The sequence below is a fragment of the Rattus norvegicus genome, chromosome 12 (genome assembly GCF_021556685.1).
Source record: "Rattus norvegicus strain SHRSP/BbbUtx chromosome 12, alternate assembly SHRSP_T2T, whole genome shotgun sequence".
Lineage (NCBI taxonomy): Eukaryota > Metazoa > Chordata > Mammalia > Rodentia > Muridae > Rattus > Rattus norvegicus.
Window position 1 is genome coordinate 12865906 of NC_141545.1, and position 72089 is coordinate 12937994.

The window sequence follows — 72089 nt, forward strand, 5'->3', positions numbered from 1 at the left end:
AGCCACCATGTGGGTGCTAGGAATTGAACCTGGGTTCTCTGGAAGAACAACCAGGGCTCTTAACCACTGAGCCATCTCTCCAGGGTGTGTGTGTGTGTGTGTGTGTGTGTGTGTGTGTGTGTGTGTGTGTGTGTGTGTGTGTGTGTGTATGTGTGTATGTATGTGTGTGTTTGTGTGTTTGTGTGTGTTTTTGTGTGTGTATGTGTGTGTTTGTGTTTGTTTGTGTGTATGTTTGTGTTTGTGTGTGTTTTTGTGTGTTTGTGTGTGTATGTATGTGTGTGTTTGTGTATGTTCGTGTGTGTGTTTGTGTATGTTCGTGTGTGTGTTTGTGTGTGTATGTGTGTGTGTATGTGTGTGTGTTTGTGTTTGTGTATTTTTGTGTGTGTGTATGTGTGTGTATGTGTGTGTGTTTGTGTTTGTTTGTGTGTGTGTTTGTGTGTGTGTTTGTGTGTGTATGTGTGTGTGTTTGTGTGTGTTTTTGTATGTGTGTATATGTGTGTTTGTGTATGTTCGTGTGTGTGTTTGTGTGTGTTTTTGTGTGTGTGTTTGTGTTTGTGTGTGTGTTTGTGTGTATGTGTGTGTGTTTGTGTGTGTGTGTGTGTGTGTGTGTGTGTGTGTGTGTGTTTAAGATGAAGTGCTGCCTTTCCTCAGAGCATTTACTCTGGACTTCTTTCTCTACCAATCCCCACCATTGACCTATAATGCCCATACCTCCTGTCTACCTTGGCTACTTCTGTGATGCTTCCTGGTTACCTGCCCTGGGTCTATTCCACAAACTTCCTTTACAGTACCTTGTAGTTTGCATCCTTTGGGACGGATAGAAAAGAAAAACTCCAATGGTTCATAGTCAGAACAGACTCCGGTCATGCAAGATGGAAAATGTCTAGTTCTCAAAGAGCTTCTCAGATCCAGATTATAGAGCATCTTTGGAGGCATTGGGAAGGAATGTTTTAGGCAAAACAAAAATGATGAGGGATGGTGCCTCTAGGAAAGACTTCTGTCTTGGGGTTTTCATTGCTGTGAAGAGACACCATAACCAAGGCAATTCGTATAAAGAACATTTAATTGGGGACTGGCTTATAGGTTCGGAGGTTCAGTCCATTATCATCATGGCAGGAAGCATGGCAGCATCCAGGCAGGCATGGGGCTGGAGGAGCTGAGAGGTCTACATCTTGTTCCTAAGGCAGACAGGAGACCAGCATCCTCAGGCAGCTAGGAGGAAACGCTCAAAGACCACTCACATGGTGACACACTTCCTCCAACAAAGCCACACCCACTGCAACAAAGCCACACCCCCAAATAGTGCCACTCCCTGGGCCAAGCACATTCAAACCACCACAGCCTTTTAACTTCAGATACGGGCTGGTTAGCAAGGCCAGTTATAAGCAGGTTTCCCTCACTCCACATCCAGACAGTCTCATGTCCGAAGAGGTCTACCAGGAAGCCATGATCTTCTGGGGTCTCCGTGCCCTCCTGGCAGAAAGCCCTTCAGGATACATTTGTTCTGTAACTATCTATCCTGCTTTTTGGCAACTGCAGGAAGGACAGAGAGCCACCTGTCTCAGATGTGACTTAGTGGTCTCTCTCTCAGTAGTTCTTCAGATCTGGGGATGGTGACCCATTCTGGTTTCCCAGGGGATATTGTTGGTGCTTGATGAATTATTTGTGAAAGGTCTTAGTGATTTTCATTTCATTGTATGGATCTATCACCTACCTTCTCTCCCTGGCCTTGTGCCCCAGAGGCTGGATCTATAGAACTAGCCCCCGTTGTAGGCCCCACAGCTCTCAGGCTGATGGCTGGATTGGGTCCATGGAGACACTAGTAGGCCGCAGGAAGGTGAGAGAGAGGAAATGCTAGGGCATTCATTCCCCTCCAGTTGTTCATGTTGCAGGCATTGCTTGGGGTAGGCCTCAACCTCCCACCCAGTTGCGGCAAACTGAGGCAATCCCCCCTCTGTTTCTCACTAGTTCTGTGGAAGTAGTGTCTCCATTAGACCATGTCTTGAGAGTGCCGCCATCTTACCTGCTCCCAGAGAAGAGTCTGATCACCCAAGGTCCACTCTGGGACTGTGCCAATATTTTCCTGCTAACACTGACTGTCTCCCATTTTAGGTTAGAGGGAACATGCAAGGCTGGTGAGTCTGGTCTGGAACACCGAGGCTCAGTTTCTGAGTTGCTGGGACTACGGGTGGATCCCATGGTACCACGTGGAGTGCGTGGGCTTTTACAAATGATCTGTACCTCATATTGCATCCTGTCTGGGCGTTTCAGCATGGTGACTGGTTTAGAACTGGTGCTTCGGTCTGGCGTGGTGACACTGGCCTATATAGTCCCACCTCCTCAGGAGATTGAGGCAAGAGGGTCACAAGTTCAAAGTCAACATGGGCTAAATAGCACACATAAAGCAGTCAGCCTAGGCAACTGGAAAGGACCATGGCTGTGGCTCAGATGTCAAGCACTTGCCTAGACTGTGTGAGCCTCTGTAGATATTCGGTAAGGTATAGTGAGGTGCTTACAAACCCTCATTATAGCAAAGGTATGACTCCTCTCTCTTGCTGGCCTCCGTGGTCTGTGAAATCCAACGGATAAGCCCAGTGTGCACCTGACCCCAATCCTCTGGCCGCCACCATGCTTCTGTAGCTGACATGGACTGACGGTTTCTTTGTTCACCAGAGGCTCACCCCAGCTGCTCCTTCCTGGTGTAAGAGCCAACATGCCGGGCTGGAGAGATGGCTCAGCGGTTAAGAGCACTGACTGCTCTTCCAGAGGTCCTGAGTTCAATTCCCAGCAACCACATGGTGGCTCACAACCATCTGTAATGGGATCCGATGCCCTCTTCTGGTGTGTCTGAAGACAGCTACAGTGTACTCATATATAATAAATAAATAAACCTTAAAAAAAAAGTTGAAAATCTCTATTTGGCATTGCTAGGAAGGTACCCCCGAGTACCTCAGGAGACACTGGTGCTTTACCAAAGCACCAGTGGACAGAAAAAAAAAAAAAAAAAGAGCCAACATGCCATTACTTGGCCTGAAGTAGGTAAAGCTGAACCCTTAGGGAGGCATGACATCACAGCCTTCCTCCCACTGCAGGTCATGCTTCTTTCACATTGTTTGTGTACCAAGCCAAGGTGCCCTGGCCTCGCAGGGGTGCCATCTTCCAGAGTCCCTTGGGAGGCTAGAGTCTGCTCAGTGTGGGGAGGTGGGGACTGGACGAGAACTCCAGTTTCCTGTGGCCTTCTGGGTCCACCTGCCCTGACCCTGTGACTGGAAGTCTGTTTGTAATAGAATTCCATTTCTTCAAAGACCTTACTCTCAGATGGTGCTGACCTCCCTCCTTGTCACACATAGGGGACAGTATTGTCAAACCCAAGTACCTCCAAGCCCTTCATGCAAACTGAAGCTAAAGTCAAACTTCCTCCAGAACCCAGCCATTGCTTAGACCTGGATGGAGCTTTGGGTAGGAAAGGTCAAGGGATGTTCTGTGTCACACCCGTAACATTTCTACTGCTCAATGGGACATCTTGACATTGGAGTCGACCCTGGCTGTAATCCTGAATGGACTGCCCACCGGGCTGCTTGGGTCATAGCTATGGGTCACAGCTAGAAACGTAAAGCCAGGCTGCTAGCACAGGAACCAGCTACTTGCCTTTTTTTTTGAACCTCAGTTTTATCATCTGTAAAATGGGCCAAGGACTTAGCCCTCGTGGAGTTCTGTGTCCTTAGAAGGATGCAAGGACTCATTGTAGCATAAGAGCTCAGTGTATCACTTAGTCAATATAAACGCTCCTCAGGATGGGGTCAAGGTTGAAACTATTCCGGATGGAGAACACTTTGTATCCATCTGGCCTCTGGAGCATCCTAGCTCAGCAGTAAAACTCACCCGAGAGACAGCTGTGCTCAGCCTTGTGAGAAATGACCAGATGCGCAGTGCAGCCTGAGTGCAGGGCAAAGCGTGATTCTGAGCTCCCATGTCTGCCGAGGACATACCACTCCTGGAGTCGATATCATAACCAGGACGGAGGTGTCACACCCTGCTTTTTTATATGAATGCTGGCCAAACTTCCATTCGGCAGATCTACCAGGAGAAGGGACCTCGGGAAGATTCCACAGAGCCTCATCGCCAGCCCCAGGTGCAGTGAGGTCGCACCCACACCCTCTCCATTCAAACACATTCTATTTACTAACTGGTGCAGTTCACTGCAGCCTTGTTGCCATGGACGACCGCCTGTTGCTGTCAGGGAAAGCACCGCCATGTTCTCTCCCACACAACAGAGGGGAAGGAGAATGTGCTCTAAATGAAACTGGGTATATAACCTCACTGGTCTTGGGACATCTTGAAGAACAAGCATGAACAGTATGCTATACCCCCAAGGAGGAAGCATGTTCAGTCCAGAGTAGAGTAGCAGATGGCCTGTGCTAGTCAGTCGGCTACATCTCGCATCCCTTCTTTCCCAACTTGGGAATGTACCAGTAGGTTGGGGTTGCAGAAATTCAGGAGGCTCACAGCGCCCAGAGTCTGCCTGTCTCGGTCGGCTAGGCTTCTGCTGCATTGACAAAGCTCTATGACCCTAACCAGCTTGGGGGAGGAAATGGGTTTTCCCAGTTTACAGCTCTCCGGGTCACAGTCCATTGTTGAGGGAAGTCAAGGCTGGAGGCAGCCGCTAATGCAGATGCCATAGGGGAACGCTGCTCACTGGCTTACTCCTCAGGGCTTGTTCAGCTTGGCAGCACCCACAGTGAGCTGGGTCCTCTCACAGCAGTCATCAGTCAGGAAAACGCACCCACAAGCCAGTATGGCTGGGACATTTTTTTCAAGAGGAGCAGTGCTAACTTTTACCTTCAGTATGGATACTTCACATAAGAGAAGTGGGTCTGGCTGAAATCACATAGTAAGGACCCAGGCATTGGCTGTTCGAAAGGCAGCGTGCTGATAGTTTTTCTCGACTTGACACAAGTTAGAGCATTTTGCGAAGAAAATGACCCCTTCCCATACCCCAGGGTAGCTCACCCACCAGGTCGAGTCTCCTTTGAAGGCTGGTCCCAGACAATGGGAGACAGCATTCCACGGCTAGAAACTGGCAAGCAGGTACCTCAAACCAAGGTCAAGGCCTGGGCGTCGGACAGATGGGAGCTATCCTGAGTCAGGCTGCACAGATGCCAATTGCAAACAGGGTTGTGTATTCAGGATTTGGGCCAGTGTCCACCCTAGATGGTGAGTGAACCCAGCTTGGGTTGGGAGACAGGACAGAGTGTCCTGCCTCGGAGGGACCAGGGGACCAGCCAAGGCCAATACAAAGGGCAGCAAAGAGAAGAGGCCATGATGGGAGTGAGTAGAGAATAGGGCTTCCTTTCTTTCTTCCTTCCTTCCTTCCTTCCTTCCTTCCTTCCTTCCTTTTTTCTTTTTTCTTTTTTTTTTTTTTTTTCGGAGCTGGGGACCGAACCCCGGGCTTTGCGCTTCCTAGGTAAGCGCTCTACCACTGAGCTAAATCCCCAGCCCCCCTTCCTTCCTTTTTTCAAGGCACGGTTTCTCTGTGTAGCTTTGGCTATCCTAGAACTTGTACTGTAGATGAGGTTGGCCTCGAACTCAGAGATCCACTTGCCTTTGCCAAGTGCTGGGATTAAAGGTGTGTGCCACATGGCACACTCTCTTATTGTCCCACCCCACAACGTGGTGACTTTCCTTCGCTTTAGCAAACTCAGAAATGGAGAGAAAGAACCTTTTCCCCTGGACCAGGCTTCACATGAATCTCCTGAAGTGGCAAAGAAAGCGGGGACTGCAGGTGTGGTACAGATGGCACCAGTCTGGGGTCACACCTGAAGTCCAAAAGGTCACTTAAGAGCAGAGGAAACCAAACAATGGCTTAGCTGCTGGGGGCTGTGGGGAAGGCCCATGTGGCAAAGATATTGCTTGTCTGTATTTGGTTCTTGTGGGCTTCCCAGGGGCTCTGAGCACAGGAGTTGGCTTGGAGACGTGTAGCTGGCTGGGCTTTGGCTACTTTGTAAGTTCTTCTTTCTTCTACCCTATTTCTTCCCTTTCAACCCCTTAACACTAGATAGGAGAGAAAAAAGATAGACAGGAAAGACTGCTGACTAGGGGAGTTGAGTTCCTTGTGGCAAACTTCATCTTCACTGTCAGGATATCTAATTTCTTCTACTTTTGCATGGGACTACTTAACAAACCACAGCTAACAACAGCCAACAGCAACCAACTGCTCATCAACAACCCGCACGGCTTTTCAGGGACCTTGCATTTATATGTCCTTTGGAAAGTCCCCAGAATTCCAAAGTCACACAATCACAGAAACTACCTGCTGCCGGCAAAATGCACCCCAGCTAGAGCATGAGGCAAATCATAGTCAGCTGCTGTGGACAAGCAAAAGCAGCCCTATATCCCATGCCTGGGACTAAAACAAAAACTTATTATTATTATTATTAGTAGTAGTAGTAGTAGTAGTAGTAGTATTACTATTACTACTGCTACTACTACTATTATTATTACTATTACTACTACTGCTACTACTACTATTATTATTATTATTATTATTATTATTATTATTATTATTATTATACTTTTGTGTTTCAGAAAGAGACCAAAAGTCCAAAATTGTCATTACAGAGAATGTCCTAGTTGTTGTGGTGATGAGTCCTTTTGTGTTCAATCGGGGCTAGCCTTGGCAACATAACGAGACACTGTCTTAAAGAGCAGCTACACATTTGAAGAGAAAGTTGTCATTTGGGGTAAAGTAGTTCACAGGCTCAAGTTTTGCCCCTTGGCAGAGAATTGGTTCAGAACCCAGCGTGTGGGACCTTGTTAAAACTTCGCTGTCCCTTCACCAAACATCTTCCTCTTTAAAAAAAAAAATGCCAGCTTACAACTGACTCCTCTTAGAATGAGGTTTACCTAGCAACCTATTTGTCCTGTAGTTGACACATATGTTTCTTTTAAAGATCCCTTTAATTTTATGTGTCTGAGTGTTTGCCCGAATATATTTATGTGCACTGTGAGTGTGCAGTACCAGTAGGGACCAGAAGAGGGCATCATATTCCCTGTAACCAGAGTTGCAGATGGTTATGAACTGCCACATGGGATTCTAGGAACCAAGTCTGAGTCCCCTGCAAGAGCAGCCAAGTGCTCCTAACTTCTGAGCCATCTCTCTCTAGCCTCAATTGATTTGTTTATTATCTTTTTGTCATATGAGACACCACCTTCAAAAAAAAAACCATTATCGGGCAACTACTGGAAGCCTCATTACCTTGATTTAGGATTTCTTTGGCAGCAACATCTAGTAATATTGTTGTTGGTGGTGATGAGTGTGTGTGTGTGTATGTGTGTGTGCGCATGTGCACCCAAATCTCTGTTTTCCTCACAGCTGTGTGTTCAATGCCTTTCTCTTTTCTGTTTCTAAAATGAAGTACAGATTGCAGATTCAGGACCCAGGGAGCCTGTCCATGGTCACCCAAAGTAACTGAGGAGAAAACCTACCAGAGAAGCCCCAGGCAGGACCAGTGACCATGGCCTGGGTAGGAGGGAAGGACAGTATGGGCTTTTCTTGGGGCCCCAGGCTTCTGTCATTCATGAAACCCATGTCTTCTCTCAAAGGGGACTAGGGGAAATTTACTCTTGAGCTAAATATGCATGGCCGAGGCCTAGGAGCAGAGATTAGGGTTACCCCAAATAAAATGTTACAACATGGAAACAATTTCATCGAGTTGTCATTGATTCCAGAATAAAAGAAAGTCGCAAATCAAGGCATTTCCCAGATCTATTCATGGGAACATCAGGTAGGCGGGTTAGAACAAAGAAGAGAAATCTGCTATGGGTGTCTGCTGTGTTCTGATGACATTCTCAGCTTTGCGTTTGTGGAAGCCAGGATCTTGACTTAATTCACTTCCCATTGGCACAATAAGACAGCATCACCAAAAGCAACTTGTGAGAGTTTGTTTCAGATCATCCTTCCCTGAAGGAAGTCAGGGCAGGAGCTCCAGGCAGGAACCCAGAGGCAAGAACTGAAGCAGAGGCCACGGAGGGGCACTGCTTACTGGCTGGCTTCCTTTGAACTGATTTCTCAGCTACCGCCCAGGTTTACCTGTCTCAGGGCTGCAGTAGGCTAGACCCTTCCACACCAATGACTAAGCAAATGTCCCCAGACTTTCCTACCGGCCAGCCCGATAGAGGCTTTTTTTTTTAAATTGTGGTTCCCTCTTCCCAGAGGACCCTAACTTGTATGAACTTGGCAAAGCCCTAAATAAGTGCAATCTAAAACCTTGCACATGAGAGTCACATGGTGCTAGGTCCAACACGGAGAACAGCTATGAAGAGGCATTGACAGCACGAGATAATTTGGACTCTGAACTTGTAACATTTCCACTCTGCACAACTGGTAAGTTATCATCAGCCAATCTCCTGGCAGAATCTTTAACCTGAGTGTGGCTTTTTCCTCTCTTGCAATTTCGCTTCCTGTTCTGACTTTTTAGAGGACATAATGCAAATACTTAACAGATCACGGTGTAAGGTCCTAGCCAGGTACAACTCAAGATCCAGATGTTATCGGTCGGGGTTCGGGGTTGAGGGGTGGGGAGACCTGGGAGTCTTAGAAATCGATGAGATTGAAAAGGTCTGAGAGATGCCATGCACGCTGGCTAGGGTCTCTCCTAATGACACAATGGCTTTAAACTTCACCAAAAGTCAAAGGTTCAGAGATGTCACCCCAATACTTGCTCTCTGTCCCTGGAGTTGGAGGTGAATCATCTGTCCTTCCATTTTTAAAATAACTGTGTGAGTAATATTTTCCATTTTAAGAGAAACCCAGCAAGTGGAAGGAGCTTGTTTTCCTTAAGCAATGTAGATGCCAGTGTAGTAAAGAATCTTTCACATACGTGTGTGACCGTAGCAGGCAAAGCATGTCAGTGAGTTTACCCTGCTCACACAGAAGGACACCGGACTTTCTGACCAGGGTCGTCTAAGTATCTGGGAGAAAGACAAGGGTTCAGTCTTCCCTAAACTACCGAATGCCTCAGTAATAAGTGGCTGACAGGGACTGGAAGCCTTCAGGATGGGTGGCTACACAGAGCCTGCATCTGCTGGCTGCCCTTCTGTGAGGATGCAGGAGGCGGACGTGGGGAAACCAGCTCTCTGTGGCTGCAGAGCTGCACCCTGCCTTCTCTCCCCAGCTGCCAGTTTGAAGGGCATGTGGGTTGTGTGATCCCTTTGTTCTTTTGAAAAGAGAAGAGAAATGTGCTCGGTGTAAAAATAGGCTTTCAGAGGCTTTGAAAACCAATCTTGCCACACCAGAACTGGTGACAGAGGAGAGTGCTTCCTGCGGTGACACCTGCAGAGACCCCTCCCCCCCCCAGGTATCTCCGCCCTCTTCCCCTCTGCACCACAGCCTTGGTGCTCCAGGAGCCTGGGTGCTCCCAGGAGTCCATCTTCTGGAGTCCCTTGCTTTTAGTGTTTAAAGAGACTTCATTGACTCACTGAGGGCAGAGGACAAAGCTGGGTTTGGGGTTGCATCATGAAAATGTACTGCAGTCCCTCAGTTCCCTCTCTGGTCCCCTTATTTTTATTTAAGAACCACAGGCTTTTCCATGAAAGCTCCCAGATCTCCTTCCACAAAGTTTTTTTTTTTGCACCGTGATCTCGCTCATCCGGATGTGGTAACCCCTCAAAGAGTATCTTGTTAAAAGATGGACCATCAAGGGCAACGTGCCTTTCACTCTCTGGACCCCGCACCACCTTTTTCTTGTTCTAAGGACTTTCTTTACCCTTTAAGGGCCAGAACTGGGTCTCCAGTCAGCTAAAGATGCACTCGCCGAAATACAATTAATTCCCTGGCACTTTGTAGGGATCTCTGCACACGACCCGCCAGCATGGCTCCTCCCTTGTCCTGACAGACAGGCTTGTAGCTTGTAGCTCAGTCCCTAATCAGTTGCTCTTCACTGCTGGCCTTGAGCAATAAAAAAAAAAAAAAAAACATCTGCCCTGCCCCAAAGGGAATCCTCAGAGTAATTCCACATGCCTGGCTGGTACCCAGGGCCCCACACTATTATGTCAGTCCCACCTAGCTCCCTCCTCGCCATCCCTGTGTAACACTGGGGCCCCACTCAGGGCTTTGGCATCAGACATTCATCCTAGCCTTCAATCTCAGCTCTGCCAGTGGCTCTGGGCAAGCAATTAATGAATCACTTTCCTCTGGAAGGTGGAGTTAATGGCACTTCCTTTATTTGAACAGAGAAGGCTTTTGAGCATATGTGAGATGTTCAGTGACTTGGAACAAGAGCTCTTCCCTTCTGTGTTCTCCACTGTGATTTGTCAGGGAAATTACCATAACCAACCCAGAGTGCTGGGTTGAGTGCTCTGACAGCTGTCCCGCCCTCCAATGCAGCCCTCTGAGTAGCGCTAGCGAGGACCCTGAAGTTCCGTGGGAGCTTCAAGTTTGTGCTGACTGTAAAGATAGCCTCTGTTACCTCATCAGTCTCCTGGGACTCCTGGGATGACAGGGAGACTAGGAATCACCCCATCCCACGCCCTTTACCAGCTCCTCTACCTTTGGAAAACATTACCGGGGTCCAGAGAAATGGCTCAGCAGGTAAGAGGATCTCAGTTTGTCTCCCGGTACCTGGATTAGACAGGTCATAACCTGTGACCCTCTCTGCAAGGGATCCAACACTCTCTTCTGGCCTCTGTGGTCATACATGTAAGCATGCACACACGCACTTTCACAAGAAATACAAGCTGTCCACACACTTCAACCTTTCCCAGAAATCGCTGAGCTCAGCTAAGCCTCACAGTTCTTAGGAAGTGTCTGAGCCAGCTCCACGAAGGGGCCCCAGACAGCCAGCTTCCATCTACTCTCTCTGTGCTCTTGACAGAGCGGCTCTGCCTTTGAGGATCCAGCTTCCTCGTGCAGAGATCCTAAATTGGGAGACTGACACCCGTTTTTCTTGCCCACACATACCATGAGCTGTAATTGCGAATTTTCCAAAGACGCCTCGAGAAAGCCAGGGGCTCCAGGTTCCTGCGCAGTTCCTGCTATTGCCCTGCCGCTACAGCATGATCATCATCACGTTACACAAATGCATAAATGCTCTAAGGGTCTTGTCGGAAGAAGCGTGTATTGTATCTTAGGGATAATAAAACTTGACCACAGAGGAATGAATAGAACGTGTTGTGTTTCCTTCATTCTACTATCCGGTCACTTGCATTGAGATCCACCCCTTGCCTTGCAACAGGATTATAGAGGAGACAGCAAGGAAGAACTAGAGCCTACAGGCTAATTAATAATGCCTGTGGGATCCGGAAGAAACAGATGGAAAGCCTCCACGTTCAGGGGGTGACAGGGAAGCACGGCACATTTACAAGAATGCCAGATTCTCTTTCACCTTGGCCTTCTTGCCGTCTGGGTTTCTGTTTAGTCTCCACAGCATCCTGCCTGTCTGGGACGGACTCATACCAGATCTGATGTTTCAGTCAACAACTGATGATCCGTGTGATCTCCATCCTTGAAGGCTTAAAGGATTCTGGGAAATTCCTGGTGCGATGCCATAGGCATCACAAGGTCACAAGACGGTGTGCGTTAATGGACTGCTGGCATCAACAGGCTGACCACGCTGCCAGATGTGCATAAGCCTAGAGCATATAATTATGTCCAGTACACACTATGGACAACGCTGGTAAATATCTAGGCTGCTAGCTTACTCCTCTTCTTTACTTTCCTACCATTCCTCTAGAGCATGTGTCTGCTTATTAAAAGCAGTTTACTACAAATGATCGACCAGCATTAAACACTACCCCACCATCTGCCAGCATCTGGTGTTTGCTGTCTCTTGACCACATGGGATAATTCAGGCTTGCCCCCCAGCAATGAGCTCTCTTCTCGGGTTAACTAGCACAGGATTGAGACTGACTGGTACTTCACCGCTCCTCACTTCCAGTCCTCGGAGTCAGGTCAGGCTGACCTCTGCCCTGGGATCTAGGCTCTGGCTATGTGACTCAGGCCTGATAAACGCTCTGTCTGTCTGTCCAGCCAGACTGATGTAGAGATAGAGTTTGCCAGGTACGTGCAGGCTACTTGTAAAAGCCCAGTCAGTCTTCTGAATTCAGGCAAGCAAACCATTTCCTTCTACATTCCAAATATCTCATGAGACACTGCTAAGAAACTGTTTTTCGTGTGAAATTCAAAAATACTTTCTATTGAACATTATAAAAGGTAATTCTTTTTCAATACTCAGAAATTTCAAAGTCAATGTAACACTGTTATGGTTTGGACGCATCTAAACACTTGGTTCTGGATCGGTGGCTTGCTGTTTTGGGTGATGGTGGAAACCTGGGAGGTGGGACCTGGCTGGAGGAACTAAGAACCTGGGGGTAGGGAACAGGCAGAATATTATCTCTGGTTGTCTTCTTTCTCTGTGCTTCCTGCCCTTCTGCAGTGTAAGCTGTGCACTGCCATCACCACTCTACAGCTCCACCGTAGACTTGACTCCTCTGAAGAAGTGGGTCAAAATAAATCTTCCCTCCCTTGTTTCTGTCTTGTGTTTTGTCACAGTGACCAGTAGCCCAACCAGAGGTCTTTAGTTTTGTTTTACAAAGTCTGGCGATTCTATACAATCAGATGATTTTGGAATTATGACTTGAAGTCGTCTTTGGGAAGCTAATCCGAGAAAGAGGTCAGTGAGCTGTTAGGCCCACTGGAGGGATGGGAAGAAATCTCTCACCCTTTCAGAGACTCCAGATGTAGCTTCTCTGCCCAACAAAGCAAGTCACTTACAACTGAAAAACCCTTTCCAGGACCCGCCTGCAACATTCATTCTGTATGAAGGCTCCTCGACTGAAAGAATTGCTTTCACCAAAATCTTTGCCGTTCCTTAAAGAACATCGTTCCATTTCAGTCTTCCTCTTTTTTTTTTTTTCCGGAGCTGAGGACCGAACCCAGGGCTAGGCAAGCGCTCTACCACTGAGCTAAATCCCCAACCCCCTTCCTCAGTTTTTAATAGACTCCTCCAGCGAGTAGCCCACTGTGCTTCTAGTATCACACATGGGCTATCTTTGTGGTCTAGAAGGTAATACATCTGCTCCAGAGACTTAGCCCTGAACATTCTAGAAAAGGTTTATTCAACGGATTGTGAGCAAAAGGGAGCAGCAATCAGTGGGAGCCGGCAGGGAGTGGCTGAAACCTTGTAACATGGGCTTAGATTTATTTCTAGCCAAGGCAGTGTCATCGGCCACCCTAAGGACTGAAATTATGACTGTGAGGAGACCATGCCCATCCTCAGTGGATCGGTATCTACTGTATGTTTCCAACTCCATAACTTAACCACTCTGAAATTAAGGGATCAACTCAGACTAAGATAACAGGGTTTGGGGAAGCACTTTACCATGATCTCATGATCTCCATCCAGGGGGAAAAATAGAGAAAGAAAAATTTAGTCTCAGTGGGAGGACACTGGGGTGATGCAGCTTGTCTGCTAGAGTTCAGAGATTCACGCTTAGAGAGAGGACACAGCCTATAATTACCTTGTTCTTACACGCTGGGCTTTACTAACAATTTAAGGTTAGTGGAGACATTTCACCAGCTTGCCGGTGACACAAAAGGGAGAGAAATGGACAATATGTTGGAAGGCAGAAATGGGATTTAAACCAAGTTAATTTTCTGAATCAATGGTTTAATGCTAACATGCACATATAAGCCACCATTGCATGTCTATTTAAGCAAGAGGAAGAGAACACACTTCCTGCAGGTTAAAAAAATGGCCAGGATCGCAAATGGAACAAGGAAGAGGTTTATGTGGTGAGGACTCGGTCACTTTGATTTATGACATGTTATGAATCACACGTGGTGGCCAAAGAGCAAACTCAATGGCAGATCGTATCATTGTTATCAAATTTGTTGGGGGTGGGGTTCATAGCCCATGCCCCAAAGCAGATCGGATCACCGGTCCTCAATAAGATAACGGAAAGAGCAGAGTTAATAATGGAAATTAGAAAAAGGAGCCGCCGCCCCACCACAACTACCACAACTACCAGTGCTGTCGCCACCACCAAGTGTGTATGTGTCCTGAAATGAGAGTAAAGGCTCAATAGAGGGCTAAAGAAGTGCGCATCTAAGCCGAGCCAGTGTGGCCCCGCCCACCACTAACCCTTGTCCGTCTGACAAGCTGTTAGAGCCCCGTGAAATCTCTTTCCAGGAGACACGTTCTCCCTCTGGCTGCTCCTTTTCCTTCTCCCAGTGTGAGATTCCTGGGGAAATTCTCTCTCTCTCTCTCTCTCTCTCTCTCTCTCTCTCTCTCTCTCTTTTGTAGAAAACATTGTTGCAGTAGTCTGACAGATTGCGAGGTGCGAGTGGCGTTTTAAAAACATCTCGGTCTTTGCCCGGCTTGTTAGGTCATCAGCTCCACAGGGCCTAGTTCACCGGACAGGTGAGCCTCCTGCTCCCGGCCTGGACGCACTCCTTTGTCGTGAATATTACTGAAGATGGCCCCCAGGCAAGCATCAGGGTATGGGCGGAAGATAAGTATAGAAACAACAGACTTGTGGCTGCTATTCCTTTAGCAAAGTGATTCAGCAAAATCTTGATTGGATGAGATCTTGTATTGATCTTGGAAACGAGGTAATAAATAAACAAACAAACAAACAAATGCTCAAGGTGAAACAATCACGGAGTTAGTTACTTCTCCATTGCAATAGTAAATATCCGAGGAGATGATCAACTTATAGAGAGATAAGGTTTATTTCGACTTCCAGTTTGAGGCCATGGCTTTTAGGCTTGTAGGTGGGTAGCAGATCGTGGCGGGACCACAAAGCACTGGAAGGATCTGAACTAATGGTGTCCAAGAAGCAAAAGTGAGACAGGAGGAGATAACTGGATCCAATAGACTCTTCAAGGGCCCCGATGACGTCACTTCCTAACGCTAGGTCCCGACTTCTTTCAGCTCCCCAACTCCCCAACAGTGCCATGGTCTGAGGACCAAGTCTTTACCATGTGGGCCTTTGGGGGACATTTTTGAACCAAACTATAATCAAAGTGGAGTTCCTACGGTAGAGATCTCAGCGTGGGGAAGACAGAGACCATAGGTGGATGTTTGTGGTTGCGCGGAGGTTCCATGAAGAGCCAGGAGACAGGGGATGACCGGAAACAGCGCGAGAGCAAGAGGAAATTCCCGAGGGTGGGATCGAGTCTCCAGAGTGGCCTCTGGTCAGACTCTTACTTTCATATCTTTTGTATGACCGACTCAGAGCTTCAATAGGGTTGCTGGGGGCTGGGGAGATGGCTCAGCAGTTAGGAGCACGAGCTGTTCTTGCTGAGGACCTGGGTTTGGTTCCCAGCACCCACGTGATGGCTCACAACCACCTGCCACTCCAGTTCCAGGGAATCTGAGTCTTTCTTCTTCTAACCTCTTTGGGTGACATATAAAATAAATCGGAAAACGATTTTTTAAAAATTCTATCCCTTGACCATCTCAAGACACAGGACAACCAGACATTATTAAATCACCTGGTACAACGAAGCAGGGTAGGCAGGCATCAATGGGATTGTGTTCATTTCCTTCTGTTCCAAGCAAAAGGACTTAAATCTGAGCAAAGCTTTAGTTTAAAATATAAAGTAGCAGCTATGAGGATGTATCAATGAACTAACGTGTCAAATGAGCCCTGGGCAACATCCAGAATGCTAGAAACGCTATTGGGCAAAAGACATGGATGGCTTCCTCCACAAACGCCAAAATAATGAAGAGGGACAGAAGAAAGCCCATTAGCCAAATTTAATGTGCATCCAATTTGAGTTAAGCAAGGGAGGTTTGTCTACTAACTAGATCCTTACTGATGCTAATACATTGAAACTTAAGTGTGATCATTGTTTGTGGATGAGTTTTGGAAACGTCTTTACCTTAAGGGATCCATACAGGTGCATTGGTGATTAAAAGGTGAAAACAACTTGGATTGTTTTAGAGTAATACCCTAGAGATGAGAGCAGGGGTATACACCTTTAATTCCAGCGCTTGGGAGACTGAGGCAGGCAGACTTTTGTGAGTTTGAGGCCAGGTAGACTACATAGTGAGACCCTACCTCAAAACAACATAGATGATAGATAGATAGATAGATAGATAGATAGATAGATAGATAGATAGATAGGTGATGGGTAGATGCCAGGTAGATGACAGATAGATAGATAGATAGATAGATAGATAGATAGATAATAGATAGATGATAGATAGATAGATAGATAGATAGATAGATAGATAGACAGACAGATAGATGCTAGGTAGATGATAGATAGATAGATAGATAGATAGATAGACAGACAGATAGATGCTAGGTAGATGATAGATAGATAGATAGATAGATAGATAGATAGATAGATAGATAGGTGATGGGTAGATGCTAGGTAGATGATAGATAGATAATAGATAGATGATAGATAGATAGATAGATGATATATAGATAAATAGACAGATAGATGATTGATAGACGATAGATAGATAGATAGATAGATAGATAGATAGATAGATAGATAGATAGATAGGTGATGGGTAGATGCCAGGTAGATGATAGATAGATAGATAATAGATAGATGATAGATAGATAGATAGATAGATAGATAGATAGACAGATAGATGCTAGGTAGATGATAGATAGATAGATAGATAGATAGATAGATAGATAGATAGACAGATAGATGCTAGGTAGATGATAGATAGATAGATAGATAGATAGATAGATAGATAGATAGATAGGTGATGGGTAGATGCTAGGTAGATGATAGATAGATAATAGATAGATGATAGATAGATGGATAGATAGATAGATAGATAGATAGATAGATAGATAGATAGATATGTGATGGGTAGATGCTAGGTAGATGACAGATAGACAGACAGACAGATGGTGGGTAAGCGGACGCTCAATGATAGACTGCATCTTAGCACACTCAAAGCTCTGTGTACACTGCTGTCTCATAATTTAAGAAGAGTAATAGTATATTGATAATATGAAGATAATCCATTGGGCAGACACACAGAGGAAATCGAATCGATCATGCCCTGAGCCTGGGGTAATGGCATGTGAAATTCCGTCACACTGTTCTGGTTTCCTGCGCTTGTGCTCTGTAGGAGAAAGAGCTAATACGCTGGCTCCCTTTTCCTGGATCCCATGCCATCTCGCCTTTCCAGGAGGTGGTGCTCCTTGTTGCCGGTGAGCATCATAAGCCCAGCTTCCTCTCTTCTCTTGCCTCATCTCCATAGTCCATGAATGTGGTCAGCCATCTGCCATCCAAAAAGGAGAGAGATGGGACAGAGACTGAGAGAGGGTGAAAGAGATTAATTTTGAGTCCACCCTTACTTAGCTTAAAGAAAACACCAAAAGAGAATAAAAAACAAAAAGAAAAGAAAAAAGAAAACACAAAGCAGAGCCCAACACCCATAACCCCAAGGTGGGACGATGGCTCAGTGAATATCGGTGCAGCGTGCTGCCAAGCCTGCTGACCCGAGTTTGACCCCTGCAAGCTGTCCTCTGACCTAAGACAGAATGCTCAGGTGTGCACAGCCCGTGCACACACCCCAAATAAATGAGGTAAAAATTATTTTCGGAAACCGTCCCTCCATCCTCCCAGCTTTTCCTGTACAGCTCGGGCGCCTCCCAACTTGGATACAGGTTTTCTAATTCTCCATCTACTGTGTCTGGCTGCAGCTAGAACATGAGGACCTTTCGCTTGGCCACCACCAACTTCTGTGGTCACATTCTGCCTTCTAGCACCATGCACTTAGCTCCGGGTCACTGTCCTGCTACCCATTCTGGCCGTGTCCATCTGTCCTCCTCACGTGGCACCCCACCCCCTCACACTGCCCCTCCCAGCATCTCCACATGCTGCTATGTCACAAGTTCTTCCCACTCCTCCAGGGTGTAGGTCTCCTGCCTGCTTCAGGCATCCCTAATTCTTCTGCGCTTAGCTGAGGGCAGCTCCTCTCTCTGTCTGGTTTTCAAGATGACGGTCAGCATGTTGCAGTCTACTGATGTCCCTCCATTCCAATAGTGTCTTGTCTATGGAATGGTCTGGAAATTGCCTGCGTCTAGACATCTGTTTATTTCCCAGTGGACTCTCCTGGCCACAGGAGATCTGTTTGGTTCACCACTGCATCCCAGCAAATAGATCACTTCCTGGCACACAGAAGCCTTTAAAAATGTTTTTTGTTGTTATTGTTGAATGAGAACACTAAATGATACATTAATCAACATCAGGCAAATTAGTACAATTAGAAGTTGTCAAAACCATCACATGGGATGGGGGATGAAGAATAGACAAGGAGCATTGATCTTGTCTGAGCCGGTCACCAGTAAAAATCACATTTAAGCTAGGGTCTGAGGGGGGTGGGAAGCTCTCCAGGAGAGCTATAATGAGAAAAAAAGCCTGTAGATCCTGCAAAAAGTCCCAGGGACATTTGAAACTCTTAAAAATCAGCTCCGATTCCAAGACAGAGGTTTGCCCTTTCTCCTGCAGGAAGGTGAGTCTGGACATGTTAGTTCACATGATTCAGAAAGGCCAGATAGTGCCATTTAGGCTGTGTTGGTCCAGTTCACCAGCCTCCAAGAAATCCCCAATGGCCATTGTCCTTGCTCCTGAACAGAGCATCTGAGGACTGAATAGTGAGAAAGCCAGCACCAAGCTAGAGCCAAGGGAGGGGGCGTGTCCTAAGGGGTAGCCTCACTTCCTTCTCAATTCCTTGCCTTTCTTCGAGATCTGGGCACCAGGACACGCCCAGAACCACAACCCTGTCTGGCCTCTCTTCTGAGTAGTATGCCTGCCTTGGCTCAGACGGCTGGGTTCAACCTTAGGGATGGGTCAAGACAGCAGCCACAGCTTCCTGGCAGGGAACTTTGCAAAAGCCGTAATGTGAGAATCATACGGCCAACCAGTGGGGGAACTGTACCTAATTCACATGGTCCCTGAAGGAACAAAGGTGTGTGTGTGTGTGGGGGGGGATCTCGGACTCATGGCCGCAGTGAAAAAAGCAAGACGGCTTTTTCAATTAACAGCCTCTCCTTGGAGCCAGTGACTTTGTTCCCAGAAGCCAGCACTCCGGAAGCAGGCAGAGCCTGGCAAATCTCAGAATGGTAACATTCACGTTTGAATGGTATCTACCACCCAGAAAATCAGGGAAAATATCTAAATATCCAAAAATTAGGAAAGGATGAAATGAATTATAACATACCTCAATAATGACGTGAGCACTGGATATCGTTTACAAGTGCATTCCAATTGTTCAGAAAACACAATGGTCAATAAAATGGCTGTATAGAATAGCGACTCAGGCATTCCAAGCCCTAAATTTATATCAGCAAACGATAAATTGTGAAGGGAGGCTTAGGAGGGAATCATACGTTGCTATTTCTGGTTAGTATACATGGATATTTTCATTTCAATAACTTATTTTAACGAACACATTGTACCATCACCAGTACCAAAAAAATGTTTACTGTCTGCCATCTTGCTGTGTTGAAAGATACATAACTCAACGTTGCCACTTCCGGGCCATTTTAAGTGGTCATTGCAGTTACTGCCACCCCCTACCATCCTTACCATGAACCCCTCCATCTTCATAAACAGACACTCCATCCCCATCAAACTCCTTCAGCCCACCCTTAGCAAGCACAGTCTGCCTTTTCTCCCTGGCTTTACCTATCACGTTGTCCACAGGAGGCAGCAGAGGGCGCCTTAGCAACCTCTTAGACCTCTTGGGTTGTATTGCCTCCAGCATGGAGCAGGGAACCTGGATTCTTTGTTTACAATCTGGATACTTTGTTTACAATGTAAGGATCTCTCTCCCAGGGCCTAGAACAGTAGTTCTCAACCTTCCTAATGCTGTGACCCTTTAATATAGTTCTTTATGTTGTAGTGACCCCAACCATAAAATTATTTTCGTTGCTACTTCATAACTGTAATTTTGCTAGTGTTATGAATCATGATGTAAATGTCTGTGTTTTCTGATAATCTTAAGAGACTTCTGTGAAAGGGTCCACTGACCCTTTAGGGGGGTCATGACCCACAAGTTGAAAACCACTGGCCTAGGTCCTCTGGGATGTTGAAACTGTATTGACTGTTCCTACTGTCTTATCTCTAAAATGTCCTCCAAAGGACTGGAGAGATGGCTCAGATGTTAAGAGCACTTGTTGCTCTTGCAAAGGACCTGAGTTTGATTCCCAGCACCCACATGGCATCTCACAACTATCTCTAATTCCAGTTCCAGGGGATCCAAAGCCCTCTTTTAGCCATCTCTGTCACCAGACATGTATGTCATGCATACCGTTAAAACACTCATAAACATAAAATATAAACTAAATACATTTTAAAAATAAGATGTCCAGCTCCCAAGGTCCTGATCTGCACAGTCATTCCAACTGTGACCTCCCTCACACAGTGGGCGTGTCATTCACATCACTGTGACAGCTGGAAATAGGAAGCTGAAGTGGATAGTGTGCTTATTCCTTGTCCCTGCGGCTGCTGGCTGCTGCCTAGGATCACGGTCAGCTTCCTCAACCTTTAAGTTGCTCTCACGAAACCTTTTTGCTTCCACATTCTGATGTGTGAAGTTTTTAGCACCCGCTTAAAGCTCCAGGCAGACTATGTTACCAGCCCCTGCCCTGGTTCCCTTGGATCTGCAGATGAAACACACACACACACACACACACACACACACACACACACACGCACGCACACACACGCACACACTCGCTTGTTTTTAGTATGCCTTTTAGCTCAATGGCTGTGCACTTCTAAGCCTCCCACAGCTAGCGTGCCCTTACCTTCACTCCCAGCTCAACACCTTTAAATCTGCCCTCAACTTAGTTGTGTTTCTAATCTCCCACCAATGGCCGCTTCGCCTGAGATCTCACATGGCTGGTGGCTCTCTCCCTCCTAAGCATGACAAATCTTCCTTTCCCCTCCTGCATCTCCTAGCCTGCCTGGGAGAACCTGGACATCCTACCTCTTCCTCACAGTTATTGGCTGCTAGTGTATTTATTGATGGATCAAGAACCAGTTGGGAACAGGACCTTTGGCGTTCCCACACAGATTCCTGACCCAAGCATCAGAACCACACCCTAACCATTCTTCCTTTGAGTTCTCATTTTTATTTGTTGAAGATTTTTTTTAATTCACATGTATTTTGCGAATGTATACTGTGTGTGTGTGTGTGTGTGTGTGTGTGTGTGTGTGTGTAGAAGGACTGAGTAAGCGAGATGAAAGGTCTGTGACGCCAGATCACCTGACCCTCAGCCTTTGACCATTTCATTCTCTTCACGCCCCCTTTAAAAAACAAAACAACAAAAAACAGGACTCCGGATTTTGCAGAGAAAAGACGGAAATAGGAGGATAAGGGAAAAAGGAAGAGTAATGAAGACCCAGGAGACTGGCTGACGGCTTCATCTGCCCATGGTACCTGGAGAGGCATTTACAATCACTGTCTCCTGACGCTCCGTTTATTTCATCCTGGTTACAACAAAGGGCTTTGAAGAAAACCTTTCCCCCAGCTATATTTCAATGCGAGGCAGTGGACTCCAACCTAGAACTTTCTATGGATTTGCCTTTCAAGATCAGTCATAATTCTCTGGATCCCCCACACACAGCCTTTCCATGCTGTATCTTCTCCTTCCTGTGGCATGTCTGTGGGTTCACAGTGTCCCCCTCTCCTTTCTTCTCCTTTAGAAAGGTCTCCCGATCTGCCGCCGGCTGTGTGCTTTGCAGGCTGAAGAGAACCACAGATTTCCTTCACTCACAAGATCTGGCAGCCAGAGCCCCGAATCCCCCAAGCCCAGGGAGCAGTTGGGGTGGAAAACTGCACATACAAGAAAAGTTAAGCACTACAAACAACTCTTTTGATTCAAAAATAAGGAAAAGGGAACGAAAAATAGCACCATGCAAATATTGTACGTCAAGTTCACTCGTGCTAATTAAGAAATATTGGACATTTGTTTTGAATGGGCTTAGCAACCACTCCATTTGAATGGAATCTTCTGGAAAGACTGGAGAGAACAGACTGGGTGTCTTAAAGAGAAAGCTTGGAATATAGACAGGCACGGCTGCCAGCCATGTCCCTTTCAGATGCCCACCACCTTCCAAGACTTTGTCTTCTAAGACATCCATCCTTCTAAGCCCCCCTCCAGGAGGTGCCTCTTTCCCAGGGCAGGCTTGGACACCGAGCGCCATTCTGAGATGCTCAAGCATCCCGTTCCCCTCTGAAGATGCAATCTCCTGCCCTGGGGGTGTAAGGTTAAGTAAGGGACTTAGACTTGTGCCCAAGTTTCCACCACACCTATTTCTCCTCCTCTGTATGTTCTCAATGCCTCCTTCCTCCTTGGGAGAGTCGTTAGCTTGACACTTTGAAAGACTTTCTCCTTGTACCCTTGGCAGACCCCCAGGCTCGAGTTGCTGAGCTGCTTAAAGATTCCGGCTTCGTGGGCCTGGCATCAAGCCGCTCCAGGCTTGGCTGAGACCACCTGGCTCTGCCTAGGACTTGGAAAGAAGCAATCTGGAGGAAGGAGAATCTCGTATCTCTGGGGAGAACTGCCCTTGGCCTGAATTCGTCAAACAGGATTTATTGGGAAAAGATCCGAGGGAGCAGAAAGAGTGAAGAATATATTCTTGAAGCTAAGTTAAAATCTATGTTGTGGGATGACAGTAAAAGGATTCCTGGCTCCTTTAACACAGCATGCTGCAAAGCTCCATTTCAAAGCAGGTCACAGGGGGTCATACTGTCCTGGGGTCTCTGGATCCTTCCTAACATGCTCTAAAAAGAACCCCTTGAAGGAGCTGATAGAACCTCAGATATTGAAGTTCCTAAGAAAAACCCCTGGCTGTATTCCCAGAATTTACCCACACACCACAGGAGAAAGCCATTGTTAAAGAAATCACCGGGTAGCATATCTGACTACAGAAAGGTATATCTACCTCCTGTTGGGGACACTCTCCATAAACCAAACTAGGTCCAGCTTAAAGGCTTATTTTAAAGAATTAGGCCACAATCTGGTGGCGTAAATGCCTCAGAAGATACACAGCGCAGAAAGCTCCTGTCCACCTGCTACTTTGTTCAGCCCTAAATCGTGGCAGAATTTGGGTGCCTAATTGCTTAGAGTGGAGCACTCAGTCAACACTGCTAGGGATAGACAGACGCACACCCATACCCCCTCACACACACTTACGCTCACATACACACTAGCTCACACTCTCACATTGACACACTCACGCATGCTCAACATGCTAGCTCACACATACTCAAACACACTAGCACACACACACTTGTATATACACACTCAAGCACACACACTAGCTCACACTCACACATACTTAACACACTAACTCATACACACTCACATACACACACTCATGTACACACACTTGTGCATGCATACTCATATACATTCATGCACACATACACACATACTCAACACACTAGCTCACACATACTCATACACACACACATACACACTCTCACACACATACACTTGTATATATACACTCATGCATACACAGTCATGCACACATACACACACACACTTGAGCATACATGCTCACACACACTCATACACATGTGTATGCACGCATGCGCACACACACACACACACACATGCACACAGGAAGGATGGAAAGAGAGAAAATATGGAAATGTGATAAGATCATCGTTAGATAGGGTCAAGGATGGCTCTTCAGAAAATAATGTGTTCCCATTTTAACTTACTGACTTGTAAGTATTTTAATGAGTTATAGAAATGAAACAGTCAAATGTTAAGGTTGCCTGTGATCCCCTTTATTCTGTCTTTGCCATACAATGTTTAATTACAAACAATTATCAATAGCACCTCCCTCAGTGTCTATAAACATTGTCATCTTGGAGACGAGCATGATTTCAGGAAAGAAGAAGGTATTCTCAAGTCAAGGAGATGAGTTTGAACCCCACTGACGGGCTTTCAAGTTCCTGGCTGTGGCTAATTAGCTCATGGTCTGTTTGCTTCAGTCTTCATGAGTAAATGAAGTCTATCTTGCCTCTTTTACGGGGCCCTAAGAATTAGTATGCACAGATACCTGATGTAAATTAAAGATTAAATATGACTAGGATGGAATGGTCGTGCCTAATTTCATGAGAGAAAACAGGAGGGACATTACTGATGAGAAGAATTACTACTGAGCAGGTGCAGCAAGCATCCAGTGCTTCCAGGCAATGGAGGACAGGGTGGATGTTGGGTACCAAACAGACCTAGATGATGCTACCTCTACCCTGGGCCAGATGTGGTGCTTAGAGCTGGGAGCATCCTGCAGAGGACGCCATTATAATTCCCTCCCTTATCCTAAGGTCCCACAGCAAACTAAGGTGTGATTCCATTTTACTTCACTCTGGGGACCAGTGAGTTAATGGGGCTTCCTTACAGAGCAATGGGTGAGGGATTACAGACAGGCACATGGATGGGCAGGAGCATGGGGAGCCTTAAAGCTGCCATACTGGGAAGTCTGTACCCAGCATGGATGGTGACTTCTCCAGGGCTGCATGGGCGGAGCACCCTCCTCTAAATTTTTCCTACCTATAGACTCTAGCCCAGTGGTTCTCAACCTATGGGTCATGACCCCTTTGGAGGATGAACAACTTTTTCACAGGGTTCACTTAAGACCATCAGAAAACATAGATATTCACTTTACGATTCATAACAGTAGCAAAATTACAGATTATGTAGCAGCAACAAAAAACAGTGTTATGATTGGGGTCACTGCAACATTGTATTAAAGGTTTACAGCATTAGGAAGGTTAAGAAGCACTGCTCTAGCTCCTCCCCCAGACTGAGGCATTGTACAATTAGGGCAGGTTTGCTTACACCTGGTTGGAAGAAGTGGCTGGATAGTCAGGTAAGGGTCCCTTGACCCTCCCCAACCCCTCCTCCCAAGAAGGAAAGCCCAACTGGGACAATCTTTGGTGAGCAGATGGAGCTGGTCTTTGCTACTTTGTAGGTTCTTTTTAAAGGAAGGATAGAGGGCAAAGAGATAGAGATCCCTGCTTAATTTCCTTCTGTTTCTTCTTTGAGCACAACTACTAAAAAACCACAACCAACAGAACAAACAGCCAACAACCACTGGCAATACCTCTCACTCGGACTCTTGCATTTATTTATGCTCTGAAAAGTTCCCAGAACCCCAAACATCACATCATCAAAGATACTGCCTGCAGCAGGCAAAACTTTGCCTCTACTAGAGCACTAGGCAAATCATAGTCATCTGCTGCATAGAGCCCAAAGCAGTCCCATTTCCCCACAGTGGGATTAAAACGAAAACCTATTTTTATAAAATTTTTGTGTGTTTTTTTTTAAGCAACCAAAATTCCAGAATCCTTACTATAAGCAGGCCCAGCTGAAGTCCTAAAGCTCTTAGTTTGACTTGGAGGGCAGTCCTGTACAGCAAGCCTATAAGGTCATAGAAGTAAGCAAAAGTTAGGATTGTGAGGCACTTTGTCAGCTGGCTTTAAAATTCAGGCTTGGAGGTGCAGGGCTGTAATCCCAGCTGTTCTGGGCTCTGAGGCAGTCTGTCTGGGTGACTTCATGAGAGACCCAGCCTCAAGATAAAGAGCAGAGCACTGGCTGGGACTGTAGTTAGCAGTAGGGCTCTTGGCTAGCACTCGAGATCCTTGGTTTAAATACCACGGAGGAGAGAAAAGTCTACTTACCCTTTGAAGAGGAGCAGGCAGCCAGCGTGCTGGATAAAGGGGTGATGTAGTTAGGGGGAAGCTCTGGGGTTCACACCCAGGAGGCAACTAGCCCGAGAGTCCCCCCTAGAATAATACAATGCTCTTCTCTAACTGTGGCTATGGAAAGCACTCTTCCTCAGCTTTTGCAGAGCCCACCAACCTTTTAATTAGCTGTCAATATACACTCACAGTTGAGCAAAGTAAAGACAGGCAACCGGCCTGAACAGCTTGGCTGTGGTGAGGCCGTGGCCTGTGGTGTCTGCTCCCCTTGTGGTGAGGACCTGAACAAAGTTCTGTCTTTCATTCACTTGACTTTTGTTTCCCCCCTTACTTACTCTCTCAGAGTTCAGAAAACATCAGGGTGGTTTCAGGGGAGCTGCAGCCATGTCCTCTTATGTCACCGGGTGCGTGAGGGAGGAGCAGAGTTGAGGTAGGTCAGCGGTTCCCAAAACTAGCCCAAACTTAAACCATCTGTTTGAAAATAAATATAGGCCTGTCAAGAGGGCTCAGAAGCCCAAGGTGCTTCCTGCCAAGCCCGATGATCAGTGTTTGGTCCCTGGGATCCGGGTGGTGAAAGGAAAGAGTCCTTGTCGTTAGCTCATTGTCCTGTATACTGCGGCATGTGCAGTCACGCACGCAAATGCAAAAAGCCCATAAACAAAAACATAATTGAGAAATTAAAGAGTTGCAAAGACTCCATCTCCAATATCCCCATGTCATTGATGGGAATTTGTCTAAAACTTCAGTTCTCCACCTGTGGGTCAAGACCCCCTATGTGGGTTGAATTAACCTTTCACAGGGTTTGCCCAAAACCACTGGAAAACACAGATATTTACATTAAGGTTAATAACAGTGACAAAATTAGTTATGAAGTAGCAACAGAACTAATTTTATGGCTAGAGGTCACCATAGCATGAGGAGATGTATTATAGGGCCTTAGGAAGGCTGAGACCCACTGACCTAAAACTCTAGGTTTTGGGGTTCTTCTCCCCCCTAACACAGACACCAGTCCCACCCCTGCATGACTCTTGGTCTTTTGTTAGCAGCAACCAGACACTCTCTTGCCCTCCTGGGTGCACGATTTTTTTCCTAAGTATAAATAGTTTCAAAATTTGGTTTACCCACAGTTGCCCGACATGGGGTACGATACAACAAATCCCCCTTGGCCACGTCTGTCCAAGCTCTACTCTGAGATGTCACCGGGAGGTCCTTGGAGCTCCGCTGCAGACCTCCCAGGCCAGAAATGCATGCTTATTGGAGAACTGGCTTCCTGTGACTTCTTCTTGTTGTGGCTTCTTGTGGCTCTTCCTAGGAGCCAAGAAGACGGTGTATTCTTGAAGCTGCGGGTCCGAGCCCCAGCGCTGTGCACATCAGTACACTGCACCCGTTGATTTTGCACTGGTTTGTACGGTGGAATCCGTCCTGTGCATTTGCAAACAACTGGTATGAATATAAATGCCTTGGGCATTGTTTTCAACTCCCCGGGTAACTCTAATGAGCCTCAAAACAACGGATGAATGAGTGGGGTAAAATTAAAAGCCAAAGAAACCACTGGGGGTGGCTAAGGTGGGGGAGGGGGAGTTGGAGCAGGGTCTAACCTCAGCCCTTTTTTAGCCACCCTACCCTCTCTGCCCCATGGCACTCACATGACTGACTGGAAGCAAGAAGAACCAGACTCCTGTCATTGAATGGCCCTGAAGTCATTCAGAACCAGGGAGGATGTGTGTTCCTTGGATGTGACGTCTCTGTGTGATGGCGCCTTTCAGCTTCTTCCTTCGGGATCTCTGGGGCAGACTAGTTTCTTGCCTGAGCACACCACAGTCACAGGAGAACGAGTCCAGGCCACCCAGACCTTTTGGTATCTCCAGCAGAAAAACCGCCTGTTCTCCTCTAGTTCCAGCACATTCTCCCTCTCAGAAGCTGGATTTATTTTGTGCACCTATTCGGATACAGAAGCAACAGTTGGTTCTACATAGAACTCGAACTCTGAATTTTGGGTGGGCTTGATGCTTACTGCTTCAGAGCGCCCACAAAGCCCCCACTACCCCTAAAATCAGCCTGACAGCACCTAGGAGTGGGCAGGCTTGCCCATGTCCATTCACGCACAGGGACGGGTGGGCTGGGCTGCACAGCCAGGGTGGATTAGGTCGGGAGCTAAGTGCCAGTGCCCCAATCAGCAAATCCAACCCTTGGACCACTGAGCTTCTGTGTGGCGTTTAGTTAGAGAGACTCATAGGAGGCCTGCACACGGGCTTTCCCAGTCAGCAGGATCCTGCAGACCCATGATCTTTCTCCATCAAGCTTAGGTGACCTGAACACAAAGCACTGATGTCTCCTGGCTTTGTTCGATGTGGAGGTTGTGGGGGAACCTGTAGGTGCTCTCATCAACTCTGTGTTGAAGATGTGCTGCTAAAAATCCCTTCCCTGGAGGATGAAAACATCTACCCCACCCCCTCCCAGGATGGGTGATGGCTTCCCCCATACTTGTCCATGTGGACCTTCTTCCCTAGTTCTTCCCTGTCTATCCAGCCTCTAGTCCGTGGTTCTCAACCTATAGGTCTCAAAGGGGTCACACACCGGATATTTACACCACGATTCATAACGGTAGCAAAATCACAGTTATGAAATAGCAACAAAAATAGTTTTACGGTGGTGGGGGTTGGTGGAGTCCATCACGACATGAGGAACTGTATTGAAGGGTTGCATGCAGCATTGGGAAGGTTAAGAATCAGCACGCTAGTCCCTCCCCCAAACCCCTATTCTGTTATCAAGGCAGAATTAGAGAGGACTGGTTAGGAGTGTCTAGACACAGTGAGGATCCAGTGGTCCTCACCCCAGCCCTTTAGAAGGTAAGCACTCAAGCTAACTGTGATCTTTCAAGAGCAGGCCCATAGAGCTTCTGAAAGCGACAGCTGTTTGGTTCCAAGAACAGTCCTGTCCCTCTGAGCTGCATCCTCTGAGCTTCCTGCCAACACATGCTCTATTATCTGTCCAGGGCTCTCAGAGGTTCTCTAAATCCTGAACCCCTCTGGCTTGGGCCTCCAGAGCTGGGTTAAAATCTGAACTCACAAAACTAGGAAACATTGGGAGAGCAGCTGGGCAGTGATTAGAACTTGTAGCCCACAGGGGGCTTTTCTCCTATCAATTTTTTAAATGTTTTTTAAGGTTTATTTATTTATTATATACATTGTAGCTATCTTCAGACACACCAGAAGAAGGCATCAGATCTTATTACAGATAGTTGTAAGCCGCCATGTGGTTGCTGGGATTTGAACTTAGGACCTTTGAAAGAGCAGTCGGTGTTCTTAACCACTGAGCCATCTCTCCAGCCCTCCTATCAATTCTTTTAAGTTATGTGTATATGAGTGAGTGCAGACCCAGAGGAAGCCAGAGGACTCCTAGAAACTGGAATTATAGGTAGTTGTGAAACAACCAAAATGGGTACTGGGAACTTGAATCCTCTTAGCCGCTGCCAAGCTGTCTCTCCAGCCCTGATACTGGGGACTTTTTAGATAAAATAGGGGTGAAGAATCTAGAAGACACAGACCAGCAACAGAGGGGACCTGGCAGTGCAGGCCTTGGCCTGGCAGTGTGGGATCCTCTGGCTTGAGACTGGCTTGCTAACACTGGATGGCAAGGGGCAGGCTAACTAACAACAGGGTCCCTGCTCCCTGTACTGCTCTGCACCCTCCATAGGGCCCAAAGGAAGGTCTATGCTTCTGCCTCTCCTGAGCTTCCAGACTGGGCTGTCTCTGGAGATGCTGCAACAGACTGTGGCTTTTAGAATTTTCAGCCCAGGAAAAGGAGAGAAACGTTAAAATGCTAGTGAAACGGTGAGACACTATTTCAGGCTAAGAGGTGGTATTTCGGGAGGCTCCGAGGAACTCATTTGGGAGGGTTTGGGCAGAAGAAGCAGGGACAGGAAAAACCCTCAAGGGCTGGCAATCTGGGATAGCTGGAGAGGTTTGCCTGGGGCTCTCCCAGGAAGCCCCAGGAAGTAAGGAAGCGTCAAAGAACAGAGCAAGCTGCAGTCGGCTCAGGCTGCCCAGACATAGGCCAGAGGAACCAATTGGCCTCATGCCACTGTAGCAGCAGTGAGGGGAGGGTGGGAGGGGGCTCCACAGAAGCTCTGGGAAGAATTCTGCTCTGTGTCCATTACCACTGTGTGCCAGGCACGTGCAAGGAACTGACAGAGCCTGGGACAATGAGACATTCTAATTTTGACAGCAAAGAGCTACATTTTGAGTAGAACAAGAACAGCCAACTATGTGGAATGTCTGCTTGGCAGCAGCCTTGCCTAACTGGGCAGCACCGGCTTTCTAATGTAATCCCTGTGACACAAAGCACAAACTCAGTACAATGGCTGAGGACGTGGACCTTGGAGTCAGATATCAAATCCTGCCTCGGGCACTAATGGGTTGTGCAACTTAGACGGCTTCGCTTATCCTCTCTGTGTATTCATTTATAAAGTAGGAGTGACAGTCGTGTTTATCCTGGAAGAGCATTGCAGATTTTGCTCATATATGTGTAGGCTTGTGTGTATGTATGTATATGCATATGTATATGTATATGCATATGTATATGCATATGTATATGTATATGCATATGTATATGCATATGTATATGTATGTATGTATCTGGGAAGAGATATTGTTCGTATGTATGCATATATACATGTATGCATATATGCATGCATGTATGCATGTGTGAATGTATGCATGTGTGCATGTATGCATGTGTGCATGTATGTGTGTGCATGCATGCATGTATGTATGTGTGCATGTATGCATGTATGTATGTGTGCATGTATGTATGTATGCATGTATGTATGCATGTATGTATGTATATGTATGTTGCAGAGGTGATCCATGTGGCTGGAGGCTGGACTCAGAGCTCAGGTCTCTGCCTTAAGCTTTCCACTGCTCTATCTGTGGCCAGCAAACTTATCCAGGGTTCTGTCATTTGGGGCCACTTCTTATGGTGGAGGCATATGCAGAAGTCCTGATGACCACCGGCGTGCAGCATGACAAGCCCCAAGAGGGTGGTTTATCAGGACGGGGTCAAGCACCCTGGGCTGTACACAGACCACTCAGGGTCCTAGAAACATAAGTAACCAGCAGTGGGATTTAGCATTCTCACATCTACAGATCACTTAAGGAAACTTGGGTCTCCGGAGCCCACCAGTCTATGCCAGTTTTCTAGGAGCATCCTTCAGCCCTACTGGGTAAGAGGCTTCTCTGTCGCTTCCAGGTCTCGAACTGTGGATAAGATGTTAAAAGTACTGAGTGAGCTGGGAGCTTCTGGTCTGGGTCGGAGCCAGACGAACGATTGTTTTTGGCTTCCCTACAGTCACCTAAGGAACTGTTACTGTGTGCCGGGGACCCACTCTCCCTGCCTAGCCCAGGGATCACTGGTTCACAGACTTAGAGCTAAGTGTCCCTTGCAGCAGGGTGGCCACCAGTTCATTTCTGTGGGAGGGTGGCATGCTTCTCTCTTGTTTCCATCTCTTCTGAGTAGGCCAAAGAGAGGACTCTGTGGACGTCTGGCCTTGGTCCCTGGACCACGGCGGCCTCCTTTTACCTGAGAAAGCTCGCTTCCCTGGCCTACCACAAGGAGTTAATTTCCTGCTTGTCCAATGCCCACCTCAGTAGGTTGCTTTTGGCTAGGCATGAATGTCTTTGGCTCCTGGGGAACTTCCAGAAATAAGCATGTGCAAGACAGAGACGGGCAACTTAGAACATCTGGGAGCGAGGAAAGGGCATTTTGAAGCCTCCCAGTGAGAACCCACTAAGGCTAACAGCCAAGACTCCACTGCTCAACTACCCCAGCCTCGGGCCCTGCTGAAGTCCGGAACTGAGAGATAAGGGATGCCTACAGAGCCTGGCTTGTGTGTCTTTGTCCCGGTAGGGAGCACAGCACAGCTACACTTTTCTACTGTTCTGTTTGGCATCTAGCCACTCCTGGATTGCACTAAAGGGCGTCTAATCTCTATGTGAACTGTGTACTAAGTTGAGTATGACAGCTACGGCTTGTTCAGTTCTGCGTCTCCTATAACACCTGGAAGGACACCAGGCCACCATGGGGAGCCCAGTGTACATTTGCCTAGGGATTTGGGCAAGCCCACAAATGAGGACTGCAAGCAAAGAACGGGGGACCATGATAAAGCACTTCACTGGCAGCAATATCACAAGGCTGACGAGGTAATAGTTCTCCAAAGGCTAATACATTGAGTCATAAAGGAGACTTGCAAAATGCGTATTTACTGATGTCCTTCTTTCTGTGTAAAATGGTTGCCATGGAGACCTAAGGGAGAGTGGGCCACTGATGTCTAGGGTAGGATCAGGCCAGGTTGGTGCACTGAGGCAAGCAGACTGCCACCTAGTGCTGCGGCAGCTGGATGTTTTAGGGGACACACCCGTGGGAGCCTATGACTAAAAGGTCGAGTTAGCTCTTCAGCCCAGAAAGTCGGGACTCTGAGGTTGTTAAAATCCTCAGTCAAAGCGGATAATTATTCGAGCCATGCAACGTTCGTGTCTGTAGTTCAAATCCTCGTTATCTTAAAACCCTGCATATGCGAGCCGCCCTGATCTCAATCCCGCTCTGGCCAACAGGACTTGGCCTCTTGGGCTTCAAAGCGCAGCTTCCAGACAAACGGGAGGAGCTCCCAGGCCTCCGGCCAGCACTGTGTCTCTCATAGAAACAACCTAATTAACAAGCCGGCGGGCACTGCCACAGCTTGCGGAAGGTGTCTCTGATACTGCTAATTAATTGTGCATTAATTGCACGAGCCTTTTCCTATGCCATGAAGATTTGTGCTAGCTGCATCCGTGCTTTCTCCGTCCCCCCCCCCCTACATTTTCTGAATTCAGGTTCTAAAGATAAAAACCATAGAGAAGGTTAAATATTGCAGAAAAGTGATCAGAGCCCAAGGCATCCCTTGGGTTACATGAACATATGTGCTGGGCTCTGAGGCCCAGAAAGAGTCCCCTTTGGGCTCAGAAGAACCAGGCTGGGGATGTAGAAGGATGCTTATCCTGTACTGGGCCAATTGGTTGCAATACAATTTTACTGAAAATAAAAATTTGACATCCCTTCCTCCTCTTCTGCCTCACTTCTCTCCTCCTATCTCTCCTCCTTCCTTCACTGGGGATGAATCCAGGGTCTGATGGATTCCTACTCCTGTGCCATTTACCAAGGAGCCCAGCTCAAGGGCTACATCTTTCATTTCTCCTGTAAGTGATTCTCTTCACCCTGGAAATGAGTGGTGTGCTATTCAGACTCCGCTTTTTTCTGCTCCGAGACTGTGAAATACTGGATCAGGTGTTTGTGGGCTGGGTACCTCTCTGTCCCCCAGAACCCCTCTTTTGAAAATTGCCCACTGCAGGCACCGTAGGGTATAGCCAAGCATTTGCCCTAGACATGAATATTTTGGGGCTTGTTAGTGTCCTTTTCATGTTCCTCTGCTCTGCCTTGAAGTCAGCCAGGTTAGCCGGGTGAGCAGTGGGGGTATACAGGACTATCCTCTGAGTCGGACTGCCACCATCGTCATCAGATCACATGATCATCACAGCTGGGCCTCCTGACTTCCCTCCCAGGAGATGGGGAGGATAGCGGAACCCTCACTTGAGCATCTAGCCACCCCTCCCAACCAGTTGCATACAGTTCTGTCCTATTTGCACATGGCCCTGGGGTGGGTGTCTTAGTTAGGGTTTTACTGCAGTGAACAGACCATGACCAAGGCATCTCTTAAAAGGACAACATTTAATTGGGGCTGGCTTACAGGTTCAGAGGTTCAGCCCAGTATCATCAAGGCAGAAGCATGGCAGCGTCCAGGCAGGCCTGGTGCAGGAGGAGCTGAGAGTTCTACATCTTCATCTGAAGGCTGCTAACAGAATACTGGCTTCCAGGCAGCTAGGATGAGGGTCTTAAATCTCACACTCACAGTGACACACCCACTCCAACAGGGCAACACCTTCTAATCGTGCTACTTCCTGGGCCAAGCCATCATCTTGGCGGTAGACAATATAGGAAGGGAGGGCCTAGGACAGGGGTTTGCATCTTCAGATCCATGAGGGTGTTGTCATCCATGCTGGGTGTGGACCTTCTAGAGTGGCTGCTTTAATGTTACCATGCTCCTGTCAGGAACCCTTCATCCATCGTGGTTTGACTATGCTTGGCCAGGGAGTGGCACTATTTGGAGGGTTGGAGTAGGTGTGTTTCTGGGAGTGTGGGCTTTAAGACCCTTATCCTAGCTGCCTGGAAACCAGTCTTCTCCTAGCTATCTTTGGAATAAGAGGTAGAACTCTCAGCTCCTGCCCCAGGCCTACCTGGATGTTTCCACGCTCCCACCTTGATAATAACGGACTGAACTTCTGAACCTGTAAGCCAGCCCCAATTAAATGTTGTCCTTTTACCAGTTGCCTCAGTCATGGTGTCCACAGCATTAAACCCTAACCAAGACACTCATTGACCTGAAAGTAAGACCCCAAAAGTCACTGGTTCTCTAGCATGAACTTTGGTATAATCATTGCTGGGTCCTTAGGAGGAAAGGGCAGAAGAAGTCATTTAGCAACAGGCATATAGACAGAGAACTGGCTAAAACACCCAACAGGCCCGGAGTTACACTAAAAGTCCCTGGCAAGCACCAGCTCCAAGCTTCCTTTACTTCCTGACTCTCACTGACAGCCCAAACCTCCTGAGGCCTCATCTCCACTGGAGGACACCGAAGCCTCAAGCTTCTTCACAGGGTCTTGTCCCTTTTAGAGGAGCAGGGTGTCTGCAGGGCACCTTCTCGGCTAAGAAAATGGGGGGGGGGAGGGGATGGAGAGACGGCTCAACCGTTTAAAGCACTGACTGTTTTTCCAGAGGTCCTGAGTTCAAGTCCCAGCAACCACGTGGTGGCTCACAAACCATCAGTAATGGGATCCGATGCCCTCTTCTGGTGTGTCTGAAGACGACGACAGTGTACTCACATACATAAAGTAAATAAATAAATCTTCATCCAAGAAAGAGAAAGAAAAAAGGAGAGAAAGAGAAAGAGAGAGAGAAGGAAGGAAGGAAGGGAGGAAGGAAAGAAAGAAAGAAAGAAGGAAAGAAAGAAAATGGGGGGGGGAGAACAGGCTTTGAGTGACAGGTCAGTGTGTCAGCCCTCAGGTAGCCCCACACATGCTTGCTTTGAGCAGAAGTGTTTTTGCCATTGCAGACCCCAGTCTCCAGCAGGTAGCTATCCTTGGATCAGCCAATGAGTTTTATTTTCTGAGGTGGCAGCCAATGCTGTTGACTAGGGACAAGGCCCTACCAGAAATTTCTCTTGGAGCTCAACTTACACAGTTTCCCCTATTGCCCTGTGAGCAGGTAGATGTCAGCAGACAGGGGACTGACACAAAGGGCTCTGGGTTCTCCCAGAGGTGGAATGAGGTGCACATTTCCATAGCACGCTCCTTGTGTGACCTCTTCAGATCCATTTCTAAAGTTGTTCCTACATCGTGGAATTCCCTTCAGAGTTAGGCAAGGTTTTGTAAGTACAATGATAACACAGTCCCTTGCTTTATAACTTCTTTATGGCTAAGAACAGTGGTGCGGGCATTCAGGGCAGTTTAATTCATTAACGCATCATTCACAGCACAGCAACGCCCCTGTCCTTCCCCGACTCACTGTCCCCAGCTTCCTCGGGCCAATCATTTTTCTCTGCCTGATTTGTCTGTCGCTGTCTTTGGTCAATGCTGCTGTTCATTTACCTAGCAACTTAACCAGTGCTTCCTGATGTCTGAGGCAGAGTATGTGCTTTTCGTGCGTGAGGCACTGTGTTCAGTCCCTGGCAATGTACACATAACATATCTGTACACATGGGGAAGTCCATTGTTCAGCCTTCCCTCAGATTTACATTTTATAAAAAGCGTGTGTCATCTCTGTGACATTTTCAGTCACTGCTACACTGATCCGTGTCAATCAATATAAATGTGGTCCATTTGTTTTTTCACTATAGCTATTATGTGATATAGATATTACACAATAATATCCCCTTGTGTAATACGGTATTCCGTGTGCATTCGATTGGTTCATAAACATTTGGGGATTTTATTGTTTGGTTGCAAAGAGATTTTTTTGAGATATCATTCATATTCTTAGTCCTTTTTCATGTTGCTGTAATAAAAATATTCAGACAAGCCAAGCCTAGTGGCATAGGTCTTTAATCCCAGCACTCGGGAGGTAGAGGTAGGTAGATCTCTGAGTTCAAGGCTGGCCTGGTTTACACAGTGAGTTCCACGACAGCCAGAGCTACAAAACAAAACAAAACAAAGAAACAAATATATTCAGACAAAAGCAATTTAAGGAAGAAAGGGTTTACTTAGCTCACAGTTTCAAGTTACAGGTTACAGTCTAGTTGACTCTCTGTTGCCGTGACAAGCACATCCATCCACAGTAACTTGGGGAGAAGAGGGGTTACTTCATCTTAGGTCATTGTCCATCAAGGGAAATCAGGGCAGGAACTCAAGCAGGAACCTAGAGGCAGGAACTGAAGCAGAGACCATGGAGGACCACTGCTCAGAAGCTTGCTCTTACACTCATGGTCAACTACCTTTCTTACACAGCCCAGGACCCACCAGCTTAGGGTTGGCACCGCCCACAATGGGCTGGGCTGTTCTCCATCGATTAGCATTGAAGAAGATGCTGCACAGACAGGCCAATCTGAGGGCGGTAAATCCTGGACTAAGATTCCCCTCTTCCCAGGTGTGTCAAGCTGACAACCGAGCCTAACCATTGCATAGTCCATTGTGGCAGGAAAATGGTGGTGGCTGGAGCTTGAGGAAGCTGGTCACATGGCATCCATGCTAAAGAAGAGGGGAACCAAAACAGGCTTGCTGATGCTTGGCTGTCTCTCTCCATCTATACAGTCCAAGGCCCTAGTCAGAATGGTGCCATTCACGGTGAGCAGGATTTCCCACTTCAATTAATGTAATCAAGATGATTCCCCCACAGGCTTGCACAGAATGCCATCTCCCAGGTGATGGCATCAAGATGGCAACACTAGTCATCACACGCACTGTATACAAGTTACCTATTTACAGTGTGTCATTCAAGTTACCTATTTACAGTGTGTCTTTTGGGGTTCTGTAGTATATTCTCACCCTGGGAGGCCACCACAACTGGCATTTGTGTTACTTTGTATCACCCCAAGAAGAAACCCTAAATACCCATCAACACTGATTTCCCACTGCTCTCCCTTGTTTCCAGCCTCCGACAACTGAACAGATTCCCCTGTACAGAGTATTTGTGAGCACAGAATTATAGCATCTTCAGCTTTTTTTTTTTTTTTATTAACTTGAGTATTTCTTATATACATTTCGAGTGTTATTCCCTTTCCCGGTTTCCGGGCAAACATCCCCCTCCCCCCTCCCCTTCCTTACGGGTGTTCCCCTCCCAACCCTCCCACCATTGCCGCCCTCCCCCCATAGACTAGTTCACTGGGGGTTCAGTCTTAGCAGGACCCAGGGCTTCCCCTTCCACTGGTGCTCTTACTAGGATATTCATTGCTACCTATGGGGTCAGAGTCCAGGGTCAGTCCATGTATAGTCTTTAGGTAGTGGCTTAGTCCCTGGAAGCTCTGGTTGCTTGGCATTGTTGTACTTTTGGGGTCTCGAGCCCCTTCAAGCTCTTCCAGTTCTTTCTCTGATTCCTTCAATAGGGGACCTATTCTCAGTTCAGTGGTTTGCTGCTGGCATTCGCCTCTGTATTTGCTGTATTCTGGCTGTGTCTCTCAGGAGCAATCTACATCCGGCTCCTGTCGGTCTGCACTTCTTTGCTTCATCCATCTTGTCTAATTGGGTGGCTGTATATGTATGGGCCAAATGTGGGACAGGCTCTGAATGGGTGTTCCTTCAGTCTCTGTTTTAATCTTTGCCTCTCCCTTCCCTGCCAAGGGTATTCTTTTTCCTCATTTAAAGAAGGAGTGAAGCATTCACATTTTGATCATCCGTCTTGAGTTTCGTTTGTTCTAGGGATCTAGGGTAATTCAAGCATTTGGGCTAATAGCCACTTATCAATGAGTGCATACCATGTATGTCTTTCTGTGAGTGGGTTAGCTCACTCAGGATGATATTTTCCAGTTCCAACCATTTGCCTACGAATTTCATAAACTCGTTGTTTTTGATAGCTGAGTAATATTCCATTGTGTAGATGTACCACATTTTCTGTATCCATTCCTCTGTTGAAGGGCATCTGGGTTCTTTCCATTTTCTGGCTATTATAAATAAGGCTGCGATGAACATAGTGGAGCACGTGTCTCTTTTATATGTTGAGCCATCTTTTGGGTATATGCCCAAGAGAGGTATAGCTGGATCCTCAGGCAGTTCAATGTCCAATTTTCTGAGGAACCTCCAGACTGATTTCCAGAATGGTTTTACCAGTCTGCAATCCCACCAACAATGGAGGAGTGTTCCTCTTTCTCCACATCCTCGCCAGCATCTGCTGTCACCTGAGTTTTTGATCTTAGCCAATCGCACTGGTGTGAGGTGAAATCTCAGGGTTGTTTTGATTTGCATTTCCCTTATGACTAAAGATGTTGAACATTTCTTTAGGTGTTTCTCAGCCATTCGGCATTCCTCAGCTGTGAATTCTTTGTTTAGCTCTGAACCCCATTTTTTAATAGGGTTATTTGTTTCCCTGCGGTCTAACTTCTTGAGTTCTTTGTATATTTTGGATATAAGGCCTCTATCTGTTGTAGGATTGGTAAAGATCTTTTCCCAATCTGTTGGTTGCCGTTTTGTCCTAACCACAGTGTCCTTTGCCTTACAGAAGCTTTGCAGTTTTATGAGATCCCATTTGTCGATTCTTGATCTTAGAGCATAAGCCATTGGTGTTTTGTTCAGGAAATTTTTTCCAGTGCCCATGTGTTCCAGATGCTTCCCTAGTTTTTCTTCTATTAGTTTGAGTGTGTCTGGTTTGATGTGGAGGTCCTTGATCCACTTGGACTTAAGCTTTGTACAGGGTGATAAGGATGGATCGATCTGCATTCTTCTACATGTTGCCCTCCAGTTGAACCAGCACCATTTGCTGAAAATGCTATCTTTTTTCCATTGGATGGTTTTGGCTCCTTTGTCAAAAATCAAGTGACCATAGGTGTGTGGGTTCATTTCTGGGTCTTCAATTCTATTCCATTGGTCTATCTGTCTGTCTCTGTACCAATACCATGCAGTTTTTATCACTATTGCTCTGTAATACTGCTTGAGTTCAGGGATAGTGATTCCCCCTGAAGTCCTTTTATTGTTGAGGATAGCTTTAGCTATCCTGGGTTTTTTGTTATTCCAGATGAATTTGCAAATTGTTCTCTCTAACTCTTTGAAGAATTGGATTGGTATTTTGATGGGGATTGCATTGAATCTGTAGATTGCTTTTGGTAAAATGGCCATTTTTACTATATTAATCCTGCCAATCCATGAGCATGGGAGATCTTTCCATCTTCTGAGGTCTTCTTCAATTTCTTTCCTCAGTGTCTTGAAGTTCTTATTGTACAGATCTTTTACTTGCTTGGTTAAAGTCACACCGAGGTACTTTATATTATTTGGGTCTATTATGAAGGGTGTCGTTTCCCTAATTTCTTTCTCGGCTTGTTTCTCTTTTGTATAGAGGAAGGCAACTGATTTATTTGAGTTAATTTTATACCCAGCCACTTTGCTGAAGTTGTTTATCAGCTTTAGTAGTTCTCTGGTGGAACTTTTGGGATCACTTAAATATACTATCATATCATCTGCAAATAGTGATATTTTGACCTCTTCTTTTCCGATCTGTATCCCTTTGATCTCCTTTTGTTGTCTGATTGCTCTGGCTAGAACTTCAAGAACTATATTGAATAAGTAGGGAGAGAGTGGGCAGCCTTGTCTAGTCCCTGATTTTAGTGGGATTGCTTCAAGTTTCTCTCCATTTAGTTTAATGTTAGCAACTGGTTTGCCGTATATGGCTTTTACTATGTTTAGGTATGGGCCTTGAATTCCTATTCTTTCCAGGACTTTTATCATGAAGGGGTGTTGAATTTTGTCAAATGCTTTCTCAGCATCTAATGAAATGATCATGTGGTTCTGTTCTTTCAGTTTGTTTATATAATGGATCACGTTGATGGTTTTCCGTATATTAAACCATCCCTGCATGCCTGGGATGAAGCCTACTTGATCATGGTGGATGATTGTTTTGATGTGCTCTTGAATTCGGTTTGCCAGAATTTTATTGAGTATTTTTGCGTCGATATTCATAAGGGAAATTGGTCTGAAGTTCTCTTTCTTTGTTGTGTCTTTGTGTGGTTTAGGTATAAGAGTAATTGTAGCTTCGTAGAAGGAATTCGGTAGGGCTCCATCTGTTTCAATTTTGTGGAATAGTTTGGATAATATTGGTAAGAGGTCTTCTATGAAGGTTTGATAGAATTCTGCACTAAACCCATCTGGACCTGGGCACTTTTTGGTTGGGAGACCTTTAATGACTGCTTCTATTTCCTTAGGAGTTATGGGGTTGTTTAACTGGTTTATCTGTTCCTGATTTAACTTTGATACCTGGTATCTGTCTAGGAAATTATCCATTTCCTGAAGATTTTCAAATTTTGTTGAATATAGGTTTTTATAGTAAGATCTGATGATTTTTTGAATTTCCTCTGAATCTGTAGTTATGTCTCCCTTTTCATTTCTGATTTTGTTAATTTGGACGCACTCTCTGTGTCCTCTCGTTAGTCTGGCTAAGGGTTTATCTATCTTGTTGATTTTCTCAAAGAACCAACTTTTGGTCCTGTTGATTCTTTCTATGGTCCTTTTTGTTTCTACTTGGTTGATTTCAGCTCTGAGTTTGATTATTTCCTGCCTTCTACTCCTCCTGGGTGTATTTGCTTCTTTTTGTTCTAGAGCTTTTAGGTGTGCTGTCAAGCTGTTGACATATGCTCTTTCCTGTTTCTTTCTGCAGGCACTCAGCGCTATGAGTTTTCCTCTTAGCACAGCTTTCATTGTGTCCCATAAGTTTGAGTATGTTGTATCTTCATTTTCATTAAATTCTAAAAAGTTTTTAATTTCTTTCTTTATTTCTTCCTTGACCAGGTTATCATTGAGTAGAGCATTGTTCAATTTCCACGTATATGTGGGCATTCTTCCCTTATTGTTATTGAAGACCAGTTTTAGGCCGTGGTGGTCCGATAGCACGCATGGGATTATTTCTATCTTTTTGTACCTGTTGAGGCCCGTTTTTTGACCAATTATATGGTCAATTTTGGAGAAAGTACCATGAGGAGCTGAGAAGAAGGTATATCCTTTTGCTTTAGGATAGAATGTTCTATAAATATCCGTTAAGTCCATTTGGCTCATGACTTCTCTTAGTCTGTCTACGTCTCTGTTTAATTTCTGTTTCCATGATCTGTCCATTGATGAGAGTGGGGTGTTGAAATCTCCCACTATTATTGTGTGAGGTGCAATGTGTGTTTTGAGCTTTAGTAAGGTTTCTTTTACGTATGTAGGTGCCCTTGTATTTGGGGCATAGATATTTAGGATTGAGAGTTCATCTTGGTGGATTTTTCCTTTGATGAACATGAAGTGTCCTTCCTTATCTTTTTTGATGACTTTTAGTTGGAAATTGATTTTATTTGATATTAGAATGGCTACTCCAGCTTGCTTCTTCTTACCATTTGCTTGGAAAGTTGTTTTCCAGCCTTTCACTCTGAGGTAGTGTCTGTCTTTGTCTCTGAGGTGTGTTTCCTGTAGGCAGCAGAATGCAGGGTCCTCGTTGCGTATCCAGTTTGTTAATCTATGTCTTTTTATTGGGGAGTTGAGGCCATTGATATTGAGAGATAATAAGGAATAGTGATTATTGTTTCCCTTTATATTCATATTTGGATGTGAGGTTATGTTTGTGTGCTTTCATTCTCTTTGTTTTGTTGCCAAGACGATTAGTTTCTTGCTTCTTCTAGGGTATAGCTTGCCTCCTTATGTTGGGCTTTACCATTTATTATCCTTTGTAGTGCTGGATTTGTAGAAAGATATTGTGTAAATTTGGTTTTGTCATGGAATATCTTGGTTTCTCCATCAATGTTAATTGAGAGTTTTGCTGGATACAGTAACCTGGGCTGGCATTTGTGTTCTCTTAGGGTCTGTATGACATCAGTCCAGGATCTTCTGGCCTTCATAGTTTCTGGCGAGAAGTCTGGTGTGATTCTGATAGGTCTCCCTTTATATGTTACTTGACCTTTTTCCCTTACTGCTTTTAATATTCTTTCTTTATTTTGTGCGTTTGGTGTTTTGACAATTATGTGACGGGAGGTGTTTCTTTTCTGGTCCAATCTATTTGGAGTTCTGTAGGCTTCTTGTATGCCTATGGGTATCTCTTTTTTTAGGTTAGGGAAGTTTTCTTCTATGATTTTGTTGAAGATATTTACTGGTCCTTTGAGCTGGGAGTCTTCACTCTCTTCTATACCTATTATCCTTAGGTTTGATCTTCTCATTGAGTCCTGGATTTCCTGTATGTTTTGGACCAGTAGCTTTTTCCGCTTTACATTATCTTTGACAGTTGAGTCAATGATTTCTATGGAATCTTCTGCTCCTGAGATTCTCTCTTCCATCTCTTGTATTCTGTTGGTGAAGCTTGTATCTACAGCTCCTTGTCTCTTCTTTTGGTTTTCTATATCCAGGGTTGTTTCCATGTGTTCTTTCTTGATTGCTTCTATTTCCATTTTTAATTCCTTCAACTGTTTGATTGTGTTTTCCTGGAATTCTTTCAGGGATTTTTGCCATTCCTCTCTGTAGGCTTCTACTTGTTTATTAATGATTTCCTGTGTTTCCCTAAGTGTGTTCATGTCTTTCTTGAAGTCCTCCAGCATCATGATCAAATATGATTTTGAAACTAGATCTTGCTTTTCTGGTGTGTTTGGATATTCCATGTTTGTTTTGGTGGGAGAATTGGGCTCCGATAACGGCATGCAGTCTTGGTTTCTGTTGCTTGGGTTCCTGCGCTTGGCTCTCGCCATCAGATTATCTCTAGTGTTACTTTGTTCTGCTATTTCTGACAGTGGCTAGACTGACCTATAAGCCTGTGTGTCAGGAGTGCTGTAGACCTGTTTTCCTCTCTTTCAGTCAGTTATGGGGACAGTGTGTTCTGCTTTCGGGCGTGTAGTTTTTCCTCTCTACAGGTCTTCAGCTGTTCCTGTGGGCCTGTGTCTTGAGTTCACCAGGCAGCTTTCTTGCAGCAGAAAATTTGGTCTTACCTGTGGTCCCGAGGCTCAGGTTCGCTCGTGGGGTGCTGCCCAGGGGCTCTCTGCAGCGGCAGCAACCAGGAAGACCTGTGCCGCCCCTTCCGGGAGCTTCAGTGCACCAGGGTTCCAGATGGTCTTTGGCTTTTTCCTCTGGCGTCCGAGATGTGTGTGCAGGGAGCAGTCTCTTCTGGTTTCCCAGGCTTGTCTGCCTCTCTGAAGGTTTAGCTCTCCCTCCCACGGGATTTGGGTGCAGAGAACTGTTTATCCGGTCTGTTTCTTTCAGGTTCCGGAGGTGTCTCAGGCAGGTGTCCTGCCGCTCCTTGGCCCTCCCCCACGGGAGCCCAGAGGCCTTATACAGTTTCCTCTTGGGCCAGGGATGTGGGCAGGGGTGAGCAGTGTTGGTGGTCTCTTCCGCTCTGCAGCCTCAGGAGTGCCCACCTGACCAGGCGGTTGGGTCTCTCTCTCACCGGGTCTGGGAGCAGAGAGCTGCTGCGGGCCGGGATCCGCGGGTGTGGGACTTCCGGTAAACACAGACCGTGCCCGGTCCTAGAGAAATTCTGCTTCCGTGTGTCCCAAGCTCACCAGGCAGCTTTCTTGCAGCAGAAAATTTGGTCTTACCTGTGGTCCCGAGGCTCAGGTTCGCTCGTGGGGTGCTGCCCAGGGGCTCTCTATCTTCAGCTTTTTTTATGCCTGGTTCCTGTCACTCAGAATAATGTTTCCGAGGTTTGTCCACCCCATGGACACTTCTGTCGTTGATTGCTAAGTCAGCTCCCATTTTCTATTCATGTATTCATTAGTTTATGGGCATTGAGCTGTTTGTTGATTGCTTTCTGCCCTCGCTGAGAGTGCTATTACAAACATCACGCCGTGTTATTTCCTGGGCACATGTGCAAGAGTTTTCTCTGGGGTGTATTCTCGGAGCTGTTGAAACATACGGAAAGGAAATGCTCAACTCCAGGAGATATCGCCAAAGTGCCTTGCGAACGGCTCAAACGATTTCCTCCCTTGCCAGCAAAACAGAAGCTAGCTTGACCTATTCACTCCCTCACTTCACGGGCATGGTCCGAACCCCCAGTTTCTGTAAAGGTTGTTTACATTTTCTTTTTTACCAGGTCAGCCACAAATCTGCCCTTGACCTATTACCTGCTAACTAGGTTCTAATGGAGATCCGGACAGAAGCCCGGTGGCTCCTTCCATAATTAGCAAGTCTTCTGCTTAATAGTTCTAGCTTTAGCTCCCTGACCCAGAATCCCAGTGTTTTGGCTACTTCCTTCCGGGGCCAGCTCTATGTTTTATCTGCTGGCTTGGGCTGGCATCCCACTCACGTCTCCTTAGGTAGACACAGACATGCTGCCTGCGTCCTTGGTCTCAGTACCTCTTGGTCCTGTAATAAAAATCACTCCCCAGGCCCCGTTCCAACGCCCACCTCCAGTGACATCCACCACATCCAGGTAGCAGAACCGGCAATGAAGGAAGGAACCTTGATGCCTCCCACCCAAGAGAGAACTCCCCTTTCCATTTGAATGACTCATCCTGGGAGGGCACAAAAGTCAGCCTCAGGGTGTGTCTTTCCACTGCCCATCAGTTTATGAGGCCATTGAATTCCAGTTACCAGGAGCATGGCTTCAGTTCCCATGGACCGCGCTCGCTGTAGAATTTTTTTTTCTTTATTTACTGTCCTTCCCATTAATTAAATTTCACTAGCAGTTTCCCTCCAGAGGGCTCTCCAAATAACGTCTACAACAAACACTACAGAAAAGGCTAGCTCTGAAAATCAGCGGGGACAGGAGAAACAGGAGACAGTGCGATATATACCACATGCATGTCTTGATTCTCAGACGGAGCCTTGCTTATGGCTTAGGCTGGCCCCTGGCTTGTGCCCCTCCCGGCTTAGGCCTTCTGAGTGCTGGGGTTATAGGCACTGCCCACCATTGCCCATCTTACAGAGGACTTTTAGACCTCTGGTAGACAGGGGGACATTTGCCATCCACATCAATGTGCTGTTCAGTCAGTTAAGGTCAGAGTGTCTCCAGATCTGCTCCCATGGGAAGGACAGAGCTGTGAAAGTCCAGTGGCCTTTGCTCATGCAACCCCCTTCCCCACCCACTCCCCCATGCGGTGCCCCCAACCCTGGGCCACAGGAACATGTCAGAAAGCTTTCTGCCTCCAACTCACTAAGGGTCTTCCAAGGCTCTATGGGGCCCGCATGGCTGGCTATGCATGTGAGCAAATTATTAATTACTTAGCCTTAACTGACTTGGCTTACAGGTCTCCTCTTAATCTGCAAGAGATGTGTCTTAAGACTTGTGCAGTGGATAGCTGTAGTTATAGACAGTACTAATCCCATATATTCTCTCTCTCTCTCTCTCTCTCTCTCTCTCTCTCTCTCTCTCTTTCTCTCTCTCTTTCCCCTCTCATCCTTTCTTTCTACCTCTCCGTTGCCCTCTCTCTGTCTCTCTGTTTCTCCATATCTCCTTCCTTCCCCTCTCTCTGTCTCTATCCCTCTGTCTCTCCCTCTCCTTCCCTCCCTCTCCCTCTCTTTTCCCTCTCCCTCTCCTTTTCTCCTTCCCTTTGTCTCTTTCTCCTTTCTCTAGCTCCTCCCCCCTCCCTGTCTCTCTGTTTCTCTGTCTATCTCTCTGTATGTCTGTCTCTCTCTGTGTCTCTGTCTCTCTGTCTCTGTCTGTCTGTCTCTGTCTCTGTCTCTCTCTCTCGTGTGTGTGTGTGTGTGTGTGTGTGTGTGTGTGTGTGTGTGTGTGTTATCTGGACAAAACTTCAGGAAATTTTTTTTAGTGTAGTTCACCTGTGTGTATGTCTGTACTATGTGTGTGCAGTGCCCATGAATGCCAGCAGAGGGCACCAGATCCCCGGGACTGAGTTGTAGACAGCAGTGGGCAGCCACCAGGCCCTCTGCAAGAATGGCCAGTGTTCTTAACCACGGATCCATCTCTCCAACCCAAGGAAGAATTTATTTTGGCCCAAAGTTAGGGAGGTGTCAGTCCACTGGGGGGAGGGGGAGCCACTCCCATCATGGTTGCCAAGAACAGAGAGAGGCCTGCCATAGTAGGCTCCTTCCTGGTTTTCCCTTTTATTGTAGTTGAGCCCGCAGCCTATGGTTCAGTGCTGTCCACATTCAGGTCTCCCTGACCCTTAATCCTCTCTGAAGTCACCCTCACCGACACACCCAGAGGCATACTTCAGTAATCGAAGTATTTCTCAGGCCAATCAAGTTGACAATCACGACGTCACACATGCCCGTGATAAAGTTGATTCTTTAAGCACAGTAAGATGCTAGCATACTACAGATCTAAGCTGCCTCAGTGTGTTCACAGTCTTTCTTTATTAATCCCAAACTGATCACTCTTCTACTTAAAACACGGTGTGGTGTTATTGCGGTACACGTAAATCACCAGCATCGCCATGCCTCAGCTTTGGAGCCATCGGTAAAATAAGCATCACTTGAGTAGATACACCAAGATGGCCTTGACCATCCACCCGGCAGCATGGGCAGCCATTGTGGGACTTGTGGGCGGAGAGCTTATACAACAGCAAGCGTTGGGCACTGAGATGGCAGGTGCCCCAGGAGGGATGGGGCAGGCAGTCCTATTCCACCATGTTATCAGAGTGGCATACAATGTTCTGGTGGTTTGAATCAAAATGGCCGCCATGGGTCCGTAGATTAGGATGTTTGGGGATGGGGCCCAGGGAGTGGCACCATTTGAAAGAAGTAAGAACTTCTTATTGGAGGGAGCATGTCACTGGGGGTGGGACTTTAGGTGTCAGAATCCCAAGCCAGGCCCAGAGGTTCTCTCTCTTCCTGCTGCCTGTGGATCGGAATGCAGAACTCCCAGCTTCTCTGGCACCGTGTCTGACTGTGTGCTGCCATGCTCCCACCATGATGATAATGGACTGAACTCCTAAAACTGTAAGCCAGCCCCAATCCCTGCTCTCTTTATAAGAGCCTTGGTCATGGCGGTGTCTCTTCACAGCAATAGAAGACCGACTAAGACAACGTAAAACGTATTATTTCTGAGATATTTTGCAGTTAATATTTTAGATCACGGTTGGGCCTCAGGAGGCCATGTCACAAGTATTAGTCACCACTGTGTAGGTCATTTTAACTTTAATTTTTTTTTCAAATAAGAACAATACCAAGTGTGCTCTTGAAGCTCTTTCTTGATGCTAAAATAGGAAGTATCCTCGGACTGGGTCAAAAATGTCACACACGCGTGAAGACTTAATATGTTTCATACGTATTAGCGGATTACCATCAGGAATGTCAAGCCAGTTAATACTCTCAACAAAAATGAAACTGTAGGAGAGTCTACCCATGTCTGCTTGGGCAATCTGTGTTTGTAAAGCTTTTCCAGAGGCGTGTGGAGAAAGAGTTAATCTTTGGCTTAATCTTTACCTCTTCGATAACCTTTGAACCTCAGCATTTTTAAAGGATTGGAGTAGCGTGTGGCTCTGGCGCATGAAAATGAAAGATAAAGTTACAAGAATGGATTCTTTTTCAATAAACAGAACTGTTAGAGACAATTAAGCTACAGTGAACCACTGTACCTGCTTAAGGTATACATCGGAACGTTCTGGAACATGTGGACCCGTGAACAGTAAGGGCAGAAGGAAGCTTCTCTTCACCCTCCAAAGGTTCATGGGAGTGAACTGCCCATAGACATGAACATGAGAGAAAGGTGTAGAGAGAGTCTCTCCTAAGCATCACCTGTCAATAAAAAAATGTTGGCCAATGAGCTGAGGCAGGAAGTAGGAGGTGGGGCACTGGCAGAAAGAGAGGATTCTGGGAAATGGTGAGAGAAGAAAAGGAGCTGTGGTAGATGCTGTGGGAGCCACTAAGGAAGACTTAAGGAGGAAGCAGCCCAGGACTGAAGGAGAGGTAATTAACCATGTGGAAGGCATAGAATAGTTTGAATGGGTTAAATAAGTTACGAGCTACTCAGGGGATGAATCAAAGCTTATGGCCAAGGCATTTATTAATACATAATTAGTCTCAGAGTTGTCATTCTGGGAACAAGAGATAGAAAAGAGAAAAAATGTTTTGTTTTGTTTTGTTTTGTTTTTACAGAAGGGCAGATGGGTTCATCTGACATGCCCTGGGGAATCAATCACAGGATAGTGATTTCCCCAGGAAGTCAATGAGCTCTGGATCTGCTCCTTCTCTTAGGAGAGAAGAAAGGGATGGGCCCCCAAGGCCACACCTTGGCTTGTACATAAGTCCCTCCTTCTGACTCTCTCAGCTGTTTTTCCTATAGAGCTCAGGCCCACCTACATAGGGATGACACCACCCATAGTGGGCTGGACCATCCTGTATCAATCATTCATCCAGAAAATGGTGGCCACAGGCCAATCTGATGTGTGTTGCTTCAATTTTGGTTCCCTCTCTCCTAGTGTATTTGGCTGACAAGAGCAGGTAACTATGACAACTGTACAGGAGGAAATCTAGAGGACCCTGAATGTTACAAACTAACTTTCTTTATTTATTTATTTATTTATTTATTTATTTATTTATTTATTTATTTATTTGGAATATGACATTTCTACTGATCCTCTTGGAGTTTCACATCAGGCACCCTGATCACATTTACTCCCCAGTCTTTCCTTGTTTGACCTGCCTTGTGACCTCACCCACCCACCACCCACCCCCAGCAAAAAAAAGTAAAAATAAAAATCAAATAAGAATTAAAAAAAATCCAAGTCCAATTTGTGTCATCTATAAACTCTCTGGATTGGAGCATGGTGAAACTCCCAGTGGTCCACCCCTTAAATAGATCTGAGTCCTTCCCTCCCACACCTCTGCCAGAAGCCACCGATTGTGAAGAGCTACTCTTCAGCACCTTATCATGCCGCTTAAGAGTTCTCTTCAGTGGCTTCCTGTCTAGCTGTTACTTAGGGGGTGCGGGGCAGGAGGAGGATGGGGTTGTCACAGAAGCCTTCCATGTCCCTCCCTCTCAGCTGTGTATCTGCAGTTATCAATATCAGAGCAATCCTTTTGCCTCCTTGCTCTCCAGTCAGTGGGAGCACAGATCATGGGTGTCTACATGGTTTCTGGTGACAGCACAGACCACGAACTCAGCCTCTGACCACAGTGGACCATGAACCCAAACAGGACCCTTGGAGGCAGCCCCAACTGTGGACATCACCATGGCCTCAGGTGGATCAGTGTGACCGTGACAGCCACACAGCCCACAGACATCCACGTGGCCTTTGGTAGTAACATGAGCCATGGAGATCAACTTGGCAGAAGGACCTCAGACCCAGATATGGCCCCCGGTGACAGCACGGATCCAGATATCACCATGGCCTTAGATGGCAGTGCAGGCCACACAGATCAGAATGACCCATGGCAGCGGGACAGCTCACAGACACCAACATGAATTCAAGTGGCAGTTCAGACCACAGACATCTACGTGGCCTTCAGTGACAACACTGGTCACAGACATCAACGCAGACCCTGCAGTAGAATCCAGACATGGCCTTCAGCAGCAGCAGGGACCCAGACATTACCATGGCCACAGATGGCAGCTCGCAGGTCAATCACATCACTATGGCCTATGGTGGAGGCACAGCCTATGGACATCCAAGTGGCTTCAGGCTGCAGCACAATTGATGGACACCCGCATGGCCCTCGGTGATAACACGGGCCACAGACACCAACAGAGCCCGCCATGCCCACCTCATGTTATAAACTTTAAATGCAGGAGATTTCATTTAAGACAAAAGCACAAACCATGAAAGAACAGATACCGTGGGCTTCATTGAAATCAAATACTTTTAGCTCTGTAAGAGACTGTTTAGAGAATAAAAAGAGAAGCTAGATACTGGGAGAAAATATTCTGGGATTCACACACCTGACGAACAAGTTGCATCTGAAATATACAATATACATTTTATTTTATTTTTTTAGAAAACTGGTCTTTACCAACCAGTTTTAAAAAAAGATTTATTTATTTATTGTATATAAGTACACTGTAGCTGTCTTCAGACACACCAGAAGAGGGCATCAGATCTCATTACAGATGGTTGTGAGCCACCATGTGGTTACTGGGATTTGAACTCAGGACCTCTGGAAGAGCAGTCAGTACTTATGATGGTTTACATATCCTTGGCCCAGGGAGTGACACTATTTGAAGGTGTGGCCTTGTTGGAGGAAGTGTGTCACTGTGGGGGTGGGCTTGGAGACCCTCCTCTTAACTGCCTGAGGATGCTCAATTTTTTCCTGGCTTCCTTCGGGTGCAGATGTAGAACTGAACTCAGCTCCTCCTGCACCATGCCTGCCTGGATGCTGCCATGTTCCTGCCTTGATGATAATGGACTGAATCTCTGAACCTGTAAGCCAGCCCCAGTTAAATGTTGTTCCTTTTAAAACTTATATTGGTCATTGTGTCTGTTCACAGCCATAAAACCCTAACGAAGACAGTGCTCTTAACCACTGAGCCCTCTCTCCAGCCTACAATATACATTTTGAAGATTATTTGTTTTATGTTTGTGTTTCCCTGCTTGTCTGTCTGTGCACCATAGGGGTACAGTGCACACAGAGGCCATAAGAGGGTGTCAGACTCCCTAAAACTAGAATTACGTATGGTTGTGAGCACCTGTGTGGATGCTGGGAACTGAACCTGGGTCATCTACAAAAGCAGCCAGTGTTCTTAACCATTAAACTTTCTCTCCAGCCCCCAACAATTTGCACTTAAAACACAAAAATAAGAAATATCCCAAGTTTACTAAGGGACAAAAGACCTGAATAAACAATGTAAAAGACTCACAGATAGCAGCAAAGTATCCAAAAAAAGATGCCGGACATTGAATGCCACAGGGAGAGGAGGAAGAGGAAGAGAAGGAGGAAGAGGAGGAAGAACAAGAACGAACAAAGACATTAGAGAAGAATAGACAAGAGAAGAGCAGAGCATTCAGAATCTGCTCAGTGCTGTGGCTCAGAAGTTATGAATCCCGTTGACGGACAGCTAGTTGACTGGGGTCAGAACTTCAGATACAACAGGAGTAAATAATCCCCATTTCTTTTGTGGTTCTTTCCTGGGAGCTGGGGACCGAACCCAGGGCCTTGCGCTTGCTAGGCAAGCGCTCTACCACTGACCCCAAGAGAGCCTATTTTTAAAAGTTCCCTGTACTGTCTCTCCTGAAAGACTAACTTTCCATGCCTGCCGAAACCAGGTGAGTAGTCCGGCTCCTTCAGAACTCAACTTTGTCCTTCTCCCTTGCCGATCTTGCTCGATTCCCATCATACTTTGCACCTAGACTTGTACAAATGGCAGTGTTTATCTGGTAAAGGATTGGTCCTACTAATGAGTACCATGCAGGACCTAGACATCCATTCCGTTCATTTTTGCACAGGTAGAGCCACAGACTGGTTCTGGGATGACGGCAAGGAGTGTGACATTTTTCTCGCTCCCGTGGGATGAAATTTAGTGCACAAAGCCAATGGTTGAACACTGACCTGTGACGAGTGTCTGGCAGTGAGCATGCCTGATGCTGTGGGAATGTCGACAAGACATTAACTAGTTCTAGAGGCAGACATTCTGGAACAAAACTCAGTGGCAGGTGGTGAGCCGTGCTCATGCCAGAGACAAGGAAGATGGCGGCAGGTGGTGACAGAGGCAAGGACACGGAGTGCCACTCACAAGGTCAGAAGGGAGAACGTGAAGGGCTGCCCTGGGAGAAGGACAGAGAAGAGCAATGGGGAGCCAGGCAGTTGGGTGTGGGGTGAAAGGAAACAGGGAGACCAGTGGCATCTAATATTGGGTTCCAGGAGGCCCTGGAAATGGAGCTGAAGGACCATTTTGAACTCTGGACAGGATCCATGGAAAAGGTCATAAGGCCAAGCCGAGCAAGGCCTGGGGCGCTGGGGCTCACTGAGTTGCTCACCTGAGGCCTTGGCTTAGGACTCCCAGCTCTGCTCAGTCCCCACCCCCCAACCCCATCCCCTACCCCTCCATGGCTTTGATACCTCCAGCCTCCTGCCTTGACAACACTCCTTTAGCCACCAACTCCTTAGCCCCAGCCACACTCGCAGTTCCCTCTCTCTGGGAGGTGCTTGTTGAGATCCTGCAGGTGGATTCCTGACTCTCTGAGTTGCCTTGGTCTTGGCACTTCATCACGACAGCAGGGAGGTGCCCAATACCCACGTGACCGTGTTAAAGCTCTGCAGACATCCTTTGAAGTAAAAAGTATTCTCAAGTAAAGAAAAAGGTCTGGGCTTGGCCTAAGCTGCTCCTGAAGATGATTGCTTGGCCTTGGCATCCGAAGATCTGGCTTTCGGCCCGTAATGTTTGCTGCTTTTGCGACCCTTCCTTTCAGTTTGATGCAGGGAAGAGTCCGTGAACTGACAAAACGGCGTCCCCTTTCAGACCGCAGCAGACAGGAAGTTGTCTGTTAGGCAGTGTCGAGGCCAAGTTCAACTTTGCCGCACCTGCTACTTAATCGGGTACAGGAGTGATGGCGGTAGGTTTAACGAAATGACACAAAGTGCCCAGCTGCCGCAGGAAAAGGACCCAATGACTGTCGGTACAAGAAGTTTTCAGTTTGGGGCACACTAGAGAAAGCAAGCACACCATAGTGACCTCATACTTTGAGCTTGCCCAAGTTGTAACCTCAAGGGCTGTGGCTTCTAAACCTCTCTCAGGTTTCGCGGGCCATTCACTCACCCGCCCTCCTAGATCAATGACCCATGGGTCTAGAAGGCAGAGGATCTGGACAGCAACTTGTTTCAGAGGGAAAAAAAAACCCATGCTGCTGGAATTAAATAATGTGAGAATAATTGTGCGTATCAGAAGCCAGTGGTGCCTGTGGCCCTCCTAACTGTGTAGCTTCTGCGGAGGCTGCTGGGAAAATCGATGTTCCACGTAGTATTTTGAAGAAACAGAGTAAGGAAATGAAATTCCCAATTCATTTTATGAAGCTAGTGTTACCCTGATCCCGAAATAGATACAGACAATCCAGAAAAGAAATCCACAAGTCAGTGGCACTTAGGAGCATATAAATGCTCTTGAAATAAATGCCAATAAGATTCAGTAACACGTCAAAGGAGTTAATCATATCCCACAAGCAAAGGAGACTTGATCTCAGGTTGACTTAGTATTGCAAACCCATAGTGTAATCCACTAAAATAACACACACACACACACACACACACACACACACACACACACAAATAGTTTGATAAATCAGTAAAGGAAAGCATGTGATAAATTTCAGTAGTGGCCACTGTGGTTTCAAAAAAAAAGAAAAAAGAAAACACATACACACACACACACACACACACACACCACCTCAGAAAAATAGGAACAGAGTGGAAACGCCTCAAGCTGATAAAAAATAATGCTCACATTCTCCCTTGATTGGAACACAGCCTACCTTCCTCTGAGATCGAGTCGGATAGTCAGGCACGGGTCCCTGGTCACTCAGAAAAGCTCTAGAAACAAGTTCCTGTCAGTACCTTGAGGGAAAGTGAAGCCATTTCCTGGTCAACTGTTCTCTGTTCGTCTATGGAGTAAGGAACTGTTGATTGACAGGGGCTTGGACAGTCTCACAGTCAACTTACTGTTTTGTACTGTGAGGTACAAGGGAGGGGTCCACACACCTCTAGCAGGAAGCATGACGGAGCGTCACTGGGGATCTCACCCCTACTCTGAAGGTTGCCAAAGCGTTTGGCACTGCTGCTTATCACACCCGAGTTGAGTCCTGAAGCACCTGCTTTTTGAAGACCTCTGCTCCGTGATCTCAACTCTTGCAGATGTCACTGCATCTGTCTAGGAGGGCTCGCAGTGCTGCGCTCCAGTTTGAAAATGAACGGTCACTACCAAAACTCTTGTGGAGGCTCAAGACGTTATAAGCACAGTGTAATAATCTGGGTAGGTGGAGTACTGTTAAGAGGTAGTTTGTGGGACTGCCTCCCTCAAGAAGGGATTAATGTGCTCCCTTTGAGACCAGGTTAGTCATCAGGATGATATGTTGTCGTAAAGTGAGCCTCTTCGAGAGGGCTGCAGAGATGGTTTGGTGGATAAGAGCACTGTGTTTCCAGAGGTCCTAGGTTTGGTTCCTAGCACCTGAGTGGTGGCATTTAACAGTCTGTAACTCTCATTACAGAGGATCCGACGCCCTCTTCTGGCCTTTGTGGCCACTGCACACATGTGGTGCATAACATGTATGTACACATGGGCAAAACACGCATATACATAGAAGAAGAAGGAGAAGCAGAAGAAGAAGAGAGAGAGGCAGAGGAGGAAGTGGAGGAGGAGGAGGAAGGGGAGGGGGAGAGGGAGGAGGAGGAGGAGGAGGGGGAGGAGGAGAAGGAGGAAGTGTGTTGTACTGGGCACGTATCTCCAGAGATGGGACACCCTGAAGCCCATAGCAGAAGCCAAGCAGAGGCTGGTAATTGTGCTCTTGAATTTCCATAACAATAATCTAAGTTAACTTTATAAATTACACGTTTTCAGACCTAGGGGCGGCATAGTTTTTAACCCTAATAACTCTGCCAGCTCGCAGTGAAAAAATAGAGATTTGTAAATACACGATCAATTAATAAATCATTAACGCAAACAACTTGTCAGTAATTGAAAGTGCTGGTGATAAACGTCCTCTTGGTACAGAGACTTTGCCTCCACATTTCAACTGGGAAGTTGCTGGGACAACTGGGAAGGGTTGAGATTGTGTGGTTTGGGGGATTTAGGTGCTGCAGTACAGTAGGTCCCAGGCAATCACAAGACATAGAAGTCATGGAACCCCAGAGAGTTCCAGGTAGAAGGACCGCACCCTTGAGGGAATCCCATGGGGGTCCAGTTTCAGTTTGTGCACTGACATCTTGTTGAGTTTTAATATCACCATTAATGATACCTCCTAGGAGCCTGAGAGATGACTTTGCTGGCAAAGGGTTTGCTGTGCAAGCATAACAACCTGGGTTCTAGTCTCCACATAAATAGCTGTGTGCCTATAGTTAGAGGGTTGTCAGAGGCGTGCGAGCACACACACACACACACACACACACACACATTTAAAAAGTGGTAACAATAGATCCTAAATGAGTCCTGTTCTCAGGATCTGCAGAAAGGGCAAAGAATGAGTAACCCCTGACACAGCACATGAAATGTTCCCTGAGAAGCCTCAAGGCATTCGCAGGGTAGAAGCAGACAAGAGACTAGGGGACACTGCAATTCACTCACTGCTCCTGTTGCTTTGATGAGGAGTTGGTGGCGAGGTTTTGAGATGGAGAGAGCATTGTGGGGAGTCACTAGGAAAAAGCAAGGAGAGACTCCTAGAGAATTGGTCTGTGTGGGAATATCCACTTGGAATCGTATGGTGTGAGTGACATTATTTTCTGGGTCAAACACCCTTCACGAGATCTGTGTAATCAGGTAGGCTTCCCTCCCCCAGGATGATGCATACATGCTGCCCAGAGCTCAGAGCTGCCCAGGCAAGCAGCCTGAAGTGCTCGGAATACTAGCTAGCTTCAGATAAGAAAACAGATGTTGTGAGGGAAAAGACACATCTGCATGACTCCACCGTAGCCAGACACCTCACCCTGCACCCACGTCCTTGCAGGAATCCATTGCCCCGTGCACTTAGGAAAGGCAGAGGCTCTGCTTGCTGTCTGGAAATGCAGTATCAGTCTGGTCCATCTCCCTTCCACAGCCAACTCAGGGCTTTAGGGTGTCGGATCCTGTAGTGTATCTCTTGCAGTCCTTACAAGGTTGCCCACAGCCTGTCCTGATTGCTTTCTAGGAACTTGGTTCTCACTGAGGTAATTAGCCAAGCAGTTAGGGCGACATTTTCTTAGGACATTCAAGGCCAGGCTCAATGCTGGAGGACCCCACCTGGCCCTGATGGCTCTGGACACTGTAACCAGCATCACACAGCCATCTTGACCTTATGGGTTGGGAATTGAACTGGGCTCCTCTTAACCACTGAGCCATCTCTCTGATCCCCAACCTCTCAGGAGTTCAAACACGGCAGGTGACAGATGGGGTGGCCTGTCCTGGAGCTTGGCTGTGAGGATGGGTTCCTTGAAAGGGGGAAAATAAATACTCATTTTGGTTGTAAAAGGCCAGAGCAGTTTTCACAGAGCTCAAGGTAATTTCTCAATAGGTCATTGTGTTGTATTAGATTATTAATAAATCACCTGCTACTTAAAGTATAAGTCTGGGCCACAGTCACTCTGGGGAAATGGAAAAGAAAGAGAAGCAAAGGGGAATGACACCCTGGATCCCAGACACCTAGGACACCCAGACACACTGAACCCCAGACACACTTGGCCCCAGACACCCTAGACCATAGACACCCTGGACCCCAGACATTCTGAATCCCAGACACAATGGACCTCAGATACCCTGGATCTCAGAAACCATGAATCCCAGACACTCTGAACCCCTAGACACACTGGGCCTTAGACACACTTGACTCCAGACACCCTGGACCCCAGACACTCTGAACCCCTGACAGGCTGGGCCCCAAACAAACTTAGCCCCAAACACCCTGGACAACAAACACCCTGGACCCAAGATACATTGGACACCAGACACCCTGGACCCTAGACATCCTAGACCCCAGAAACCATGGACCCCAGACACTCTGGATCCCAGACACCTGAACCTCAGACACCCTGGATCTCAGACACCCTGGACCCCAGACACATTGGACTCCAGAAACATTGGACCCCAGACACCCTAGACCTGAGATACATTGGACCCCAGACATCTGGACCCCAGACACCTGGACCCCAGACATCCTGGACCCCACATCTCCCTCAGGGTGAGCGTGCATGCTGGTGGGCTAACTTCTCTACTTCCTGTATCAGGAATAGAGGTTCTGGAGTCAGGGTGGGGGTCTCGCATGCTCTCAGTGGCTACGCACCGGACTCATCTGCAGAGTTCAAAGCATCCTGACTTCAAAAAGGCTAAGTGTGATGAAGTTGTACATCACTGTGGTGGTGTAGGAAAACCCTTCTGTTTTGAGGAATTGCACATAGAAATACTTGGAGGTAAAAGATCATGGCATAATGAACTTCCAAATGGTTCAGAATTTATCTTAAAATATAGTCTATGTGGGGTTATGTCTATATAGAAAAAAAATCACAAAATAAATAGATTGAAGTAATTTATTGGTTCACAGAATCAAGGACATGTGGGTATTCTCTACATTTAGCTAAGTTGCACAACTTTTTATTAAGTTTGAGATTATTTCCAAATACACCCTAATGCCTTAATCTAATTCTTGAGCAAAACTCTGTGCAGTTCTGTTTTAATGGGTCTGGGGTGTTTCAAGTGAAGGTGACACTCCCTTCTTAAGGGCTCAGGCACCTTTGCTGGGAAGGTTGGTGTCTCTGCCTTCAGGCCTGAGGCAGTCCCCGAGCTCCTGAGGCAAGAGATGTTGGGAAGCAGCATCCCCAGCGGAGACCATCCTGTGCAGAGAGTGCCCAGCATCTGCTGGGCACCCATCACCCTGTCCTGCATACAGAGGTCACCATGCTGATTGAATGACCCCTGAGAACCCACCCTTTCCTGCCAGCTGGGGGCGACCAGTGAGCAGGGATGGGCTTCCTGCCTTTCTCTTCCTGGAAGCAGGAGTGTGACTTGAGAAAGAATCCCAGGGAGACCCCTGCTGCAATCACCAGCCTTAGCTGGGAACTGATACGGCCATTCACTCTCAGTTAACAGCAAGGCAGCCTTGTCTATCATCACTTCTCTCCTGTCTTTTGGGACCTGTGGTGAGCATTTGAGAGGTAGCAAGGTCAGGGGTCAGGGGCTTGATGGCAACATGCGGCTTTCCCCATGGACGCTATTGGGAACCATCATGGGCCTCACCTAGAGCTCACTCACACCTTTTAAAGTCCAGAAGCAGAGGCTGAGGCATACCCTTAGGCGATCTCTCTCTCTCTCTCTCTCTCTCTCTCTCTCTCTCTCTCTCTCTCTCTCTCTCTCTTTCTTCCTTTCCTTCCTTGTAAGATACAATGTCTCTGCTCAGTAACTTGAAACTGCTTTCTGGACCCAGGCGGTCTCAGGGTGGTCTGGTTCTCTTTCCTTCCCTAAAGAGCAGGCACCAAGTATCAGGAACCTATTAGCCAGGCAGACTTGGAGACACAGAGGAGGGGTGGTACAGAGAGAGCCAGGGGAGCAGGGCAGCAGTGTAACTGTAAGGAGGACAGAGGAGTGGGAAGAGTAAGGGAAGTCGCCCCTAGGGGACAGGCTTTGGAAACGGCAGTGGCAGGCAGTGAAGAACGGAGGGGCAGCCTTGTCTTGAAGTGCTCTGGTTAAGAGACGCTCCTGGAAGCACAGGGCAAGGGCACAAAGGGTGGGTGAGAGGAACTGGGAGGAGGGGCTGGGCGGTTGGCTCTTGGTTCTCAGAACTCCCAGACTGACCTTTAGATTGGAGTGTAGTCTGTGCGTGGGATTTTTTTGTTCTGTTCCAGGAGAAATCTCAGATTTGACCAAGGAGACGAACCTGTCGATGGCCTGTTAGGGGAATATGCACTCATTCAAGGGTCTTTGGCTCTTGTCTATAAAATGACTCTCACTGGGGATAGAATTTGGTGGTGGTGGTAGTGTGTGTGTGGGGGGGGGTGTCTTTGCTAGCAAAACTTTTTAAAAACATTCTCCTCCAGGGTCCACTCCCTAGATGCACCCTGGGGACTGCGGACAAGTGGGGCCCAGGTCCCTGACACACTGCAGTGATACCCAGTGGGTAAGATGGGCATAGGAGGACGCTCACAGCCTGGCTCTGTAAAGTGTCCTGGATCTGGCTTTCAGGCAAAGACAGCTCCTATGCTGGGTCGGCTCTAGACAGCCCAAGGTGTTCATTCATGCATCTTCTGCAGTGGCTGGGGAACTGGGCTAATCCCGAAGCCAGTCTTTGATGGCCTTACCCTCCCCTTCTCTGACCTAGTGCCTCATTCATGGTTCTATTGCTCTAAGGAGACACCATGACCAAGGTGACTTTAAAAGGGAGACATTTAACTGTGGCTTACTTACAGTTTCAGATCCTCATGTCAAGACACAGGGAGGCAGGTACTGGAGCCGTAGCTAAGAGCTACATGTTGATCCCGAGCTTTTTTTTTTTTTTTTTTTTTTTTTTTTTTTTTTTTTTGTTCTTTTTTTTGGAGCTGGGGATCGAACCCAGGGCCTTGCGCTTCCTAGGCAAGCGCTCTACCACTGAGCTAAATCCCCAACCCCGATCCCGAGCTTTTAAAACCTCCAGTGACACACCTCCTCCAACAAGACCACACCTCCTAATCCTTCCCAAACAGTTCTGCCAACTAGAACCAGAATATGCAAATACACCAGCCAGTAGAGGTCATTCTCACTGGAGATGCCTCTCAGTGCCCTCCTAACTCTGGATATTGGATCCTGATGTCCTATTTAGACTTCGTATCTTGTGCTCCTTGTTTGAACTTCTCCGGAGTTTGCAACCTGAGCTGATGTCCACACCCCCTGTGTCACTATATCCATTCTGTTATGAACTCCAGCTGTCCTGGGAATGAAATGGAAACCATGAGTCTAACTCCTGGCCTTGGGAGGAGAGGAAGCTTGAGAGCCCAGGTCTGCCTTCCCTGCAGAACAATAGAGCCAGGGCAAGTTCTTGGTGCCTGAAGATGCTCAAGGCGCTTTTTCCCTTTCTTGCTTCTTTCTCCTAAGCAACTCAGCTCGGTGGCCATGTACACAGCACCCACAGTGGACCAAGCTTCCCGAGTCAACTACAGCTGTCTTTGAGGGCCAGAAGGCTTAAGTTGGCTCAATATTGGGTCCTGATCCTCAGGAACCCAGGAACCAACTCCGGGGACACCAAGAGATGGTTGTATTGCAAATCTCAAGCTCAAATTGTTTGTCTTTTTAAAAGCCAGGCCTTAAACCCAGGGCGTTGGGCATGCTCAGTAGAGTTCAAGCGTGGAAGCCGCCCTGCCCCCATCCTTTCAAAGTCAGTTGCTTAGAATCAAGATGGATCTTTCCTGCAGGTGGATGGGTACCAGGCTCAGTGAGCATCCTGGGGTTCTGACCTGGCATTTACATCCAAGAACTTGCACCTCAGTTTGCCTATATTCCACAGAAAGAGAAACTGATTTTAAAAAGTAAAGGAAATGGACTTATTTACACTTTGGTCAAATTAGAGAAAGAAAGACGACCCCACTCCCCACTACCCCAGTTTCTCTTCATCTTTCCTGTCAGAATATTCTAGAAAAGATGGAAACATGCCAAGAATTAGGTGTTCTTGTGTGAGGAGATAGGGTGTTGCTGAGTGGTATACAGGAGGCCCTAGATGTAATGTTAATATCTCAAAACTAACAATAATAATTTTGACATTAAACCATCAACACACTGTGAAATCTCTTCTTCTGGAGTGAGTTCCTCTCTGGAGCCAAAGCTTTCGCCCACCCCAGGATAGGACTCTCCGGGGTCTGTTGTTTTAGGGTCCCTGATGCAATGGGTCTGATAGCCCCAGAGTGGGTACAGAATGCCTTGGTAGAATCTTGTCTCCCACCAAGGCTTCAGCATGGGCTCTGCTACAGAGTGATGATGGGAGTTGGTGGGCGAGGACTCCATGGGAGACTCGTCCCTCTCTATTTTGGGGGGGTTTGGAAATATTTAATAGCAGACAAAATAGAATTCAATGTGAAAGTAGTCTATGAGAGAAACGCATTTTTCAAACAGTGATAAGCATTGAAGAGTCCACCAAATGCCACAAATCTTTATGATGTTAACTGAAGCTTCAAGATACATACATCAAACGAGTACCGAGAGAAATGAGAAGAGAAAGAGACAAGCTCACGGTTACAGAGAAAGAGTTCACATGAAAGGAGCTGAAGAGAGCAGTGTCCTGGGCCCCTTGTGTGGAGCAACCTCTCTGGTTTTTGAGCCCTGAGAAGCCATTCTGCACCCTGCATCTCTCTGTGCGCCGAATCCCGTTTCCCCAGGACAGCAGCTCCGATCTTTCTGTGTAGTCCAGCAAGTCTGCAAGCTCCTCCCAACCAGCACAAAGAACGCTTCACCTTTCTGAGATCCACGGCTCTGGGTAAAATGCATCCGTACAAATTGTGCTGATTGAAGATAAAGCACTGGGAGAAAAGCACCAGAGCAAGGGGAACGAGCTCTCCTGCTGACCAGGGTCTACCTGAGGAAAGAGACTAGATGTCGTTCTTTCTCACCCCAGGGTCACTATTCAACAGTTGCCATGACAGTGAGATAAGGACCTTACACGGGGGAACTCCTCACCCTGTCTGCACCATACCTCCAAGTGCCTGTCCTTCCTTTCTTCTGCTGTATTCCTTTATTCCCCTGGGCAATGTTCTAGCTTCTCCCAGTGCCCAAAACCTAACCACAAGTCTTCCACTTGTCCTTCTGACTGGAGTTGGAGTGGCTTCCCCTTAACTTGCATCCCAGGATGACTGTCTCCTATCCCCCACTAAATGTTAGTCAGTACAGCAGCAGGCTGCCCATGGCTGCCTCTGTGCTCCAAACAAGAGCAGATTATTCAAAGGAAAGGCCCCTGACAGGAGCAGGATATGTGGACAACAAGCAGTTTTAATAAACCTTCCTTCTCTTTTATTTCCCCAAGGTGTTAAGGCCAAGTATGGTTTGATTTTCTTTCTCCAGCTATTGCGATGCCCCTCACCGCCTCCCCCCAACCCCCACTCCCGCCCCAACCCAGCACACTTGGCAGTGTTTTATTGAGAGCGGACTCCAACTCTGAGGGCGTAGACTCCCTCCCCTAAGTTCCTCTTTACTGATGGAACTGTCCTGCACCGGCGAATCTCACTGGGGCAGTCAGGTTGCATTTATGGAACTTTCTCTGCTCCCTCCCTCTCCTCTGAAGTATCGGTGGTGGCGAAGGAACATATTTTTCACACACAGAAACCTAAGCTGCCGATACCCAGCACAGAAGGAACAAGGGGGTGAAATTACAGCCCTCGGGCAGCTTGTATCTTCCGCCAACAGTAAGCGCACACCGTGTTATGAATAATAAAGCCGTATCCTCGTAGCTCTCTTTCTCTGCGGAGTATGGAGCAGTTTGCCAACACAATTATATCAGTGCTTACAATATTTATATAAGGCAGGCATGAGGCGCCACATCTCTCGGGGGCTCTGCCAGCCTCGTGTGCGGGAGGGATACAAGGCGTTTCCCTGTCTCAGCAGCTCTTGGCTCGGTAAATCCTCGCCTCATCCCTGCTTCATGTCGGTCTGGTTTTTTTTTTTTTGTTGTTTTTGTTTTTTCTTTTTTTTAAATACAGCACGTGGATGGAGAGAATGGAGAATACTGCAATGTTTTGCTTTGCCAGCCGAGAAAGAGGAAACTAGTGTGTCTCAGAGATACATCTGAGAAGGGTCGAACGTGTTCCAGACACTCGGAGGACCCAAGCCATCTGCTCCTGGCTCTGTCTCCTCTGGCTATCCAAGATCTTTGTGGTGGCCAGATTCCAGCTGGTCTCAATGCCAGGGGCTTGTCCCCAGCAACTGGGGGAGCTCGACAGCAGGGACTCTAGGCAGATCCACATCAAGTTGCACTATTTTTCATGTGTTGGTGCCACAGAGGAGGACCTACTGATGTCTGGGGTCCTTTCTAGGCCCCCTCCCTCCCTCCCTCCCTCCCTCCCTCCTTCCCTCCCTCTCTGCCCCCTCCTTCCCTCTCTCCCTTCTTCCTTCTCTCACTACCTTCCTCCCATCTTTCCTCCCTCCTTCCCTCCCTCTCTCCCTTCCTCCCTCTCACCCGATCCTCCCTCCCATCCTCTCCCCTCCCTCTCCCCCTCTCCCCCCTCCCTCCTCTCTCCCTCCTTCTCTCTCTCCCTCCTTTCCTTTGTGAGTCTCAGAGTCCTTTCTTCAGTTTCTTCAAAAGGCACAGTACTGACTGAAACTCTCTTACATTTTTTTCTCACCATTGTGTGCGTGTCAGTGTGTGTGTGTGTGTGTGTGTGTGTGTGTGTGTGTTCAGTCCAAAGAATAGAAAATCCTTTAGTAAAAGGTGCTCCAGCTTTTCAACAGTGCGACTGCACAGAGCCTCATAAACCTTCTTGATTTGTCAACCCATAGAAAATCAAGAGTGGGCGAGTAGTCTGTGTAAGGCATGGTCTCTATAACGATGTTCATTGCAATGTTAGTCAAGCCAGGTCTGAGTGTTGCTTTGTTTCACATTTTTTACATGTGTGTGTTGCGGGGGGGGGTGGTATTGGGCACATGGCTGTGATGACGTGCATATGGAGGATAGAGGACATCCTTGGGCGTCTTCTTCACCTTCTACCTCCTTTGAATCAAGGTCTCTTTGTTGTTCGACGCTGCATACACCAGGCTAGCTGGCCTATGAGCTTCTGGGAATTCTCCTGTCTCCGACTTCCATCTCATCTTAGGAACGTTGGAATTACAAACATGGTCATCTCTGGCTTTACTTGGGGTCTGGAATTCTGACTTTACTCACTGAGTCAAATTCCCAGGCCTCGTCTTACCATTTTGAAGAAATAGTAGTTAAAACTTGGATTAAATCCTCCTATGTTTGCTTATTACTCTTAGATACAGTATTTGTGTTTATGCTTGTTTGGTTATTTATGTGCTTGCACGTGCGCATGCGCACTATGTCCACGCAGTGCCTGTGGAGGCCAGAAGAGGGCGTCAGATGCCCTGGAACCGGAGTTAACAGATGGCTGTGAGCTGCCATGTGGGCGCTGGGAACTGAAGCCAGGTCTTCTGCAAGTGCAGCCAGCGTTCTTAACCACTGAATCACTTCTCCAGATCCACTGGGTTTATTCTTGTTCAAAAAGTTTAAGAATTGCTGGAAGGCATACAGACTTAGTCTAATTCACTCATTCATTCATTTTAGGTGGTACTGGAGATAGAATCTGGGGCCTTAATCATGCTAGGCATTGAGATCAACCTCCAGCCAGGGACATATGTTGGAGGGGGAAAAAAAGTTCTTACTTTCAGTTGAAGTATCACCGGACCTCTTCGATGGCTTTGTTCTCTTTGGCTGATTCTGCTACTGAGATTCCCGACTCCATCCCAGTCACAGCTGCTGGAGGAGGAGTTCTGAGAGGCTGGGATGCCACTGACTTTTGTGTTACTGTACCTCGGCTCCTACACCCTGCCTCGCACAGTCGGGACGAGACGGCGGAGGATGCAGGCCACCTGAGTTGCTATGTCTTCGTTACTGTCCTGTTGCTGTGAAGAGACGCCATGACCAAGGCAACTTATAAAAAGACGTTTTCAGCTGGGAGTTCGTTCGCAGGTTCAGAGGGTGAGTCCATGATCACCATGGTGTGGAGCACAGCCGCCGGCATGGCGCTGGAGCAGTAGCTGAGCGCAGAAGGTAAGCAGAGAGAGATCAAGGCTAGACCTATCACGGGCTTCTGAAACCTCCAAGGCCACACCCCCAATGACACGCCTCCTCCAACAAGGTTCCTCCTTCCTAAGTAACCCACCGACTAGGGACCAAATATTCAAATAAATGAGCCTATGGGGGTGGGGGGATGGCATTCTTACTCAAGTCACATGACTGTACTGGAATCCGGAGCAAAGGAAAGATTGGCTGGGGCCAAAGAAGACCGGAGGACGCGGACGTCTTTGTGCTCCTGCGGGTGCCTCAGCCCATCTAAGACCGAGCGTTCAGCACACCCACTCACAGTTTCCAGAAACATTCGCTGTGTATCAGACACAACTCAATTCCAGGAGCACCAGAAGCGTAGGTTACCCTGTATTGTAGTACAGGGTACAGGTACCCTGTACCCTGTAGTGAACCCAAGAGTTCACTACATTGCAGAAGCAGCTTTCTGAACTAGAGACTGAACTGAATCATGTTTTAAAAACAATTGTTTATTATTGTGTGCAGGTTGTGGAGTGTGTGTGGAGGTCAGGGGACAACACCGTAGCGTCAGTTCTCTTCTTCCACCTTCACATGGGTTCCAGGGTTTGAACTCAAGTCGCCAAGCTTGCAAGCAAGTGTCTTTACTCACCGAACCACCTCACTGACTCCAATGTTTTATTTCTCAGAAGTTGAATTGGGTAGTCAGTGTTAATTACCAGACTCGCTGTCTGTCTGTCTGTCTGTCTGTCTGTCTGTCTGTCTGTCTGTCTGTCTCCGTGTGTGTCTCTCTCTAGGTATGTGTGTGCACTGCATGTGTGTTGTGTGTACATACATGTGCACTCTATGTGTGTTATGTGTACTGGCGGTGTCTGGCATGATCCCTCCTTCCCTGCCTTCCTCTTTCAGTTGTCCTCTCCAAGTTCCAGCAACTCCTTTGTGGAGCCTCCCTAGTCTGTGGTAGGCATGGCCAGGAACTGCAGACTTTTTCATTCACTTTGTCACAAAAGAAACTTAGCTTCTTCTCACGAAGCTTGGTTACAGATATCACTTTAGGGAAAAGCTTCCTCTCAAACAGGGTCCCCGAGAGAGAAGCACAAGGCTTAAGGGAATGCACCAGAGGGGACTTCGGTTTAAAAGCACTCAGTCTGCTGAACCCTGGAACTATGCCCCATTTCCTGCCCTGCTGCCAGGATGTCTCGGCAGGACACAGTCTGGTCCATGACAGGACATAGAATCTTGGCTGCAAATGAAACCTGAGATACGATAGCCTTCCACCTAACAGCAGAAAGTCCTCAGGGTCTCTGACCAATGTCTGTAGAATCTTCTAGAACCTGACAAGTGCCTGCTCCCATACTGAGCCCTCAGAGTGTTTCCCAGAAGGTTGTGTTTGTATCTATGCTCAGCTCTTGCTCCCAATCACGTTCACGTGTACTTCCTCCTCCGTTCCTCCTTTTTCACTCATTACTCCTCAAACACTCTGACTGGAAGACATTCCTCATCTCTTCTCCGCCCTCCTCCCAAGCTGAGCACTCCCACAGCGTGGTTTCCAGAGCCTTCGGCATCTGGATCCTTCTTCTCCACTCTCCAGACTGTGAGTTAGCAAAATGCCTTGAGCGAGCATCCTTTCCCAGTTGCCTGTGAGCATATGGCTCACCTGCTATGATTTGCACATAACCGGTGCCCTCTGAAACTCAAGCCCTGGTTTGGCTGCCTGGTGTGGTACTGGGGAGCTGGGGCTTGCAAGGGAGAAAAGGGGCCTCGTGTCCCTTTCCGGTCTAAGTGAGTGCTTTCTCTTTAGAGATTGCATTGATTACCAAAAGAGTAGACTGTTGTAACGTAAGTCCTCCTCTCAGAATGTGCCAGCTCTACAACCACTGCTTTCTCTTCTACCATGAGTGGAGCCCAAGGCCCTCCATAGAGGCTTCCTGAATACCGCCAACATGGCGGGCGTCACACTACCCTGCCTCAGCACCAGGGGTCCACATACATGTCTTTCTTTTCTGAATAACCCTGTCTCTGATACTCTCTTGTGGCCGCTGAATTTATTACCTGGACACAATAATCTTTTAATGCACACGAAAATTGCATGAGGCTTTTAAAGCGACCATACAGTTCTATCGACTCATGGAAGCTTTGCCTAAAGGAAAAACTCCAGATACTTTGAAAAGAAGAGGTTCAGTTAAACCAGGCCTCCCTGGTTAAGCTCTCTGTGCAGTCAATTTATTGACTCCAATGTGTTGGCACAATATCAGCTCCATTGACACAAGGCCACAGTTTTCTTCAAATTAGTCCCAGCTAGGTTTCGCCTTGGACTTCTAACCCAAAGGCTTACCCTGCCAGCTAGAACGTGAGGTCCAGCTTAGCAGTAGTCCAAGCTGGGCTCAGACAATACCTTTGCTTCTCGAGATCCTATTCAATAACAAACAAAGATGGCAGAGGAAGATACCCCCTTAAAGGTTGTTGCTGGATAACCTTGAAAACATCTTACTGTAATTAACTAAATTAGAGTCTAATATGACCATGAGTTTGACTCTCTGACTATTAACCTGTGTTACTTAAATATCTTAAACAGTTTGTTGTAGCAACTATCAAAAGGACTGGGATTAAACCTTGCATTCTCATATTTTGGGTTGTGAGCCTAGCCGTCTCTCCAGCCCAAAACCTCATATTCTTAAATGAGTTGTATAGGCGCAATACCTAACGAAATTAATTTTAAATTTTGTATCAATATATAAAGACATATATAAGTGAAACCCTTAAACCTCTATGGACAGATGTTGGTTTGGTCTTGCTGTCTGTTGTAATGCTAAGTGTGGGCACCCAAGACCCGGAGTCTGAATGAAGACCTGCTATCCTGCCTTCACGTAATTTCTGATTGGTAAATAAAGACGCCAACAGCCAATGGTTGGGAAGAAGAGACATAGGTAGGGTTTAGGACTCCTGGGCTTGGGGTCAGAAGAGAACCATGAGGGGAGGAGGAAGGCAAACGGAGGAAGAAGAAGCCACCATGGCTTAGGTTAATTCAAGAGAACATGGCCCTGGGCTGGCTGACTGGAGTTAAGAGCGGCCCAGAAGAAACACCGTAAGTCATGACCTGGGTTGTCGACAGGGAAGTAGATTCTAACAGCACAGAGGGTAGGGCAGCTGGGCAGTCCTTGTGCTGTTTAAGGGTTGTTGTAATATAAAGGTTGTGTGTGGCTTTCATCCGGGTACTAGATGGTCGAAGGTGGGGTAGAAACCCCCGGGTCTGGATTAGATAACATCTACCACAGCACTGTGTGGGACTTGACCAGCAATAGTGTTTGCCAGAACAATCCAAAGTCATCATTTAATGACTATCCCCCTTAATGGTCCCTTCCTTCAGATTTCTGTCAGACAAAGACCACTAGTTCATTTAATCACGCTGAATTCCCACGCTTCCCAGAGAACTCGGAGCAGCTATCTCATTAAAAACGGAGCTGGGGGCTGGAGAGATGGGCTCAGTGGTTAAGAAGTTTCTATTCTTTTTTTTTTTTTTTTTGGTTCTTTTTTTCGGAGCTGGGGACCGAACCCAGGGCCTTGCGCTTCCTAGGCAAGCGCTCTACCACTGAGCTAAATCCCCAACCCCGAAGTTTCTATTCTTATAGGAGACTGGAATTAGGTTCCTACGCAGGCCACGCTGGCAGCTCACAACGACCTGAATCTGCAGCCCCAGAGGAGCTTATGCCCTCTTCTAGCCTCTCTGGGTTCATGTGCACACGCACCACGCACACAGAAATCTTAAAGGAGAGACAGACAGACAGACAGACAGACACACACACATCTTTTTTTTTTTTTTAAAGTAGGCTGCAAAGGTGCTGCCTTTTTTTTTTTTTTTTTTTTTTTTTTTTTTTTGGTTCTTTTTTTCGGAGCTGGGGACCGAACCCAGGGCCTTGTGCTTCCTAGGTAAGCGCTCTACCACTGAGCTAAATCCCCAGCCCCGACACACACACATCTTAAAGGAGACACACACACATCTTAAAGGAAATCTTAATGAATTCACAGACAGACAGACGCATACACAAATCTTAAAGTAGACACAGACAGACAGACAGACAGACACACACACACACACACACACACACACACACACACACAAATCTTTTTTTTTTCGGAGCTGGGGACCGAACCCAGGGCCTTGTGCTTGCTAGGCAAGTGCTCTACCGATGAGCTAAATCCCCAACCCCACACACACAAATCTTAAAGTAGACACAGTCAGACAGACAGACAGACACACACACAAATCTTAAAGGAGACACAGACAGACAGACACACACACAAATCGTAAAGAAGACAGAGACAGACAGACAGACAGACAGACAGACAGACATGCAAATCTTAAAGGAGCTGAGTGACCCACTGTGCTCCCCATTCTAACCTAATTTCCAGATCTGCTTCCTGAGGACTTGAGCATTAAAATATTATCTCCCCAGTGAGTGGCATAAACAGAAGCTTTTGCCAAAACAGACAACGTAATCACAGCCCAGAGCAGCAACAACTGGGCTATGGTTGCCACCACTTTTGAACATTTTATCCTCCCGACGCTCTGTGGCCAGGCAGGTCTTGGGAAAATCCTCGTGTTACAGAAACTAGTGAATACTTGCGGGGAGGGGGCAGACTCTAATATCCATTCCCAAATCCGTGATTGCCCAAGCTCTTCTTTGTAAGGTCACGTAAATACCTTAACGTTTGTGGTGATCTCATACCCCCAGTTCCTGGGTACTGGTGATCCCGACTTTACTGAAACCTATGGTTGGCTAAGCCTCAGGTGACTCTGAATCTGGCCATGTTTCAAGGAAAGGTTGGTCGGGACAAATGGAGTGACGTCCGTGCACACAGAATCCCTTGTCCAGGTGTGACCAGGTTGTGGCATTGTGTCCACAGATGCCTGGTGCTGGCACCATGGGCACTGTGGGCATCATGGGCACCATGGGCTTTGTAACCATGGACTCTCAGAAGAAATCAAAATGTTGAATCATTTCACGTTTTCTTTATTGCCAAGTTCTCCCAAACAGGGAGAATGCTCAACCCTGGGATGCAGGAGACAGACAAGAGAGCCTTGCTTTCTGTTTGATGAAATTTTCCTAAACCTCACAGCCAAGAGGTATTTGTAGCAACAACAATTTGTATTTGTATTGACTCACTAAGCTGGAGTGAGGCTTCTGCCGGATGTGTTTTGATGCCCCTTATTGAAAAGAAAGCCATGTCTCATGTGAACACCCATGTCCCAAAGCCTCTTTGTTCCTCTAGGCCGACTCAGACACGGTGGGGATGGCTGGAGTATGGGAGGGAAGCCACTAACAGTCACCCTCTACACTGTAGGCCCCACCCTGAAGATGCTCAAGATCCCAGGCTCTGACCAGATGCATTTATGATGATTAAAGTATGTATTTGGGGATCAGCTAAACACAGGTTGGAACCCCAGTGGCACTACTTAAGGTCACAAGCAAAACTGTTTCCTATTTTAAGAGGACTTTTGTTTGCTTGTTTGTTTGTTCGATGAAATCCAGGGCCTCAGGAATACCAGGCAAGTGCTCTACCACTGAGCTACATCCCCGACTCTGATGATGTCTCTTATTTTAACAGGTCATATAATGGTGTTTCATAAGTCTATTAGGAGAAATAAACCAATTAGTGCCTGAGTCGTCACAGAGTCTGGCATATACTAAAAGACCATACTCCCTACTCTTATCTTTAGGGTATTCTCCAGAACTCTAGCGGATGCCTGGAACTGCAGGTGGTACCAATGCCTATATTTACTGTAACATTTAATTTTTTTGTATAACGTTTCATTTATAAATCAGGCACATTAAGGGATTAGCAACTATAATTAATATTAAGACGGACAATTATAATAAAACTCCCAGCAGCGCATCTCTTGCACTTGGGAGCATTATTAACTAAGACGTAAGTGACTTGAAAGGAGCAGTGTGGTGCTGTCAGAGTCGCCATGACAACAACGATGGTGCCAGGGATTGACAAGGGGGTAGCATACACACCATGGACACGCTGCACAGAGGAGCAATTCACATCCCAAGCAAGAGACAGCAGAAGGTTGGGAGAGTTCATCACGCTACTTAGCATTTTCCAACCCATGAGCTATTTGTTTCCAGAACTTTCCTTTTGTTATATTCGTGCCACAGGAAATTTGTATGACAGAAAGAAAATCCCTGGGCAGGGGGAGGAATGACTAAGGTAGTATTATTTTTAAAAATTAACTAATCTAGGTAGAGTATATTATATGCAAGTATGAAAATGTCACAAGTAATCTATCTTGTAAAATTAATATTTATAAGTTAAAGAATTAACTCAGTATTAAAATAGGAGCCAATTTCAATTGTATTTTAAGAGATTTAGTCTTACTTATTTGTGTGCGTGTGTGTGCGTGTGTGCACGTGTGTGTGTGTGTGTGTGTGTGTGTCCCGTGTGCACACATGCTTGAGGAAACCAGAACTGAGGTACAGGAGGTTATGAACCACCTGACATGGGGACTGGGAACTGAACTCGGGTTCTCTGGAAGAGTAGCAAGTGGTCTCCAAGCCATCTAAATACATGAGATATATGTTATCCGAGCCCTCAAACATGTGTTCGTATTTGAAATATATTTATAAACATATTTATATACAAAAATAGAGAAGTATATATCTTTATATGTCATATATAATATAAAACATATTTGCATATTGATTCTTTTTTTTTTTTTTCGGAGCTGGGGACCGAACCCCGGGCCTTGCGCTTCCTAGGCAAGCGCTCCACCACTGAGCTAAATCCCCAGCCCCATATTGATTCTTTTTGAGACAGGAATTTAACTTTTTATCCTTGGCTGCCCTCAAACTGGCAGAGATCCGCTTGCCTCTCCCGCCAATGTGCTGGGATCGAAGGTGTCAGCCATTGTACCTTGGTCTTCCAATATATTTGTGGTAAGAAACTGTTCCCTAATGCCTGGGTCTATTTAATGAGTTACTGCTATGTGCTTCACCCGGTATCCTCCACTCTCCTCTGGGCTTTCTTTGTAGCACCCCAGTCATTAGGAAGCTGTCCAGAGACCCTCATTTCTGGATCGTAAGGAAAACTCTCGGACTGGGTCAATGAGATCTACAGACAAGTCCACCAGGTCGTCTCCATTATTCATGCTCTGGAGATCCTGTACCACCGAAAGGATCTCTAAGAGAAAGGCCAAGAAGGCTGTGGCTCCAATGCTCCCTCTGAGAGCCTTGGCTGCTTTGGGGAGAGATGTTGAGCTACCCAGACAAACCTTGAGCTGTGGGACCACAGGGCTGAAATGGCAGGAGAGGACGGAGCAAATAAGCAAATGGTGCAGGCCAAGGGCCAGGGCTCTCTTTAGCTACTTAGGGAGAGCCTGTTTGCAGACGCACAGCAGAAGGAAGGGCTGACGCTGGGGCTCAGTGGCAAAGCCTTCATCTGATGTGTGAAAGGCCCTGGGGTTCAATTCTCTGCCCCCTTCCCCATGCCCCAAGACAAGCAAGCAATAAAAAGATACCTAAATACTCCACAGTCCACACGGTCACTCTGCCAGTCACTCCGCCCTCCCACGTGCGGATGGAGAGCGGAGGTGAGGAGAGACAGCTGAAGGCAGCCACAGAGCCCTGAGGGCTCTGGTGGCTACCGAGGAGTTCATGAAGTCTGGGAGCTTTGCAGAAAGTCCTGGAGGTGGGGTAGGTCTGTCAGTGGCTGAGTGGATTCCCTAAGAGGAACCGATGAAAGAAATATGCTTGAGAAAGGGGTCAGAGTGAGGTTCAACCATGCAACACAGACAGATCCAGGAGCTAAAAACACATGGAGGGAGGGAGGAAGGGAGGGAGGGAGGGAGGGAGGGAGGGAGAGAGAAG

General features: G+C 46.9%; 1 long non-coding RNA gene across 1 annotated transcript; it reads right to left on the reverse strand.

Annotated features, from left to right (window-relative positions):
* Nucleotides 1-15743: 15743 nt before the first annotated feature.
* Nucleotides 15744-53510, reverse strand: LOC148002175 (uncharacterized). Its single transcript, XR_015634206.1, has 5 exons — nt 53308-53510; nt 27359-27651; nt 26834-27134; nt 26048-26183; nt 15744-17258 (listed from the first exon to the last, which is right to left on the reverse strand). It is a non-coding gene; the product is annotated as an uncharacterized LOC148002175 (long non-coding RNA).
* Between the last annotated feature and the right edge of the window lie 18579 nt (nt 53511-72089).